The 61,692-nt window shown below is 40.8% G+C and overlaps 1 protein-coding gene and 1 long non-coding RNA gene across 2 annotated transcripts; one reads left to right on the top strand and one right to left on the bottom strand.

Moving 5' to 3' along the window:
* Positions 1-15,711: 15,711 nt before the first annotated feature.
* LOC127484217 (uncharacterized) lies at positions 15,712-24,220 on the bottom strand. The gene is made up of 3 exons (XR_011382380.1): positions 22,252-24,220; positions 18,802-18,842; positions 15,712-15,783 (listed from the first exon to the last, which is right to left on the bottom strand). It is a non-coding gene; the product is annotated as an uncharacterized lncRNA (long non-coding RNA).
* FAS (Fas cell surface death receptor) lies at positions 21,940-51,795 on the top strand. Its single transcript, NM_001081995.1, is given in 9 exon segments — positions 21,940-22,003; positions 35,252-35,372; positions 42,117-42,254; positions 43,641-43,749; positions 45,679-45,740; positions 46,028-46,096; positions 47,202-48,014; positions 49,271-49,295; positions 50,455-51,795. Coding segments are annotated over 7 exon segments (753 nt in total). The 5' UTR covers positions 21,940-21,973; the 3' UTR covers positions 47,426-48,014; positions 49,271-49,295; positions 50,455-51,795.
* The last annotated feature ends 9,897 nt before the right edge of the window (positions 51,796-61,692 follow it).

The following is a 61,692-nucleotide window of genomic DNA, read 5'->3' as shown; positions in this document are numbered from 1 at the left end:
TGAATGAAGCAGTTTTTTTACCCTCAGGGAGTAAGGCATCAAATAGCAAGTCTGACTAACTAGGAGAGGTATGATTAGAATCTAATGAGAATTTTTAAGTTATTAAACTTTCTCTAATTTTATACAGAAGTCTTTGCCCCCCCTCTCCTAAAAGTCACTTTGGGAAGTTCAACTATTTGAACAATGCCTGCCTCATTGCTCTAATCTTCTGGACCTGTAGACCAAACCAACAGATTCTTTTGGATCACCCTAGTGTTGGCAAATCTCTGTCATTCTCATAGAAGTCTGGTAAAGAAGATGAATGGGCAAGCTTGGGTATTACCATTTTTGGTAAAAAAAAAAAAAAAAAAGGCAGATTCTGGAGTAATCGGACTGATACTGCTCTCTTTCCCTGTGTGTAGCTAAAAGAATTAAACTACTAGGAGTGCATCACCATTTAAAGGAGGCTTGCCTCCGCCCCCTTGCTATTTTCACTCCGTTTCACAAACATTTTTAGTGTCCTCGGTTTTCCCTTTCCCCACATCACAGACATTTATATGGATTAGCCTCTAAGCCCTCATGTGTTCTGTTTCCAGAGCCTGGGATGCTTTCTCTCTTCTTGTTCTGCTAAATCATGTTCCCCTCTCATTTCAAAAGCCAACTCAAAATCGAGCTACAGCAAACCTCAGATGAACTTTTCTAGTTGGAGAGTATGTTGATCATGACAGCAGTTCCCTCAGCACCACTGCTTTTTGTGAGCTTTTGTATTTTCTCACATTTGCCCCACACTCACCATTACTAGGTTGCAAACTTTCAGAGGCAGCCAGTAGGTTGATTTTACCTTGAAGGCACTGTGTCCTTCCACATATAGTAGGAACTCAGGAATGCAGTTAAGTAACTTCCTAATTTTCCCAACCTTCAAAGAGCTGCGTGACCATCTCAGACATTGTTATTTTCAGAAAGTTTTCCTAATTTATTTTAAGAAAAGAACAGATGCATAAGATAAGGGAAGTTATCTGGCTCTAGGCTTTCTTTAGCACATTTCAGGATCATTACAACATGAAAGCTTTGCTCCATTTTCAGAGTGTGGCTGCCTTTCTCTCCTCGCTTCAGGTGGTCAAGCATATTAGGTACCATTGTACATCAATAAACAAAACCCAATGCAGAGAACAGAGACCATCTGGTGAACAGCCTGGACCACAGTCTGGGAGGTCTGGTCATTAGGTGAGGTATCTTGCATCTCTTGCACATCTGTAAGGCCCAGGTTTCCCCAGGGATTGCTGAGTGAAAGAGCACCTCACTGAAGGACCCACGGACTCATTGCAAGAGTCTTCGTTTCATTATATATTGCTGGTATGGGATGCTTCTCACTGTTGACCAATTATTAGTCACTATTATGGGTGGTCTTTGGGAGAGCCTAACAAAAATTGATTTCCCTTCAGTACAGATATTCAATGTATTACCCACCCAATGCAGTTTTTGAAAACAGTGAGTTAGAGTAGAGTTTCCTAAAATGTGGCTTAAACTTAAGGAACCACAGTCATGCAAATCACTTGGGCAGTGTGTGCAAATGTATATTCCTGGGGCTTTCCTGAGCCAGACTATGGTAGATTGTCTGAAGAGCTGAGTTTAAACAAGAGCTACCCAGAAGCCCTGGGACAGATAGCAGGAGGGTAATGTGATTTGGAATTTTCAAAAGTACAAAAAATTACCAGGGGGTACAATTCCTCATAGTAGTTATCATAATCGTTTCTCCTTAGGTTATGGGATCCCACTGTCAACCTAGAAAGCAAGTTGAGGAACACTTAATGTGAGAATGAGAGTTTATTTGTGCCAAAGTGAGGAAGGCTACCCCAAAACTACTGTGTTGGCCCAGAACAGATGCTCTCAAAAGACTTCTGAGCAGCTGGAATGTAGAGTCTAAAGACAACAACACAGAAGGAGGAAGAGGGGGCTGACCACAACTTACTTGTTATAATCATATTGGTGAGCAAGAACAGCACAAGCTGCTGACGGGCTACTGCTTACTTCATGTTGTACCTTCCAGTTGGAATAGCGGTAAGTGTGTTTTACTGGAGTTACGTAAGGGAAGATACACTTTACTTGTTTATTATTCATGTGGCATCAGCTAATGGGTAAGGATTAACCAACACTTTAGGGTCCTATACTTTAGTGTAGAGAATTAACCAATACTTTTAGGGTCTTATGTGAATAGGATCCCATAATCTCATTTTCCACAGGGGTAGTGATTTATCATGAGCCTTGATCATGTCTGATTTTAAATTCTTCTCTTACCAGGTATATGTCCTCAGAGAGTAGCATGCATAACAGATGCGTAGCTAGGCAAGGGAATGGGACAGGACCAGGGGACTGTGTTTATTTTAGGATCCGTTGCTAATTGTGTGGTTGTGAACAGTTTGTTAAATTTTCTGGTTTTGTCATCTATAAGTGTGTGGATCTATATACTTTGATGTCTGTTCTACCTCTAACCATCTCAGATTGAAATATGGAATTTGAAAATAGAAAGCACAAACTCACCTATTTACCTATGGCATCTGTGAGTGAAAAGGTTGAAGAGGCTGATAGTTTCTTGAAAGGAAAGTGTGACTCAGAAACAATGGCTAGAATTCTGTCCCTAGAGCCTTATCACCTCCTGACTGTGTGCCTTTAGCAAATCACCTGCATCCCAGTTCTCTCATCTGCAAGAGGGCAATGGCACCTGCTAGCAACCACTTTGCAGAGTTCCTAAGCAGGTCAAAGACATAACCAGCCCCGTTGTTTTGAAATTGTTACCTAAATCTGAGTTAATTCAGATGAGTAGCAGGTGTGAGGTGGTGCTTAAATGTTTATTGTCCAGAGTGATACGAAAAACATTGGAAAGTTAGGGTTCCACTAGAAGATCCTGAGGCTTGAGAGAGAGCTCAGAAAGAGCAAACTGGTCTGACCAGTACTGAGAGGGCAGGCTGCAAGCCAAGATTGGCCTGGGAGTTTATACAGCACTTATTTTAGCATCAGATGTACTTCAGTCCCCAGAAAAGAAAGTGAACAGAGAGGGCCCTGTGAGATATCTTTGGACACTTGAAGAATTTTAGAAGCTGCAACTTGGAATTCAAGGCATTCATTTCCTTTTCCAACAAAACTGAGACCCTATAGGGTAATTTCTCACTGAAGAGCTCCCAGTACTTAAAAATCTAGATGGAATTTGAGAGTTGAAACAAAACAAAAGTCTTATTATCTATGATGAATATATCACAGTAAGGGCAAGAGATTTGACTTTGGAATTATGTTGGATTCAAATGCCAGCTTTTTAAGCAAATTATTTTGAGTATCTGGGCAAATTACTCTTCATCTCATCTCCTTGGTTTTCTCATCTATAAAACTGGAATGATGCAACATCTACTTCATATGGTGGTTGTGGGTACTGATGAGAATGGAGTGAAATTTTGAGTTCTTATAACTTTAAATATTATGTCCCTAAGAACTGTTCCACTCTCACATGCATCTTATGACAATCCACATTGCTTAAACCCAAAATGCTAAATGCAGTACAACCTAGTAATCTTCAATTATTGGCAAAAACAGGCATAGTAGCTGTTGTTTCTTAAAATTTCAAAGATGATTTATAAACATAGAAAGTAAAATATTTGTTTCATGGCTTTCTTACTATTTCATAAGCTGTGTCTTGTCCAGGCCAGTAAAAGGAAAGCAGAATGAATATGCACATTATTCCAACCAGTTCAGAAGCAACAGGTGGTTCATGCACCTGAGCCAATTTAAATTTAAATTTAAATTTAGTCAAAACTAAATTTAAAACAAGGAAGATAGTTGATCAGGCTGCCATTTTATTTTCCTTCTAGGGGCACTTCTTGGAATCAATATAAATTTAAATTTTCCTACCAATGATATCACTAGAGTTTGTCAGTATGATCACCATACTACAAGCTTCTTTTTTATCCAGAATCAAACAACCATGGTGTCCAAATAATATAAAACAACCCTTGGAGTTTTCTAGTTGTGAGTGTAAGGTATGTCATGGTCTTAACATTTCTTCAGATGTAAACTATTTGATTTGGTAATTTTTGTGTTTATAATTATTTGTATATAACTTGTATTTATGCAAATTTAACTTGTATTTAAGTTCCTGAGAACTGAATTTTGTTGCAGCCATCCTCATTTATCCATTTTATTTTACTAACCAGCATCTTTACTTCTGTGTTTGGGTTTCCCCATCTATGTATTTATAAATGTTCTTATTTTTGCAACAAGTATATATAATATAGGCGACTTCCTTCAGGGACAGGAAAATCTACTACCTAGGAAAATCTACTTGTAGAGTTTTTGCTCACCTTGGGTTTAAAACTCATAATGGAACAACTGAAATTGTATTTGTTTTCTGGAATCCATGACAACAAGAACTTTATCCAAAACCATCTGTGAATGCCCGTAACACAGGCACTCCACTGACCTGAAAGAATGCAGGCACAGTCTGCTTTCTGAACATATTTGCTGGTAGAGTACTTTTTTGGTAGAGAGGAACAGAAAATTCTGGCTTCCTTAGAGAACTGGATGCAGGCAACCCCTCCTCCAAAAGTAGTCAAAATACCACTCCAGAGAACCTTGACTTATAAGGAAGGCAATTTCTAAATCACAGAAAGGCTTTTCCTGCTTAATTCTCAGTGGCTGCCCTGGAATGAGGCTCTGCTAAAAATGTTCCAGGCAACTGTTGATTTAGGCATTTCTGTCCTCTTTTCTAGTAAAATAATGTGTGCATGAGAAAGAGGCTGTGGGTTTTTTGTAGTTCACTCATCTCTTGTAAAGCATATGTGAAGGGACAATTTCCCAGACTTTTGAAAGGAAAAGTTTGTCTGATAGAACTTTGTATGGATTTGTTTTTTGGGTAAGACATTATCTTATTAGATTTCCCCCCTCAAGACTACAGAGAGATGGAAAATATATCTTCAGTAGACAATCTCTCAAAGTCAAAAGAAGCATTCCAGAAAACATAAAGAATGAAGAGTTTGGACAGCAATCGTCTGTGTTGCATTAGAACTTCTCTCCCATAATGAATAGTACTGAAGATAAACACTTTTGTAAGTAAGATCTTGAATTAAGAAGTGCTAACAATAAGTGATGGGAGTAGGGGAACTTGAGATATGTTACTTTCATAGGGTAACTCAGGTTTTTCTAATACCCTGTTCATCTTACCACTTTTCCCATTTCTCAGAGAAAAAAGTCTCTAGCGTCAATGTTTCATCCTTGGAAGAAATTAGTAATTCAATATTCTGTCATATCTTAGGCATCAGCTCTGCCTGAATCCATGCTTGTATGACTGAGCAATCCCTCTGCCTTTGATGTCTCTACCAGAAAGAGCTTGTAAATTCAACAACACACATAGCCAGCATGGCACATTCTCGGTTGTGTAAAAGAATTCCAGAGCTGTAGGCTCTATCTGTCGTGAGGGCTTTTCTTAACAGACTTTACTTTTCAGAGCAGTTTTATGTTCACAGCATCATGACCACTTCTTGGCTTGTTTATTCCTATCAGATTTTTCAGATCTCTGGTATAATCAGTTTTTCCAGGAAGGCTGGCGCCCAAACCACCATACCACCAGGCCAACTTGATCTTTTTGTGTAGCTGAACAGCACAAACAAATATAATAGTAATACTATAGCTGAATAGTACAAACTACTCTCATAGCAGTTTGTAACAATAATGTGATGATTTCATTAACATCTACCTTCCACACAGGGCTAAGGCAGGAATGCAGTTGTTTACAGTTGTATCCTGGTGTCCATCACAGTGTCTGGAGTATTTCAGATGTCTAGTAAATATTTCTCACATGAATCTTGTTGGATTGCAAACTCTACTTGGACATTCATGATGAATGAATGAATGCACATCTCTTAATTTTTCATAAAGTAGGCATTTTTTGAAAAATATGCTAATGGTAGAACTCAGCTGTTATTGCACTAATAACTACAAAGAAAAATGAATTCAGATGAGATTTCAGAGACAGAACAATATTCCCAATATTCAGACATTCCATAAATTCCTCATGTTCTTGTATAAATTCAGGAAATGATGCCCAAGAAAGGGTTTAATGTTGTGTACCTGGAGTAAGAACCTTCCTGCTCTTTCTCAACTCAGAAGCAAGGTTACCACCCTGTTCCAGTTGTCTCTTTAAAAAGCATCTATCCAATCTCAGCCTCCTATTGCACCCCTCAAGAAACACCCAGAAATCACATGATTGTCCTCTCCACTCAGTTCCCTTTGAATGGAGCAAATTGTTGAGTTTTTTCCTGAGCTGGAGAAGGTACACATTTTTCTTTTTCTCACTTCTCCTAAAGTTCAAAACTTCAGCTATGTAAAGGCTTTCTCATCTCTAGGACTGTGGAGTAATAGTCAAAGAAGAGACCTGATGAAATAAATACAGCTAAGGACAAATACAAACACCAACTGAGCAAACCACAAGAAAAAGGTCTGTGAAAGCTGTTAATGGGATATAGTCATTTGATTTTTTTCTCAATCTTTGTTAATATGGCCAAATTAAATTCAAATTAGGATATGAGTATTTGGATGAGTATCTTAAGAATAACTGTAGGCCGGCGCTGCGGCTCACTAGGCTAATCCTCCTCCTGTGGCGGTGGCACATGGGGTTCTAGTCCCGGTCAGGGCACCGGATTGTGTCCCGGTTGCCCCTCTTCCAGGCCAGCTCTCTGCTGTGGCCAGGGAAGGCAGTGGAGGATGGCCCAAGTGCTTGGGCCCTGCACCCCATGGGAGACCAGGAGAAGCACCTGGCTCCTGCCTTCGGATCAGCACGGTGCGCCGGCCACATCGCGCGGGCCGCGGTGGCCATTGGAGGGTGAACCAACGGCAAAAGGAAGACCTTTCTCCCTGTCTCTCTCTCTCACTGTCCACTCTGCCTGTCAAAAAAAAAAAAAAAAAAGAATAACTGTAAGGTACAGTTCCTCAAACTTCCCCTCTTTTGTTTTTGATGAGTTAAATCCAAATATTATCATTTGACTCACTCTTTTCTTTTTAATTGACTTGGGTCTCAGCTTTTTTTCTTGTTGGTTTGCCAAAAGTATAAGTTGCAACGCTAAGGACTTGAAAGAGTTCTTTTGTTGCTATTGTTATAACTAATATGATGTTTATGAAAGTACGACAAATTAGAGTCAAAAAATGTAGGAGCTTCAGAAATTTGTGCAATATCCCTCTTCTTTCCTTTTCTGTAATTTTTTCCCTAGAAAGCTGCTAAGAGTAGTGTTCAGGGAGTGGTGCTCTGATGGCGAGCTGACACATAGGTCTATAGCTTCCCCATAGTTTATTTAAGACAGGTTTCTAGTTTCTGGGGAATGAAAGGGCTGTTGTCCAGTAGGACTATTTATTAGTCATTTTAAATGAAATGAAACAAAGTCCTTGGTAGCTACAAGAACAGAGGAGTTTAAATTTAGCTGTTGCCTGGTTTTCAGGCAGCAAGTTGATAAGAGGTTGGCTTCTCTTATTTGCGATACTGGGTTGCTGTAACAAAAGGAGTTTTGGGAGCATGGAGCTTAAGGAAACAACCATTCATTTTTAATCCATTAACATTTAATGTAATATTTGATATGGTTGTACATTTTATGGGATATTTCTGCTTCTTGCCTTTTGTTCTTACTGCTTTTCTTTTTCCTCTCCTGCCTTCTTTTTTATCCTTTTTTATTATTAATTAAAATCTGAAAAACAAAAATTTGAGGTAGTACTACAATGAGCTCCATATATCCTTCACCCTATTTCCCCTATTAACACCACATATTAGTGTATTTGTCACAATTAATGAACCTCACCCAACTTCACTTATTTTTTAAATCTTAACTCTTTTTTTATCCCTTTCAGCTTTCCTAGCCTCTAGTAATCCTACCTTCTTTTATATTATTTGAATGTTTTGTAAATTCCATTTCAATTTACCTGTTAGCTTTTTAGCTCTATCTGTTAGCATTGTTTTAAAGGAATTACTTTAGAAATTACAACATAAATCCTTAAAAATTCATTGTCCACTTACAGCTTATTTTGTATCAGACTTTACCAGGGTATTAATCAATTTACCTCATATTCATCATGTTATAATGTACATTAGAAACCCTATACAATATTGTGATGTTTTTCTTTGTACTCACTACATTTTTCTAGGATATTCTATGTGCTATCAGAAAACATTTGCCTTTTGATTTATCTCTTATCTATGTTTCCAATGTCTATTTAACCGAGACTCCTAAAGACAATTTTGTAGCACTCTACATTTCTCAGATGGCAGACACAAAGATTGTGTTTGTGAGGGCCCAGCTATTGACAAAAACCACTTCAGAATAATATTAAAGCAAAATTGAACCTATATGGAGTTTGTGGTTTTATTTTAAAAACTAACCTTGTAAGCTATTAGTCATTCCAAAAATAATTTTGACTTCTAAGTTTTTCTATTTTCATTTTGCTTGGGTCTTCACTCCCAATCATCCCTCCTTTTCTCTGGGTGAACTGTAGAGTCAGAAATTCCTTGTTGGGATAATTTCTGGCCAAGCTTTGGAAATGGGGCCCATGAAGACTGACCCTGGAGATTCCTGCTATGAACCTTCCATCCTTAGCAACCTCTAGGTTATCATCGCGAACCGAGCAGCTTTAACAGAGACAGAAAATGTCATGTCATAGGTGAAAAAGCGACTAGAAGTTTGCTGGGCAAGAATTGTGAAATGAATTCACAATGAAGAAATCACTTTCTTATGAGAAATTGCCTCTTCCTTCCTCTTTCTAAAGAAAAACATCATTTTTTCATTCCCACGATCTGTGTATCAGGTACTCATGGATGTGAAGCACTGTGCGCTGTCACCTAGGTCCTGTTTGAGATGCAGCGTTGGGCTTCCCCAAACTACCTATACCACAAAAGCCTCTTTTACAGGGGCCATTCTTTCTTCACGTTCAAAGGGCTTAAAATAAATTCACTTCAAGTGGCCTTTATTAATTGATGGGCATGTGAATAACATCTACACTCTACTGAACCAAAGCCTTTTCCCAAAACTCAACCAGCAGGGGCAGGCATTGTTGCCCCACAGGTTAAGCCACTGCTTGGGATGCCTACATCCCATATCAGTGTGCCAGTTGAAGTCCTGGTTACATTGCTTTCAATGCAGCTCCCTGCCAATGTGCATGAGAGGCAGGGGATGATGGCTTAAGTCACTGAGTTCCTGTCTCCAACATGGGAGACTCAAAAAGAGTGCCAGGCTCCGAGCTTCAGTCTGGCCCAGCTATGGCTATTACAGCCATTTGAGTAGTCAACCAGAAGATGGGAGGTTCTCTCTCTCTGCCTTTCAGGAAAAAAAATCACCTGGAAAACTAGTTTTTGACTGGCCTAATATAAAGATTTGCCAGTATGTTTTTAACAAAACCCTTCAGAAACTCAAATTCTTAAAAGTCAAAGCCGGAACTAATACCACTGACCCATGGATAGAAGCTGACTAAGGTGATATTTTATTTGGCTTAACTCTGGTAAAGAAATCTGCCTCTCGAGACCTTCTTGGTTTAAGAAATAGCAAATATAAAAATGTTCTGGGCATTTTTCCCAAAATAGATGTCCAAAGACTTTTCTCTTTAAATCAGGTACTATATGATATTAAAAGTGAGATTGAAGCTAATATCCTACTCAGTTAGTTTGAAAATATGGAAAAAGCAATTGTTGTATCATGCAATTTATTAAATGTTGAGGCCGGCGCCGCGGCTCACTAGGCTAATCCTCCTCCTGTGGCGGTGGCACACCGGGTTCTAGTCCCGGTCGGGGCGCCGGATTCTGTCCCAGTTGCCCCTCTTCCAGGCCAGCTCTCTGCTGTGGCCAGGGAGTGCAGTGGAGGATGGCCCAAGTGCTTGGGCCCTGCACCCCATGGGAGACCAGGAGAAGCACCTGGCTCCTGGCTCCTGCCATCGGATCAGCGCGGTGCGCTGGCCGCAGCGCGCCGGCCGCGGCGGCCATTGGAGGGTGAACCAACAGCAAAGGAAGACCTTTCTCTCTGTCTCTCTCTCTCACTGTCCACTCTGCCTGTCTATATATATATATATATATATATATATATATATATATATATATAAAATGTTGGCCACCTTTTTAAAATGAATTCCCCTGGCAGCCAGATAGATCATTTAATGGTTATCAAATAATAAACATGTATATGTGAATTCCACCTGATCATTGACCTTGGCATAGCTCACTTAGGATTTTGTCTGGTAAAATATATTTCATTCTTTCTAATTACCAAACATGTTTTTTTGGAACCTGACTAGTGCTGTAATGCGGAATCTGCCCGTCCCCCTTTTAAATAATATTCTCAGTGATTGACAGGAGCAGAGGGAGGGAGAGCCTTCTGGAATAAACAGCAGAAGGGACAGTGGTCAGCAATCTGGAACTCATTCTTAGGAGTTGGCTGAGCTGGGTTCAAATTGCGACCAGTCAGGTGCTGGCTTTGGATTCTGGATAATTTACTTCATACTCTAAAACTGTATCTTTAAAGTGAAGAAGAGAATAAGATTATTTTCAAAATTAAGTAAAAAGATGCAAAGTGTTTGGTGCAATGTGTGGTACATGATCAGTGCTCCATACATTTAACTATTACTACAGGGATTAGCACAATAGTATCACTTGAAATTACCAACTGAAATGAAAGTGAAACCAGTGTGTTAAGTCACTGATTTAAAGAAAACTCTCAAGCAAGATCAAATAATGATAATGCCTCTGTATCTTCAGATCTTTGAACATTGAGTTTTTAAGGTTTATGAGGGAAAGACTGCTTAATGTATCAAAAGGAAGGTGGTAAACCAGAAGCAAAAGAAGTGGGGTATCAGCTCTGTGGAGAGAACAGGGTCGAGAAGGACAATCCTGTGATTATTTCATTGGAAACTGAAAGTACCAAAAATGTTTGGTTTTGCTTGTTGTAGACTAAACATGACAAAAAATTTCCTGTCATTCTTGCTTTCCCTGGTGTCTGCTTGGTCCAGAATCTCAGGTAGGAAAGGATAGAGTATAGGAAGGGTAGTGGAGAGAGAGAGAGAGAGAGAGAGAGAGAGAGAGACGAAAGGAACTGTTAGAAAACCAATCAGTGCATTCTGGGCTGTGAAACATGGGCCCTGATTGTTTGCCCCTACCCTGCTAAGTTCCATGAGGTGTTTGCTTTTGATTTCTTCATTGCTGTAGCTCCAGGACAGAAAACAGTGTCTAGCATGTAGTGGGCTTTCAAGAAACGTTCTGGAAGAAAAGCAAGGCCATGAGGGTATGAGGATACTTCACGAAGTTCATGGGGAAAAATGGAATTAGAAAAATAAACTTGGTTTTATGTAAAAAATGTGAAATTAATGAATAGTTTCTTCATAATATCCAATTCTAAAATTATTTTGCCTATTTTCATTTTGTTTGAAAGGTAGAGAGACACAGAGAGAGCCAGAGACAGAGAGAATTCCCATCTGCTGGTTCACTCTTCAACTGCCCCAAATACCCAGGGCTGGACTAGGGTCTAACAGTCAGTCCTAGTCTCTCATTTGGAAGTCGGGGACCTAAGTACTAGAGCTATAACCTGCTACCATTCCCAGGGTGCCCATCAGCAGAAAGTTGGATTGGAACTGGAACCAGAACTCTAAACAGGCACTCTAATACAGGATATGGGCATCCCAAGGAGCATCTCAATGGCTATGCCAAACATGTGCCCATAACACCAAATTGTTCATTAATTTTTGGGTTGAAAGAGCCTTGGTAATGTTTTGGCACCTATAGCTTTTGAGGCTCGCTCTCTTGGATCTCTCCTAATCTATTAGACTGAGAGAGCATTTTAGTGTAATACTGCTAGGTTGTATTAATATCACAGTGCTGTACCATAGTACTACATAGCTTTAGTTAATTGAGCTTAATTTAACAATCAATATCTGTGGCAGAGGCCTCATCTGGTTCTTCTTCATTAGATTCACAAATTAGTTGTCATCAGTATAGGTGTTGGCCTATACTGAACATTTTTGTAGAAGAGTTACATTGTGTTTGAGATGCTTAACTCAGGGTAAGGTAATTTTTTTGCCTATGGTACTTAAATTTCTCTGGATAATCAATAAAATATACTCCTGTGGATACTGCAGGAGAAATTTAGTCTGCTCCTTTGGTATCTAACAGCTTAACATGTTTTATGGAATGAATTATTAAACAATTAAAATAGGGGCTGGCATTGTGACACAGTGGGTAAAGCTGCTGCCTGTGATGGTGACGTCCAGTATGGGAGCTGGTCATGTCCTCACTGCTCTACTTCCAATACAGCTCTCTGATAATGTGCCTGCAAAAGCAGCCCAAGTGCATGCGCCCCTGTCACCCATGTGGGAGACCCGGATGAAGCTACTGGCTCTTGGCTTTGACTTGGCCCAGCTCTGGCCATTGCAGCCATTTTGGGAGTGAAATAGCAGATGAAAAATCTCTCTCTCTCTGTCTCTCCCTCTCTCTGTAACTCTGGCTTTCAAATAAATAAATCTTTTTAAAAAATTAAAATAAATTCTTGACTCTCCCACATAAACAGGAGAAGCTAAGAAAACTTAACTGTGAATATATTTGTTGTAACCTACAAATTGGCACAAACTTCTTTCCCATCTGCTCTGATCTGTCAGAAAGTGGTCAGAGACAAAAGCTTCTATTCTACCAGCACCCAGACAAATGAGAATAAAGGAAAAGCACTCATGTTCATGCTGAGAACTGGGTCTGATCATTAGCCAAGCTTAGTCCTTTTGTACTTAGCTCCAACTCACCCTACTACCAGGAAACCAGGGGAGTCTGGGTGCCTGGGACCACACTGAGAGAGAGAATTCATTAAAATGAGTCCTGTCTCCTACTAACTCATGCTAAATTTTTCCACATCTCATGATAGCTTCTCTAAAAAGCTTTCCATGACACCTGAAGCTAGAAGCAACTATTCCTCCTTTTTACTGTCTTAGGACTTTACTTCTCCTGTGTTATTATTAATAAGAATGAATATTCATCAAAAATTCACTGTGAGTCTGACAGTGTACACATTATTCTCTATGAATTACTTCTTTTAATCTCATAATAAATATATAAAACTCACTCTGTTATCATTGATTTTATATATTGGAAAACTAAAACTCAAAAAATATAAGTAACTGGTCCATCTTCATAGAACTAAGTGAGTGGAGCCAGAATCTTATTTCAGAGCCTACAACATTTTTTTAAAAAGATTTATTTATTTATATGAAGGACAGAGTTACAGAGAGGCAGAGAGAGAGAGAGGTCTTCTACCTAATGGTTCACTCCCCAAATGGCTACAATGGCCAGATCTATGCCGATCCGAAGCCAGGAGCCAGAAGCTTCTTCCAGGTCTCCCACAGGGGCACAGGGGCCCAAAGACTTGGGCCATCCTCCACTGCTTTCTCAGGTCAAGCAGAGAGCCAATAGGAAGTAGAACAGCCAGGACTCGAACCAGAGTCCATATGGGATGCCAGCACTGCAGGCCTCAGAGCCTATACTATTACCCATAGATTATATTGGTCTTCCTTGTGTTCTTCTAGGGGACAGAACCCATATCCTGTTGATCTGATTAGACCCTAATAATTCTTTTCTCCTCTCACAGCAAATAGGTAGTACCACACTAAAAATTCAGTAAGTATGTTTGTAGTCAAAGCCCAGAAGTAGATGGGTCTTGAATTTTCCTCCTGAGCCAGCACAGACCAGCAGTATGACACTGCTCCAGCCTGTCATACTTTCTAATTAGGTATGTACAAGTGCCACAGAGCTGTGTGAAAATGCAAGAAGGCACCTCTGTGGATGGTTTCCAGAGAAATAAGAAAGTTCCTCTTTCCTCACTCTCTTTAATATGCATAATTGGTCTTAATTTGACCATTCCGTAGCACACACTCAGTAGCCTACCCTCTTCCATAAGATAGAGAATGATTCTCAACACAAGCGAACCTTTGAAAGCAGTAAGTATGGGGAGACGGGCCTCCTTTGGACAGAAGATTTAATCCTAAGCGGATCCTGGCACTTGGCCGACTCCTAGAGCTGACATGTGCATGCAATGTTTTCTCTGTTCTGATCAAAGGCCACACAAGCAAGTTGTGCTCCTGTCTCCCCAATTTGCTGAAAGAAGAAGTAGGGTGAACAAAGGCAGAGAGAAACAGGAAGTAATGAATAAAAATGAGCAAAAGTGGTCACTGGTGATCAAAAAAACCACGTTTTTCTTTTATGATTAGAAACATTATATACTGCCTGAAACATTGGAAAACAGAGAAAAAACAAAGTACAATTCCAGTGGAAGGTCCCTTAGGTACTATTAAGTTGGTTCTAACGGTTTATGCTGTTGTGTGTGATGCTTTGCCATCCTTAGCTCACAGGAAGCAAGGCCTTGTGGTTTATCACAGATTAAATTCTTGCTGAGTTCAAAAAGAGATGCTCACAAGAAGCAGCCAGCATTCAGGAGGGTTGATAGTCTGCCCAAAGAATTGTAGGAACCCTTAGAACATAAGCTACTTTGGGTAGTCATTTGGTGCCACAGTTAAGACGCTGTTTGGGATGTCCACATCCCAGACGCCTGGGTTTAAGTCCTGGCTTTACTTTCACTCCAAGAATCCTACTAATATGCACCCTGGGAAGTAGCAAATGATGGCTCCAGTACTTGGGTGCTGCCACCCACACAGGAAACCCAGATTGAGTTTGGACTCCTGGCTTCAACTTGATCCAGCTCAGTCTATTGTGGGCATTTGGGGAAACCAGCAGATGGATGACCTTTCTCTGTCTCTCTTTCAAATAAAAACAAAGATTTAAATAAATATTTAAAAAATCAAATGTAGACTACTTATCTTGGATGACTTCAAACTCTGGTAATTGTAGAAAGCAATAACTTTAACAAGCATGGGGAAAAAGAATAGAAGAGTTTCCAACTAAGGTTTCCTCCCTGTTTCTTTTAATTTTTATTGATGATGATGTTGCGATTTTTCTTTACATGTTTGTAAATCCTGAGACATAGAGAAAGCATAGCATAGATGTAATATTTAGGCCTTTTAATCAAAAAATTAGGACAGCATCTAAATCCAGTTCAATGTCTACCTCACTAAAGTTGCCATTGGAGTGGGCATGGTACTGCCACAGGTTTAGCACCAACTGGGATGCTTGTTTCCCATATTGGAGGGGCTGTGATGGAATCTTCTGTCTGCTTCCAATCCAGCTTCCTGCTGATGCATTTCAGAATTTAACCCTGGGAGGCAGCAGATGGTGGCTTAAATGTTTGGGTACCGCCACCCACATGGGAGAACCAGATACAGTTTCTAGCTTCCTGCTTCGACCTGGTCCAGTCCGGCATGAAAGCTACTCCACTGCCCCTCCTCCTCTGCCCTTTGCTGTGCCTTTCAAATAAAATAAATAAATAAGCTTTTTGTTTTTAAAGGCACCACAAAGAGCTACAGTGAGGGTGGGGAAGTAGGGTATGATGTTCTAGGAAGAGAGAACTCTGGGAGAGGTGGAAAAGGTAAGATGGAGAAAAGGGTAGAACATACATTAGACAAAATATTTTTGTCCCTAATACTGTGTGTTTCACTCTGGGCTGGGATATGTTACAAGGGTTTCAGATTGACTTTCTATAAAAAACAGCATGTGGCAAACTGCCTCATTCATTAAAAAATTCAGGAGATATCACAGTATTGAGCAGCAAGCATAGGCTTTAGAATCAGACACACTTTGATACCTTACTTGCCATATGAACTTCATTGAGCTTATGTCAATCCGAAAAGCTCTTCTTTCCTGTTGGTGTGGGTCTCAGAATTAAATGAGATAATACAGGTAAAGGGCCTGACACCGAGCAAATGCTCAATTTACTAGTTCAAGGACACGTACAGGAAGTGATTGACTTGGCTCAAATCCCAGCACTGCTATGTACTCACTGTGAGGTTAAGGCAAGACCTTTAATGATTGTGGCCTTGGTTATTTCACCTCTGTAGTGAGCACAATGGGAAGGTATACTTCATTAGACTTATTTATAAAGCCCTGAGAATCATACCTACCTTGTATTAGGTGCTCTACATGTGTTATGTATGATTATTAGGAGATAATCAAAAGCTGCAATCCCTTTAAATTTTAACACCAAACACAATGGGGTTTTAGATGAGAAATTCCATCAAGCCTAACTGTTTTCTTTAGAAGAGGAATGTAGGACATAAAAGGCAGAGTATGTGGCACAGAACTGTAGAATACATGTCCCTGCGACAGTAGTAAAAAAGGCAGAGATTCACTGAGGGGGGAATTCATGGACATTTATGGTCACATTTTTCTGATTGGCTGAGGGAATCAGCAGGCTTCTAGCCAGTTTTCTTTCTGTTCACAGAAATAAAGCTCACTGTGTTTGAAAATGAACTAAGTTGTGTTTTATTTTCTTGATAGGAAAAAAATGTACTTACATAGTCAGGGCAGACTTATTTCTACTCAATTAAAATTTGGCTAACTGGAAACTGGGTAAGAATATGTTTGTTATGAGATTATTGAGTTTGTTGTTGTTGATTTCCTTACATTTTCCATCTAATGCCATCAAAGAGGCACTCAAACCATTCTACAGCCAACCCAGACCTGACAAGCTGAATCAACTTGTTTTCTGAATGGGATACAACTGAACTGATGGATCCTTTCCCTGAGCTGGTTAAATTCTTGCCTCCTGGTGTTTCCTGTCCAGGGTGTGGCATCAGTAGCACATGGGAGCTTTTGAGAAAAATAGACTTCTCAGACTTCCTGAGTCAGACTCTGAACTCTAATACCAGAGCTAGGTTTATATCCATCTTGAGGTTTGAAAACCACTGAGTCAGAGACTGGAGTTAAAGTCACACTATTTCAATACTACTGCTTACATTTCAATCCAATTGCATGACTGTATCAGTTGAGATTCTTACAAAGGGAAATGAGCATAAGTAGAAAGATTTTACTTGATAGAATTTCTGGGGCAGTAAAGAGTTCCCTTAGCTCACTGCATTATTACTTTAGTCAATAAGGCCTTAAGCTTAAAAAAATAATATGACAAGAGTGTGCTGTTAATCAACAGGAAACCATGTGTTCAACAGATCAACAAAACAATTGGGTTTTGTACTTCCTTGGGCAATTTATATCTTGATCGTAAGGTGGATGATGTAATGCTTTTGGAGATGAAATGGATTCAGCCTGGACTTTAGAATTTAATCTGTCTACTACTTATTGTGCAGCTTTGAGCCCATAATTCCAGGTTTCTCATCTGTAAAATAGGATGGTAACTGGACCTACCTCATTGAGTTATGAGGTGTGAGATAACAAGTGTGCAAAGAATCTACTGTGTCCTAGGCACTACATAAGCATTAGATATTATTGATGATAGTTTTGTTTGAGCTCACAATTCCTATCTCCTTAAACTATTGCTCTGAACATATTTTTTTGTGGCTTAAATAAAAATTAATGTGAATAAATTTTAAAAATAATTTTGATAAACTCTTTGGGTGACTTGGAAATGCTAAGGGAATTTCATAGCCAGATGGAGGAATGCCTTCTTAGCATTTTCCCTTAGTATGGAGGCTACTATAAAAGTCTCTACTTCCCCCTCTGTCCGCTATGAGGGGCTCAGGCAGCCTGGTCACCCTTATAACCTGGATGAAGAACTCTTCTGATAAAGGTGTGTGTAGTATATCTGACAGTAAGATGCCTTGCTGCTTTGGGTGAGTGAGAGTTACTATCACCCATATTTCATGAAGATATTCCAGTTCTGTTTATAAGTAGTGTTCCTTACACAGTGGACGTTGAGCAAACATTTGTCAAGCTACAGGGAACTACAGCATTGGGGGAATTTATAACCTCTAGAGAGTATTCCAAAATGCAGTAAATTGTCTTGGGAAATAGTAGGAGCTGGTGCTGGAAGGATTGAAACTCACGCTGATGCTTGGTTGAAGCCTGTGGGAGAGGAGATTAAATCGGAAGGTGTTCATCTCCTGGTCCCAGAGGCCTCTCTACCCTAACTTTCTGCCTCTGTAGGTCAGAGGCTATCAGGAGAGAGGAGGAATGGTTCAGGCCTAATATCTATGAGGGTCTCAAGTAACAACAGGATACTAGTGTCATGTGTCAAATGACAACACCATGACACAGTGACACTAGCACCAAGTGTGATTCTGCATAGATGTTTTGAGTGTTAAAAACATCAGCTTGTTACACAGAAACACTTAAGACATCCCATGGTTTTGTCAGTTTCAATGTTTGTATGATTTTTATTTTGCTTTAATATGTGAACAGAACTTCAAAAGGTGAATGTAGGCCAGTGTTCTCTGAGCCAGGCCTTTCTTTACCTCTGATAGTTTCTCAACTATTGTGTCTGTCTAAATGGTCAAGTCATATGTATATATGTGTGTATATATATATATAAATAAAATTGAGAGAGACAGACAAACACAATACAGAAGACAGAGAGTCATATATATGGAAAGAGGGAAAGAGGGAACCTTCTCACCTTCAGATCAGAGGTAACAATGAAGGATCATGGACACAAAAATCCTGATCCAATGATTCCTCATTCGTTCTTGCTATGATGTGAATGCATCCCTGAGAATTCATGCATTTGAAATTTAATCCCCAGTTTCATATGCTGGCTGATAGTAGTGGAGGTGGGGCCTTTGGGAGGTAATTAGGGTTAGATGAGGTCGTGAGGGTGGGACCCGCACATTCGGGGTTAGCAGCTTCATTTGAAGGGAAACACAGACCTGCGCTGGTGCACTCCTGCCCCTTCATGGTGTGGTGCCTTCTGCTATGTTATGATGCAGCAAAAAGTCTCTTACCAGAGGCCGTTCCTTGATCTTGGACATCTCAGCCTGCAGAACTGTAACAAAACAATTTTTTTTCTTTATAAATTACCTAGCCTGTGGTATCCTGCTATAGTAACACAAAATAGACTAAGCCCATTCTTTTCTGGAAAGTTTTAAAAATTGTTTTTTCATGGAGAAGCCAAAATAATAGGCTCCATACCTTGGTGGCCCAGCCTTTGAGCCCTGATCAGCTTGGCTGCAAGGCTCCTCTCTTTGGGCTGTGCCACTCCTGGCCTTCAGGCTCATGAACACGCTCTCACAGGAGGTAGACAGGAAAGGAGGTGGTAAGCTACTTAACTTGTCTTTCCTTCCATCTGATCTGTGAACTCAAATTAGCAACTTGTCTTGTGAGGGCACCTCATGTGGGGAAGAACCATGTGAAAGTAGTAACTAGTAATTCTTGGGAGTGCTGGGGGCTTTGTATGCATCATTTTTTTAACCCTATAAGAAACACTCTGGGAGATGAGAAAGTCTACAGGATAAGGATCATAGGTTTTCTATTAAGTCAAAACTATTTGTCCTCTTTTCATTCCTTTCCCAAAGATACAAGCATATTTCTGTTAATTAATAGAAATAACATTCAATTTTCATGGTCAGTTGACTGATATGGGATCTGACGCCCTCTAGTGACAAAAAAATTCTTTGCTAGAAATAGTGTACCCAGTTATTCAGTCTCTCTACAGGATTGCTATGGCAATTATCTTGAGTTTGAAACCATGACAGGCATTATAACAACTAACTTTGATAACAATGGATTTCTGGGCTGATCTTAAGATCTGATGTTACAGAAGTTAGGATACTTTTAATTGTAACTATTTGACTTAAACAAAAGCAGAGAATTTATTGGATTGGGTAACTCGGGTGGTTCAGGGTACGATTTTAGGACTGAGTCTCTCTGGGACTCAGGTGACACCATCAGGCTTCACGTCTCACACATCCCACTTCAAGCCCCAAAAAGTTTCTATCCCAGTGTTTGCAGTGAAAGTTCCAATTGGATGTGATGTGCTGATTGGTTTAGGCAAAGTTGAGTTCCCTACCCCTTTCCTCCCCCTACCAATGTGTAATCCCAGGCCCTCGATTGTTGCCAATGCCATTGTGATGGATAATTTCATGGACCAACTTGGGTAGGCCACAGTACCCATGTGTTTGATCAAATACCATGCTAGATGTTTCTATGAACCTGTTTTTCCTTTTTTTTTTTTTTTTTTTTATGGGAACTGACATTTAACTATGTAGACTTGGAGTAAAACTCTTGTTCTCTGTATGTGGGTGTGCCTCATCCAATTAGTTGAAGGCCTGAAGACTAACCTTCCCTGAGAGAGTGGGAGCGCTGCCAGCCAGCTGTCTTTGGGCTCTATCAGCTGCTCTTCCTTGGGACCCCAGACTGCTGACCTGTGCTGCAGAGTTTTGCCTCGCCAGGCTCGACAAACATGTGAGCCAGTTCCTTAAAATCTGCCTGTCTACCATGTATCCCCCTGTACAGGAGTATTGATTCTGCTTCTCTGGAGGGCCCAGACTAAAAAGAGGAGCAGTTTCTCTTTTCTTTTTATAAGATTTATGTATGAGAGAGAGAGAGAAAGAGAGAGAGAGAGAGAGAGATTGATTCTCCATCTGCTGGCTCATTCCCCAAATGGCCCCAATGGCCATGCCTGGGCTAGTCTGAAGGCAGGAACCTGGAACTCCACCTGGACTTGGGCCACCGTCTGCTTTCCCAAGCACATTAGCAGGGAGCTGGATTGGAAGAGGAGCAACCAAGACTTGAACTGGCAGAGACAGATGCTTAACTCCGTGTTCATGATGCCAGCCTTAGCCTGGTCTTTCTGATGGCACTGAACACGTACTGGAAAGTGAGGCAGAGACAAGTGAATCAGTGCCCACAGGGCTGGATGATCAGTGCAGGGACAGATGCAAAACAGGTTGAGTTGAAAGCACCTAGGAGGGTGGGCGAGCCAAAAGTCAGAGGCCTGAACAGGCTTCCAGAACAAAATGTCTTCAATTAAGAGCCAGCCCCAAGGATCAAGAGTGGGCCAGGCAGGGGAGGAGAGTGGAAATGAAGGGTTGGATCTCGCTGGGAAGGAAGAGAGCAGCAGAGTGAGGGGCCCCGGGCCAGCATGCTGCAGGATGCCAAGGAAAAGAACTTGAGGTGCGCCCAGTCTAGGGACTGCATCCAGCCCCAAGACCACGCATGATGTCATTCTACACACTCATCTCCTGTAGAAAAGCCTTTCAAAAGCTATCCAGAATTATCTACTTTCCAAAACAATTGTGACTTTGACCAGGTGTTAACCACAACACTAAAGAATTACGAGGACAACAACACAAGAATTTTTAAAGAAAAATTGGCCAGGAAATGGTGAGTAACAAAGGAGAGGAAGTAATCCTGAATGTTTAATACAGCTGGGGCTGTGTGAACTGTCAGTAGTTTGTTCTCCTTTAGAGAGGACAAGGTTAGGGAGCCTGGGTTTCGTTGCATGGGCTCTGGACCGTTCACCCCGGCCACTTCATACACTGCTCAGGGTCCCTGGTAACCGCCCTTGTGGAGCTACAGTTCTGAGAGCTGTGAAGGTGAGGGCTTCTGTCCCCAGCCATCAGCCAAGCTCCTGCACCCCAGTCTCCAGTCGCTGTCCCCGCCCTCTCCGACTCTCCCGGGTTCACACACAGCAGGGAGGCCTGCAGCCAGCACTCCAGGTCCTTACCTGACCCGAGCACCCCGGGCGACGGCGGAAACCGCCCAGGATGGGGAATGCCCGTTTGTGCAACAAACCCTGACTCCTTCCCCACCCCGGCTTCCCCCACCCCCCACCCCCGCGCAGGCCAAGTTGCTGAATCAATGGAGCCCTCCCCAACGCGGCGTTCCCCGGCAAAGCTCCCTCCCCCCGGGTCCGACCGTGGCGGGAGGAGGGACACACACACACACACACACACACACACACACACGTCAAAGATCGCTTCCGGGAGAAAGCGAGAAGCGGCTTGCGAGTAACTTTTGGGGAGCGCAGGGGCCCGGCCCAGGCAGAAGACACATCCGGAGACCAGCTGAGCTCAAGAAGGGGGCCACGTGGAGCTGTCGCTGCTCCCGGGGCTGGCCGGCCCGCTGAGCTCAGAGCCGCAAAGGTCCCTTCCCGTGGCGGATTGTTCCACAGCTATGACCGGGATCTGGGTACTGCTGCCTCTGGTGAGCCTTCTGCCCACAGGCAGTTTTTCGCCTGCTTAGCCCCGGGGCGCGCGCTTGACTGCAGCGGGGGCGCGGATCGAGCGCATGTGTGTATGTGTGTGTATGTGTGTGTGTGTGTCTGTGTGTGCGTGTGGTGGTGGTGGGGTGGGGGGAGGATCGCGCGCCGCGGGCGGGCTGCGGCCGGCACTTGGAAGCCTGGCCCTCGGGAACTGCTAGGTGCAGGTGCTCAGAGAGCGGGGGACACTCGCCTTCTTGGGGGCGTGATGAGAAGCGCTGGCGCCGCGGGCAGGCGGAGTGGCTCCCACGCTTCTTGGGGTCGGCTGCGCGCCACAGAGAAGAGGTGGGCGTGGGAGTTGTCAGGAACGGGGTCGGAACCCCACAGGCTCTGAGATCTGGAAAGGCCCTTGGGCGGAGACAAGGTGGAATCTCTGGCCTTGTCCTTTAGGGCAGCAGGGGTGCGGGCGGGTGGGTGCGCGCCGCGAGCCGCGCCGAGCCTGGGGTCTTTGGAATAGATGTAGCCGCTTTCTCGACAGTTCTCAGACTTACAGGGTAAGTGAGCTCCAGGCAGTAGTTACGCCCACGGCTTCGGGCGACACCCGGCCTTTCTTGAAAGTTTACCGTGGGGCGGAATGCGCCTAGGGAGGCGACACAGAAAAAGAAACCGTTTTATTTCCCTTCCGGGAATTCCTCTCCTGAAGACTGTTAAGTCACTCCCTCCGTGCGGGTGGTGCTGTTTCTCTGCCCTTCTTTTTCTTCTTCGACGTTTTCTCAGCCCGCACTCCCCGGTGGCTTCTGAACGCCGGGGCGCCCAGGAGCCGGTGGCAGGCTGGGCGGGAACGCCGGCGTCATGATGGCCAATCGAAGGGGCTTGGCCCCAAGAGCCTGAGTTCTAAAGCTTCTGAGAGTTGCTGGTTTCTGACTGTGTGGGTCCCCAAGGCAGGGCCAGCCAGGCCGAGTGATCCCAGCCCCTTCTCAGCGGCCAGCGGTGTAGAGGGAGACGCCCTTATCTCCATTTTACAGAGGCCCGGTGGAGTTCAGGGAGCCCAAGTAAACCAGCTGAGGTCACACAGCAAGTGGCGCCGCTGGGATGGAAATGAAGTCGAATACCAGGAGTAGAAAGGAAAAGGCTGTGGTGTCCAGGGCCGTTTGGTGATTGGGAAAAACATCCCCGTCCTGTGCAATCTGGATGCCCCTTTAGAAATTTCCTTAAAGAAAACTGTAGTATTCAAAACTGAGGACCATTTATATAGCCTCGGGCCATAGTTTATCATTAACCACTGCACAACTGGTGTTGGTGTCTTTGAAAAAAAAATCTTAGTTCTTGGGCAACAGTACTAGCAGAGTATAATAAAGTTGTCAAAGCCTAGAGCTCGGCTTGTTTAACTTCTGTACCATGGCGTCTTTACCAGAGAACAGTGCATGTTTGAAGCACCATGGAAACTTAGCTTTTCTAAAAGTGTGCACACACACACACTTGCATATACATACAATCATGTATGCCTACGATACCTTTAATATTAAAAGTTTGATTATATTTTCTGTGCTATATGGCCCAGGAAACTAGGTTTATTAAATAAAATTACAACTGCAGATGAGTAAGATTTAATCAGTTATAACCTTCTCACTTATATAATCATTGTTCACACATATCTTCCATTTTTCCCCCCTCATAAGACTTTCTAAAATTTAGTTACACAGAACCTCACCTTGCACCCCACTTGTCCAGCTTCATGTATCAGTTCTTTTTTTTTATTTTTATTTTTTGACAGGCAGAGTGGACAGTGAGAGAGAGAGACAGAGAGAGAAAAAGGTCTTTCTTTACCACTGGTTCACCCTCCAATGGCCGCCGCGGCCATTGGATCTGATGGCAGGAGCCAGGTACTTCTCCTGGTCTCCCATGGGGTGCAGGGCCCAAGGACTTGGGCCATCCTCCACTGCACTCCCTGGCCACAGCAGAGAGCTGGCCTGGAAGAGGGGCAACCGTGACAGAATCCGGCACCCCGACCGGGACTAGAACTCGGTGTGCCGGTGCCGCAAGGCAGAGGATTAGCCTAGTGAGCCGCGGCGCCGGCCTGTATCAGTTCTTGAAGAAGTTTCCACACTGTGGTGTCACTCACCTTGTATGTCTCCAGAAAATACTTGTTTTTTATGCCTTCGCACTTAGAGGTGTTTTCTCAGTAGAGGCAATGAAATAAAATGGAGGCTGAATTCTAATGACTTGGAACACAAAGCAGATTTTATTTAATTACGATGATGTAAACCTGGGTCCCCCCCTTTCTCTTTTCCTCTTTCTCCCCTTCCCACTCTTTGGTGCTATCCATTGGGATAGCAAATACCCTTCCTTCCCCTTCTCGCTACCCTCTTGGAGTTAGCTTTTATCCCCCTAGTTTCTGAGTATTTTTTTCCCATGAAACCTGCGATAAATAAGTTATAAACCCCCAAACATCCACACATTGATAGAGATAGGAAAAGAGTCAAACTTACTTTACAAATTTGTTTGGGAAAAAGCTCTGTGTGCTGCTTCTGTTCCTTTAAATAGCACATGGCCTTTCAGGTTTTGTCTTGTCCGGTTTGTTAGGACTGAAGCCGGTCAGTCACTACACTGCCAGTTTCTTCTGTATTACTTAGAACAGTTGTTTCAAAATTATCATCAAAAGTAAAGAAGAGGGCACTCTGAAAACAACAACAACCACAGCAGTGAATGTACATGTAACCATACAGAGTAACTTCATGGGGGAAGTAAAGGCCCCTTTTATTTGATAAATTTCATCATTTCCCTAAAAAGACCCAAGAAACATGAAGTGGATTCCAATGTGCTTCCATCTAGTTTAGTTTTAAATGGATCTTACTTATATCTCAAAGGACATGAGCAGTTTTGTGAATACAAAAAAATTATGAAATGTAATTTAAAACATTAACAACCAGGATGGAAAAATGCAAATCTAAAATGGCAGCATGATGGGGAGACAAAAATTAAACTGAGGAGACCACTAGGGCCCCTACTACTAGCTGCAGTTAGATAAGCAGTGTGTTAGTTTAAATTGGAAAAATAAATTGTATTTCTTGCACCGGAGGTGTAGGGGGGGATAAAGGTGAAATACTTAGAATCAAAGGGGAACTGTGATTTGGATGCTATCTGTAAGTCTCTTTGGGACAGCAGACAAGCGATTTACTTCTAAATAATCTTACAGTGGAAGTGACAGCATTTCAAAGGAATCTCTCTGAAAGTTATTAGATTGCTTTAGGGTAAGAGGAGTTACTTTAGCACAACTCAGAGCTGGAGGGCATAATGGTTTTCTAAGAGAGATTAATTAAGTAACAAACCTGAGTAAGGAAAGTCCCCCCTTGAAAACCCCTAGTAAGCTAAGTGCTTTTTGTGGATTATCTTGGGTTCCAAAAGTCCCTAAATGAGCACATGTTTTGTTTTTGTAATTGATATTAACACCTCTTTGTTATGAGGAAAAATAATAAAAACATATTTGTTTAAACTTGATCCATAAGATAAAAAGCAAGTTGAAACCAAATTTTGGACAGTGATTCTGTTTTAAATATGTAAATACAGAAAAGTGGACATATGTTGTGAAACAAAAATTAAATATTTTAAAAAATAAAGCCCCTCATTATTTCACCACTCTGATAGGTGGTGTGATTTTACTTACAGCCTCTTGATCATATCTACACATATTCATAATTGCATGTTTAATCACTGCCATTTATAGTCTTGTCACTTCGCATGTATGTAAACCTTTTTATTTTTCTACATAATTTCCATCTAATCTTATTGGATTCATTATACAGAAGGCATTCATTAAATAATTTGGGGTTACTTTAATTTTTATTATTATTTTTATAATTTATTATTATATAGAAAGCATTTCTTAAATATATTATTATACATAAATGTATGTATGTATCCATATTCAATTACATATATATTCTAATAATTTATATATATACACACACATATATACACCACTCATATATAAGACTTTTTCTTACTACCAAAGAATTATTTACAGATCCTTTGTAAGTGCCTTTGTGTACAGTTTCATATTCTTTTTGCTGTATATGTATTCACAAAAGTGGAAAACCAACTTATTTACTTAATCATGGAAGAAGTCTTTTGCATTTTCTGGAAAACTCTTACTTTGAAAAGACTAAAATGCCTGTGGTTTTTACATACTTGGACTCTTTCTGACACCAATTAAGTCTCTCCAGTTCAGTCTTCAGCAAGAACAATAGTTCAGTCTACTTGCCTGCCTTTATGTTTTTTGAAGAGGCAGTGTGAGTCGTACAGCCCAAATTAGAAAGAAGTCAACCATAGCAAGATTAATCACCTTCACCTTTTAGATTTTCAATGAACTGCTGCATACGCTAGTCATCCCCATCTATGAGTGTTTACAAACAGCAGCTATAAGTGGTATGAGATGATTGGCTGAAGTTCCACTAAGTGGAGATGAGAGTAACTCTAATGTGAGATTGCACATTTTGGGCAAGGTCAGCTTTGTAAATTAGCAACTCAGACCACAAAATAAACAGCTGATTTACTCAAGTCAGCAACATGAATAAGAATTAGAGTAAAATTGGATTAAAACTGAAAAATTAGAATAAAATCAGCACTGGATGCATTAATGTGGGCTATCCTACAGTGTGTATTTACTCACCTCTGTATTCTATGATAGCATAAAAATGTAAGATGTGGCAAACATTAGCACTTGATTTCCAAGGGCAGAGATCAGAGACCTTCAACAGAGACAGAGAGAGGGAATGACCTTGGTTTTGGCGGTTAAGGCTCTTTTCTCTTTGCTGAGGATTCAGCTTTGGTTTTGAGCCATCCTCACAAAATCATCTCTGATCCTGGGGAACTGTTTTTACACAGAGTGTCTGTAAGAATTCAGGGCTTATTTCCAGAATTGGGCCTATGGCGCTGGCTCGAGTCCTGGAAAATGGAAGAGCTAGAATGACATAGCACATGGCTCCTGTTCCCCTGGCCTCAGGAAGGGCTTCCCCCTGGTGCAGATGGAATGTTCTAGCATGGCAAGCCCCTCCACTTTTTATTGTCTACTGTACCTGGCTACTTTACTCTTGTGCTATCTCTGTGTTCTTTCCATGCACTTTAGGAAGGCCTCTGGGACTCTGTAGCCCTCTCATTATTCATTTCTTCTACCAAAGATGACTTCGCTCCTTTTTAAGCTGACTTCTGGAAAGATCATGATTTCTCCATGGGAAGTAAAATTCTGGTTTGCATGTGCAGAACACAGATGCTCTTGGTCTATAATGCTTTTGCCTTCTCACGTGTAAGCGTGGTAGCCGGCTAACCTCCAATTTGCTGCCTCTAGATCAGTTCCCCACCTGGTGAGCATCCATCCAAAACATCCAGGGTCCTTCTTAAAGGTAATAGTGACTCCTTAGATCTGTGGTGGTGCCTACGCATTTTTTAAAAAAATACATTATTATGTGATTGTGATACCTGTCAGAATTTTTTTTAAAGAGTTATTTATTTGAAAGTTGTAGGAGGGAATAGAGATAGAGAGAGAGAGAGAGAGAGAGAGGAAAGAGAGAGAGAGGGAGAGAGAGAGGGAGCGAGCTATCTCCCATCCCTGGGGTTCATTTCTCAAATGGCCTCAACGGCCAGGGTTAAGCCACACAGAAGCCAGGAGCCTGAAACTTCACTGAAGTCTCCCATATGGTGGGAGGGGCTATTTTCTGCTGCTTTCCCAGGCACATTAGCAGGAAACTGGATTAGAAGCACAGCAGCCAGTACTCATATAGGATGCCAGTGTCACCAGCAGTGGCTTAACCTGCTGTGGCACGATGCCCACTCTTGTCAGGATTTTGAGAGGTTTTTCTAACCCTAGCACTGAACTAAAAATCTAATCCCTGATGGTATTCCTTTGGCTCCTTCATTTTATTTTATGTGTTGCTTGGTTGATAATGAATCTAACCAATCATTTGTTCCTGCTCTCTCAACTGCCTTTCTCCTGTATTTTCCAGAAAGCGGACTTAATAAAGAAAGGGGAAGGGCAGGTGTTTGGCACAGCAGATAAGACAGCACATGGGATGCCCAATCCTGTATCAGTGCCACACAAGAAAGTCAGCACATGTCTTCTCTAGAGGTACATAGACAGTACCTGAGAAACATATCTACTCATTCATAGTTCAGTTACAATGCAAAGAGATGTTAATTATGAGATATTTTTTCTTTGTCTTACTATCTACCAGGCAGCTCAGTGAGTGACATAGGATTTGCATTTGTGGACATGGGAATCTATATATCCAGGTGTGGTTGATAAGGAACGAGGATACTCCAAGGATTGCACAGAAAACGCATATTACAAAAATTTGTGCATCGACTTCAAAAATTTCTTATACCAAAGTAAACTTATTATTTGTAATTCAATTTCCATGAACTTTTCAAGTATCCTTATAGTTCTCTGGTAAACATTCTTTAAAAAAATAAATCGAGATTTTTTTAGAAACAGAATTTACTACAAACTATAGTTACCAGTGGTGCTTTGTATAACTGAGCTTTCGATTTCATAAATTAGAGAATTCCCTTTAGTGTGGCACATCTTTTTGCCCAACTCTTTTACTTCAATAAATAAAATAAAATAAAATAAAACAGAATTTTCTTCCTCAAATCACATGCTCTTATGACTGATGACATAGTTAATCTCAGTAGGCCAAAGGGAAATAAAACAGTGCTGATCACACTAGTTTAAGGAAATATATCCAATTAAGCAAAGACTACTATTTATTATGTTTGATTTAGTAAAATTGTCAAAGAAACTTCGAGGAGCAAAAAAAAATTTATATAAAGGAGCAAATGATAATAATTCAAATATTTAGAAATTTTTCTCCTTCCAAATATTAGTTAAGCTGCTATTATGGAGTCACTACCACTATTATCCAGCTTTTCTTTCTAAATTTATTGAAAGAGACTAATCCAAATGATAAATCATTATAGATCTTTAGGCTTAATACAATCCTGCTACCTCTAATCTCGTCTCTTTTAAATTTTGTATTATATATAGAGGAACACTTTAGTTTGTGGAAAATGCATATTATGAAAAACCTGTGCATGGATTTCAAAAATTTATACACCAGAATGATCTTATCTTTTAATTCTGTTTCACCATGAACTTTCTGAAGTGCCCTCTTACAATGATCACACGTCTACTGGAGAAAAACATGAGTTGAACAAAATGAAAGGAAAAAGTCATGGGCTCGATCATTAGAAATATGCACTGTTACATTTTGATGTGTTAAAAGACAATTTCCTGCTGTAACATTCTTTTCTTGAAATGTCCTTTTCTTATTCATACCCTTTCTTCCACTTTCTCAATCCCTCACCTTCTGGGATTGAATCGTCAGGACCACTATACACACCCTCATCAACAGCAGTTTACTGCAGTAGCTAACTGAGCATGGTGGGCTTAGTGAAAGAAGTCAAACAGTCTTCATCATGGCTATCCTAGAGCTTACTGCTGTCTTACCGAGTCCCAAACCATTAGCAGTCGGTCTGAGCCCTGTGCTCAGAGTTGAAGACTCTCACTGACTGTTCCAGGCATCTGTCTACTCATTCTTGCCATTCAGACAGCTGCCATTTTCCACGGCCCAACACTTTTTCTGCTGATGCTTTTAAAGAGTCTTTTCCTGTTTTCTTTGTACTCAATTAGGTTTTTTTTTTTAAACTTTCCTTTGCAAATCCTAGTTAATCTCTTAAAGCCAGTTGCCACACTGACTCTTTGGATTAATCCTTAATGGGAATGTTGATTTCTTCCAGTAGCTAGTTTAAGTCGGACAACGAGGTGTTTCTCCGTTGATAACTGCTGTGTTAGGTGTCTGGTGCTGTCCCTAGGAGGGTGGGGAGAGCCTGACAGGCAGGGATTTGTGTGGGGGCAGGAGGTCATCATCTCCTGGGTCTACCCATTCCTCCATCATCTCTATTCATCAATCTAGTCAGCTCTGAAAAGTGATTCTTTACTGATGCTGCCAACGACTGCACTGTTCTCTCAGTTTCTCCTCAGACGATACGACACCAAACTCTCATGTTGGTGGGAGGCTCAAAGACAGCAAAGGCAACGATTCTGGTATTGAATGATCTCCAGGTCCTACTTGTGTCTACCAGATCCTCACCCCTGCAAGTCTACGCTCACAGCCACAGCTGTTCTCAGCAGCTCAGTTTTTCCCAAAGCTGCAGGCTGGAACAAGTTTTATCTTCTCTCCCAACCATAGCCCTAACTCGGGGGAGGGAGGTTCCTGCTACAGTTTTCCCAGGCTACAGGGCATGGGGAAGACTTCTGGCTCTCAGAGAAATCCTTCTTAATCTGTCCCCTTCCCCCTACATCCTTTTGTTTCAAAGCTTCATTATATAATTAACATGTAGGCTTTTTGCCAGCAATCATCTAAAAACAAATTGTGCTGTTTTATGTGTCTAGATGAAGTTAAAGCAATGAGGAAACTATCTTATAAACATGAAACAGAGTCCAGATTTGGGCTAGAAGTGATTCATCTGAGTCTTCCTTTAGCCACTCCTAACTGTGGGCTCTTGGGCGAGTTATTTCTAAAACACTTCCTCAACTATAAAATAAGACAGTAATAACTTCAGCTTAGGTTTATTGTAATGACCAAGAGGTGACACATGTGAGTGACCTTTGTAAAGGCCAGGCAAGTATCATGGAGGAATATGGAAATACCCCTCTAGGGATGGGTGCTCTCATTTAACATTTTCATGAATGATTCAGAAGAGGGGAGAGAGAAGCAAATGTTCTGGTTTTCAGAAAATCTTGAAAGATGCCAGGTGATCCATTTTGAAAATGTATTGCTTTCTGCTTTTCATTTTTTTAAATTTTTATTCACTTGAAAGGCAGAAAGAGGCAGAGAGAAAGAGAGAGATATCTTCCATCCTTGGGCTCACTCCTAAGTGCCTGCAATGGTCAGGGCTGTGCCAGGCCAAAGCCAAGAGCCAGAAACTCAATCCAGGTCTCCCATATGGGTGGCAGGAATCTAATCACTGGAGCCATCACCTGCTGCCTCCCATGATATGCATTATCAGGAAGCTAGACTGGAAGCAGAAGTGCTGGGGCTCAAACCAGACCCTCTGATGTGGGTTGGGGGCATCCCCAAGTGGTGACTCACCCACTGTGCCAAATACCTGTCTCTCTCCCTCCGCTTTTTGACATTCCAGGATTCTTTGAGAATGCAGCATAGGCTGTATGGTCTTACTTACAGACTCAAGTGTCAAAATGTTAATTCCCTGTGTGGCTTGGGAGACCCAGATCTTTAGTTGAATAGTTGCTTGTAATGCTTTTGCTGAGAACCATGGGTTCTTTTCTGCCTGGGTCAGGCTAAATCTGTGCGTGGGAAGTGCCTGGAGAGCCTGTCCCTGGATGTCTACAAAAATGGCTCTCTGTCCCTTTTCATCAAATTGCTACCCAAATGTCCTCTTACTCACTAGCCTTTATAGATCGTTCTTGCTAAAACAGCACTAACTCTCCCACCCCTTAAATTCTCCCTGTACCGCCTGCACCCTTCAGCTTGCCTTATTCATTTAAATAGCATTTATTCCTCTCGGACACATTGCATGTATTTTTTCTTTATTCACCATCTTCCCCTACATGATATTTAATTTTATGTGCTAACTTGACTGAGCCATGGTGTCCAGATATTTGCTCAGATGTTATTCTAGATATTTATAGGATGTTTATAGGCTTTTGGATGAAATCAGCAGTTAAATCGGTAGACTTTGACTGTAGCTGTAACCCCCCCATAATTTGGCAGATCTCATCCAGTTAGTGAAGGCTGTAGTAGAAAAAAGACTGATCTTGCCTCCCTAAGCAAGAAAGAATTCTGTGTTGAATTTAAAAATTATAATTCTTCCCTGGGTTTACCCTATCAGATTTGGACTCACAAAGCCAACACAATTGCATGAGCCAATTCCTTAAAATAAATTTCTGTGCATACACACAGACACACAGACACACACACACACACACACAGACACACACACACTATTGGTCTTATCTCCCTGAAGAGCCCTGATGAGTACATCCACTTGCATGTAAACTCCACGGGTGGCTTTATGTGTTCATTACTCTGCTCCCAGGCATCTGTCAGAGTCCCCATGCCTAACACTTAGTAGGTACTTAGTAAAGTATTTAATTAGTTGATGAGTTGATTAACTAACGTTATTCCTAGTATACTATATAATCTTAATATGATGGAAATTTAAAATAATTTTTGTTCTTCAGTTTTTTTCCTGTTGATTAACATTTGCCTGAACTTACCCATATTTCAGACCTTTGATTTAACCCATTGCAGGCCTGTCACTTTTTCTGGGGAAAAAAAGTTTGGGGGACATTATGAGCATTTAGTTTTTTGCTGATTTCCTGCCCAATTACAGTTAAAAATCCCCCAGTTTATGCTTAGAAAGCTTGGGTTAAGTCTTTGCATTCTGAAAATTTGAGTAAATGTAAAAAATGTATATGTATAGAGTGCTGCTTCCATCACATTGTGAAACAGCCACAACTTGCTTTTCAGACCTATCTTTCCTTTTTATACCTGACATAATTCTCTGATGCTGAACTAAGTAAGAAATGTTTCCAGAAATCCAACTCTATGAAGCAGGTGGGATTAAATATGAGACGAGATTGATGTTGGCATATCTAGTGATATTTGTTGTCTTCATTCCTCTCTCTACTCCAGGTTTCACATTTCTCAAATCTGAATGTATTCTAAATAGTGAATTTTGACTTTCAATCCAAAACTTCGAAGTGAAAATAAAATGAAGTAGACTGTACTTTTCTTTCAGACAGCTCCAGAAGGTTGAGCATCTGCACATTTTTCCAGAGTCAGCACTGATTATACAAGCCATAAGCAGAAAAAGTGCTGTTTCCCTGAATGCCTGACCAAGAATCAAATCATGGACCTGTTCATGATGATACTGTCTCCTGAATACTGAGTGAAATTAGCATACCAAGGAGAACAGGGCACGATACCTAAAAGGGGGACACACTCTCACACACACACACACAGACAGATAGACATATTTGGGTATCAATCTTCAGTGTATTTGACTTGTTAATTTGAGCTTACCCAATCCCCACAAATCCTGTCCCTTTGAATTTAGATCTATGTTACTTTCTTGAGTTTCTAGTGAGAAGCCAGAATTGAAAGAGAAGGAAAGCAAAAAAAGCTCACCATTGACTATTTCTCGGAGCAGAAGGTGACTAGCAACTGAAAGGAATTGGCCCTATTCCATTTGGTTGTTTAGTTTCAGTTCTGATTACCTACCGTCTCTGAATGTAGGACAAAGAATACTGTACTAGGAGTTAGGAGGCTTAGACAAGTCTTAGCTCTTGATATTTTTCATGTGATTTCCTTCTTGGAAGTCTGCAGGTTAGAAATGTAACTTAAATAGCAAATATCCCAGGAGGAAGAGTGGGCAACCATCTTTCTTCAGTCAAAGCTTCATGGTCTAGGCTTAGACAAGTCTTAGCTCTTGATATTTTTCATGTGATTTCCTTCTTGGAAGTCTGCAGGTTAGAAATGTAACTTAAATAGCAAATATCCCAGGAGGAAGAGTGGGCAACCTTCTTTCTTCAGTCAAAGCTTCATGGTCTACAGTGACATTAAAGGAATACAGGCTTGGATAATGAATGTGGAAAGGTAGGCAGGAAATGGGGACTTCTGGTAGGAATTCATATGTGTAGAACATTTAGTTCTCCTAACTGAGAGGATGTCAGTATTACTGCTGCACCATTCAGTAGGAAAAATACAAGATGTGTCATGAAAAAGATGAACAGTGACCTTGAGAAGCAAAACTCAGAATTAATAGCGTAAATACATTTGGTGATTGGCAGTAGAATTTACATATTCTACATAAAATGAAAGATCCTTTTGAATTCATACTTAAACAAAAAAAATTTCAGTAAATCCAAGAAAGGAGTCAACCTGGAATTACTTCCAAATGCTTTCATAAATTATTTTTGTTGTTGTTGCTCATTTTTCTAAGCAACTCCATGCTATAGCTGGCTAAGATAAATCTGGCACAATGTCCCTGATAGTTAAGGTTTTTGTCTCCAGAAGAAAGGAATCGAAGATAGATTAAAGATTGGTTCTTTGTTCAGTTTCCATGAATAAGGGTGAATAAAACCCTATTGTATTTAGTGGGATATTTATTGGCTGTTGCATAGCTAGGATTTATGCGTACAAATAAAGGGAAGAAAGAGGCATGATATAAAGTCAGTGTAAATTGTAATATAAATTATCATATTTTATTCTCATAGTGATACTTTAAGACAGAAAATAATATTCTCACAGATGAGGACACTGAGGTTCTGAGAGGTGACATGACTTATCTAAAGTCTCAGTGCTGGTAGCAGATAGGATTCAAACCACAGTTGTTTTGATATTTCTTTTTTCCTATTTCACTATGCTGTCCCTTAATAATCCTAATACCACTCATAAGAATCCACTTATTAGGTGCCAGATCCTGTACTAAGAACTTTAAGTGCATCATTCCATTTAATTATCAGAACAAGCCTATAAGGAAGAGGTTATTTTCAATTTAAAGATAAAGAAACATAGATTAGGGCTGGCACTGTGGTACAGTGGGTTACGCTGCCACCTGTGACCCTGGCATCCCATGTAGTGCTGGATCAAGTTCCAGCTGCTCTACTTCTGATCCAGTCTCCAACTAATGCACCTGGGAAAGCGGCAGAGAATGTCTCAATTACTTGAACCCCTGAACCCACATGGGAGATCCAGATGGAGTTCCTGACTCCTGGCTTTTGTCTGGCCCAGCCCCAGTTGTTGTAGTCATTTGGGGGAGTGAACCAGCGGATGAAAGATCTCTTTGTTCTGTCTCTCCCTCTTTGTAACTTTCCCTTTCAAATCAATCAATCAATCTTTTTTTTTTTTTTTTTTTTTTTTTTAAGAAAGAGATTACAGAATTTAAGTGACTTAACCCACATATACAGGACAGCAAGTGGGAGCCAGTGTTCACTTTTGAGCAGAACCCTGGCTCCTGCCATCCATGATGCTGTTTCCAGTGTGGCTTAGGGAACCTGTGGTTTGAACTGGCATGCAAATGGTCTGCTCTTTTCCTGGAGATAAGTCAGCAGGGGAGTGGAGTTCCCACACTGACTCTGTGTACAGCAGGTACATTTTGGGTAGACTATACCTGTCTACTAAGTTGCTTAGTTCAGAAATCACTAAAATTCTTTTTATGCTTTTCTTTTGCAGATACTTACCTGTATTGCTGGCTCACTGTCCACAAGTATTAATGATTGTAAAATCAAGAATGAGACTCAGTACTCCACTGGATATCTTTCAGGCAATTTCTGCTGTCAGCTATGTCCTCCCGGTATGTTACACAAACATCTAAAGATGAAGATCAAAATCAGAGTGAGAAAGAGCATATAATCATAATGAATATGATATTTTGTCACATTTTAAATTTTTTAAAGACTGATTGATTGTTCTGAAAGGCAGGGTTACAAAGAGAGAGGGAGAGACAGAGATCTTCCATCCACTGGTTCACTGCTCAAATAGCAGCAACCTGGCTGGGCCAGGCCGAAGCCAAGAACCAAGAGCATCATCCAGGCACTCACGTTGGTGGCAGGAACCCAAGTCATTGGGTTATTTTTTGCTGCTTTCCCAAGCACATTCACACGGAGCTAGGTCAGATGTGGAGTAGACGGCATTTGAACTGGTGCTCATGTGGGATGCCAGTGTCACAGGCATCAGCTTAACCTGCTGCACCACGATGCTGGCCCCTATTTTGTCACTTTTGATTCTCCTTAATAATTAATTCTCCATTAATACGAGAAAATCATCTATGCCATTATTTTCACAAAACTGGTTTTATTCATTTTTATTACATTTGTGTGATGCGACTACAAATAAATGTAATTTATAATTGAAATGCACCTCTGAAATCAGAAGATTCATTTATTACCTCCATTTTTCATTAGCAAAAGAAAACTCTCTGTGGGTATTAAAGCTTATCATCTCAAAACTGGTTAGGGTATATCATAATGATGGTGGAGTTTTGAAAGCATGGGACTTCTACCCGTAAAGGATATGTCTCAGCACTTCCCTTCAATCAGAAGGTTTCTAAAAAGGCTGTTTGTCCTGGCACTGAAGCCTGCAAAATATATTTGCATTTTTGCAGCTGAATAACTGGATGAACTAGAAAAGCAACGGACAGAAACCAAAAACTTTTAAAAAATGAATATTTTGAAATGCAAACTGATTTCATATCGGAAATCCTTGAAACAACTAGCAAATTAGAAGCTAAGCAAAATGCGATTGTGCTAATTTCTTTCAGTTTGAAGTAGAGTTGACTACATTGCATACAGATATGAATCTCTCTGCTGCATGGTGAAGCCAAGAAGATCAAGGAAAACAACACAAGGGTTTATGAAACAGATCAATAGAACCAAAAAGGATTGTTGTAGGTTTCATGGTTGGCCTTCCAGGTTTCCAGCATTCAAACTGAAAAACAGGTGTGGATCATGCTTGTAAATAGATTTCACATGTCTCTTGACCTTCTGAATGGATTTTAATAACCCTCAAGGAAATATCTCTCTGATAATCAAATCCATTTATACTTAAGCCCATTTCACCTACTTCTTTCCAACCAGGAATAGGAAATGGCTTCTTGTCTTTTTTTTTTTTTTTATAACTTACTAAGCACAATCAATTTATCTCATGAATTGAGATTTTTAACAGGGTTTTAAAACCTGAAATGCAAGTTAAAACAAAGACAATATGCTTTGCATATGAAACACTAAAGGATTTTTTTTTAATCTTTTATTTAATGAATATAAATTTCCAAAGTACGACTCATGTGTTACAATGGCTTCCCCCCCCCATACCGTCCCTCCCACCCACAACCCTCCCCTTTCCCACTCCCTCTCCCCTTCCATTCACATCAAGATTCATTTTCGATTATCTTAATATACAGAAGATCAGCTTAGTATACCTTAAGTAAGTATTTCAACAGTTTGCTCCCACACAGAAACATAAAGTGAAAAATAATAGATGATTTTTTTTAAATGATGATGAAATCAGATCAGACCTATTGTCATGTTTAATCCCAGTGAGAGTCAAGTTGGGAATTGATAATTTCTTTTTTTTTTTTTTTTTTTTTTTTTTTACAGAAGATCAGTTTAGTGTACATTAAGTAAAGATTTCAGTCGTTTGCACCCCCATAGAAACACAAAGTGAAATATACTGTTTGAGTACTCGTTATAGCATTAAGCCTCAGTGTACAGCACGTTAAGGACAGAGATCCTACATGAGGAGTAAGTGCACAGTGACTCCTGTTGTTGACTTTACCAATTGACACTCCTGTTTATGGCATCAGTAATCTCCCTATGCACCAGTTATGAGTTTCCAAGGCTATGGAAGCCCCTTGAGTTCTCCGACTCTTATCTTGTTTAGACAAGGTCATAGTCAAAGTGGAGGTTCTCTCCTCCCTTCAGAGAAAGGCACCTCCCTCTTTGAAGACTAACTAAAGGATTTTTTGTTTGCTTGCTTCTTTGGTTTTTCCTTTGCTTCCATTTAAGAAGTTTTCAAACTTCTTTGCTTATGACATGTGATCTCTCATATGCCATTATTGGAATGTAAGATAAATTTGAATACACGGGTCAAAAATTGGAAAATGTTTACACCTACTAACACAGTAATTGATTTGTAAGAAATTGCCTTAAGAAAATAATCAAAAACAAAGCTATTGTATGCATGATATTTTATTGCAATACTCAATTACTTAAGATTTTCTAAGTACATTTTTGGAGTATTCAAAGGCTAGAATATTATGTATCAATAGAAGTCATGTTTTCTGATATATTTCTAATATAATCTTCAATTATCTAAATCTCTTTTAGTGATTTCTAAGTGATTTGCTGGCTGGCTGGCTGAACTGATCCTCTCTGCTGAATGAATGAGGGGCAACAATGCAGGCTAACTCCTCTTGCTTTCATTCCTCCTTGTTGAACTTCACACTGATCAATGTTCAACTGCTGCCAAGTCTGTTGCTGCTCATTGGTGTGATATTAATACTGAAGTATTAAAACAGAAAAAGCAGATTTGACTTCTAGGGAAACTAGACTGAGTGCTGTGGAGGAATTACAGTAAAGGAGAGCTGCTCAACAAATTGAGGATGAACTAGGTGAGGGCAAAATAAAAATAAAATATTAAGGGAGAAAATCACAAAAAGCTATAAAGCTTATAATAGACTATTGGTGTGTTTAACTTTCATTTTTTATCAAAAAGGAAGGGAGGAAGAAAGGGAGGGAGGAGGGCAAGAGAGAGGGAGTGTGAGAGAGAAAAAGAGAAAAACAGACAAATAGGAAATCATAAGTACTGTGTTACAGGTATAACTTCAGTGAGCAAGAGCCTGGAATTCTAATAACTTGGCTTTACATCACAAGACTGGCTAATGATTATACAGTTATACTTTATGATGTAAAATAAGATATTTACAGCATTTCTTCAGTAATTCCCTCTGAGAAAGGATAACTTTTGGCCATCGCCACGGCTCACTAGGCTAATCCTCCGCCTGCAGTGCCGGCACACTGGGTTCTTGTCCCGGTCAGGGCGCTGGATTCTGTCCCAGTTGCCCCTCTTCCAGGCCAGCTCTCTGCTGTGGCCCAGGAGTGCAGTGGAGGATGGCCCAAGTACTTGGGCCCTGCACCCCATGGGAGACCAAGATAAGTACCTGGCTCCTGCCATCGGATCAGCGCAGTGCGCCGGCCGCGGTGACCATTGGAGGGTGAACTAATGGCAAAGGAAGACCTTTCTCTCTGTCTCTCTCTCTCTCACTGTCCACTCTGCCTGTCAAAAAAAAAAAAAATTGTATATGTGCGGGTGTAAAAAGTTAAGCTTAAGCTTACAGGTTTAAACCTTCCTGGTGCAGCTGTGAAAATAAGACAGAGTGAAGTAGCACCTTGACAGTAGGGACTCCATTTTGGAGCACTTGAGACTCCATTCTGGGAAAGCACCCCCCCAACCGTGAGACTGGTCTGAAACTATGATCTCAAATGGTTGGACAATAGCAGTGCACTACATCACCCTTGGCAGAGCACAAAAACCCCCTAGCATGATTGCTCAAGCTTAAAAGTAGAAAGGTTGCACCTGGGTTACCTGGGCTAATAATGAAGATGTGATTTGTCTATGCCTTAAGATCATAATTGCTGATTGTAAGATTTTAGCAACTGCTTAGCAACCGTGTATTCTCTCCCCTCTCCCGATTTTGCAGTTTTTGCCTTTATAAACCCTATACTTTAGTTCCTCGAGGCTCCTCTGTTCTTGTATGTTCAGAGAGCCCCAACATGTTGGATCAATAAATCTTTAACCCTTTGCTGGTTGCATGAGAGAAAGTCTCTTGGAGTCGTTCCTTGGGCGGTGGGCGTTTTCGGACCCTAACAAACCAACGGAAAAGGAAGACCTTTCTGTCTGTCTCTCTTTCTCTCACTGTCCTGCCTGTCAAAAAATTAAAAATTAAAAAAAGGATAATTTTTATTAACTGATCAAAATGTCCTTATCATATCTCTATACTTAATAAGAATTCTACAGTACACAGCAAACATACACACACACATATCTTTTACATATACATATACTCATACATATATAAAGTAATGCCATAAAATAACAGGCACTATCTCAAAAATAATTGATATGTAGGTATTTTTTATCTTTCCTTTTCTAAGTTTTCTATAATAAGCATAGGCACAACTGTACTCAAAATATGTATTTTAAAGCCTCATTTTAAAGAAAACCGCCTTTTTTGCATTTTTATAAATTTAGGTTGTATATGCTGGAGAACAGAGAGAATATGTGATCGGTGGTATCCCTATCATACTGTAGGTGTTATGCTAGGCATATTAAGCAAAGGTAGTTCATTAAGGAGGTTAATTCATTTAGAAACTGGTATAATATCACTAGCAAGAAATGAATCTGTACTTTGGCTCTGTTTTCTTTAAAATAGTACTACAATGTTATGTAACCCTCAAGCATTATATTTGAATTTTGTTCTGGGTTTCCATGGGTTGCTAATTTTTTTTCTATTAACAGACTATTGTCTTTGTTTACTAGAATATCATACATGTTTACCTTTAATTATTTGCTTATGTAGAAAACCTTTATCAAAAAGAGAAGTGTGTGCTTATTAAGAAATTTGTGTACCTATGAAACAGTGTAAGTCACTTTTGCTGTAAATGCAAGTAGAGTGGATTAGACTTTGCCTATTTTTACAATTAATTATATCATTAGTAATGAGCCATAATTAATGCTTTTTTATACTTTCCTTTGCATTTTCAGTCTCTTTCTTCTTCATTCTTTCTCTCCTCACCCTAATTTATTTTGCCATACAGCACAACTGTCACCACTTTGACATCATATGTTTATTTGGGCATTGTCTGCCTCTACCCTGGTAAGGTAAAAGCCTTAGATACTAAGACTCTGTTTTATTTCCTTTGATATCTCCAGCTCCTAGAAAGCGTCTAGCACACAAAAGGCATTTAGTAAAATAAATAAATGAATTTTCCAGAAGAAGGCATTATTGAATAATGCTTAGTAAAACAATATAGTGAATAATTTTATTTCGAGGTAAATGAAAACAAATGTGAATATTATTTAAAGCTCTTTGTATTAAGGTAACACACCTGATAATATTTTGTTATAGATATGTTTGTGCCTGTCATCAAAAAATATTTTGTCCCTTAATGGAGAAGGGATAGAAAAGAAGGGGAAAGAACAGGAAACTGTGAACACTTGTGCATGTTTGAGAGCAATGCAAGAGAAGTATTATTATCTTCATGATTTGCATAATGAAATTTAGGCTTTTAACAACTAAGTAGTTTGTTAAAGATTTTTATAGCTACTGAAGATTTGACTGAGGTCTTGGAACTTCAGATGTCTTTTTCCTTAAACTGTGCTTTCTGTTACTGTTACTGCTGAGGGACCCCTGGGAACTTGTTCCACTCATAAAAAAAAGTATAAGGCACATGAGCAAACCAAGAAGGCAGTATTTAGCAAAATAGTTTTATTTTAAAGAGCAAAGGGGTTAAAAGAGCAGAGCGAAAGCTCCCAGGAAAGCAGCAGGGAGGGGCTTTTTCAGGAGGAAAAAGCTGTTAAAAACAAGTGATCTGGGGTTTTATACCCGCTGGAAAGTTTGTACAAGGTCCTTTAAGGATTTCTTGTGTGGTGAGCTCATGCTGCCTTCTTACCATCCATTCCACCCTTTTGGTGGTGACTGTTACAGGACAGAGAAAAACTTCTATCTTGGGGCCTGTCAGCTGTGAGCTGTGTGTCTTCACCTTTCTCTCGAGACTGGTCTAGGACAACTCCAGCCACCTGGCCTTCTGTGTGACCACTAAGCAACAAGATTGTTCATGTCTCACTTATTATCACACTTGCTTTCTAGCTCAGGCCAGTTTCCCACCTAGATTGATAAGATGTTCGCCTTTACTGGAGGGGCCGGTTTGCTCTCTCCACCTTTTTGCCATTCCCACTGTGGCTCTTCTGACCCGTGTGTTGTTTAGTACCCAGAGGCCACGCTCCTGACCAGAAAACCCACTCTCGACCCTGAAGTGCCAGCTAGCTCCTTAGCTGTCTGCCTAAGTCTAACCTAACTTGGCTTGCTTTCTTTTATCTATAGTACCAGGATTTGTGGATGTTAGAAAGTAGACTAAGAAATGAGGACAAAGTTAATCATTACAAATTAGCTCAGTAATCTCAGTGGCCACAGACAGCCACCTCCACCTGCTCGCCCCTCAGAGAAGTTAATTGCAAAGACATTTCTTCCAAGGTTTTTGGTCATTCTATTCTTCCCCCTTTTCAGACGTTCTTATTGTTAACTGTCCTATTTCTGTAGATAGATCCCTGTCCTCATTCTTCTGGCTTTGACTATGGGAGACTTTGGTTCTTGACATGATTTTTACAGTAACCTTCTCTGTTGAGATTATATGTCATTAGCCTAATAACTCCCCCACCCATTCTGATTTACAAGGGTTTTATTAGCATCTCTGCAAACTTCCCATGATGTTACTTGACCACTTTATGTTCAAACGCTTGCCCCAATTTTATTCTTGGGCAGGCACGAAGAAAAAGGCTGATTGTACAAGCAATGAGGGCAAACCAGACTGTGAGCCCTGCCAGGAAGGGGAGGAGTACACAGACAAGAGTCATTTTTCTTCTAAGTGCAGAAGATGCAGTCTTTGTGATGGAGAACATGGTGAGTGTCCTAAAAAAGCAATGGAAAGAGACCAATCCTGGTAGTTTATGTGGAACCTTTTATAACACAATTTGAAATTGTGGTGCTCTGTTGGCATAAAAAAGGGGCAGAACAGGGTTGGCTGGGACAAAGAAGGACTGGATACTGAGCTCATCACTGATCTGGCCATTTACGAGACAAGTCTGGGCAATTCTATCAGATGTACACAAATGACTAAGTATGAGCCCTGTTCACAGGGTTCATCAGTTGCAATGAAAACCACAGAAACTGTTATTTTCCTGTTTGATGTATGCTTGTGCCATGGTTCATGGCTATGGCCAGAAGAGCTCAGAAGCCTACAGCTACAAGGAAAGAAACCCATGAGGTGGGTGGGATGCTCCCTCTTTGGGGTTTGCTTTGTTCTAGTAATTCCATTTGTGACTTGACTTTTCATGGAAGTCTCAATCTATTCTGAGGTTCCAGATTAAAATATCACAGAAGTATTCCCAGTTTTGACATTAACAGGCCTCTGGATGTAAAGCTTTTTTTATTCCTATTCTTGTTCTAAAGCAATGCTTTTCAACACTGGGGCTGCATTAGAATTGCCTAGGGGGTTGATAAACTGTCAGTTTGGGCTCCACCTCGGAACATATAAATGGAATGTCTAGATAATGGCTTGGCATGGGTCTGATTGAGTCAGTCTAGGGTAGAGCCTGGCTACTCTGCATCTCCAGCAAGCCCTCAGGTGATGCTGATGTTGCAAGGCCAGATTCTGAGCAGCAAAGCTCTAGACTAGAGGAACAGAGGAGCCATGTGTAAGCAATGGTGGAGGTGGCCTTGCTTGCTGGATTATCTCTCCACTTAAACTCTGTTAAATGACTGCTGGCCATTTCAACCAGGGGTCATCTGTTTAGAGTTTACATACTGGGTGTACAGGCAGGCATTTGGCAGAGCAGTTAAGACACCTGTTAGGATGCTTGCATCCCATATTGAAGTGCCTGGGTTTCACTTCTGGCTCCACTCCTGATTCCAGCTTCCTGCTAATGCAGATCCTGGGAGGAAGCAAGTGATGACTCAAGTAAGTTGGGTTCCTGTCACCCACAAGGGAGAACTGGAATGAGTCCTCAGCTCCTGGCTTCGACCTGGCCAAATCCCAGCTGTTGCTGGCATATGTGAAGTGAACTAGTGGATAGGAGACAGGATAGCTCTCTCTCTTTTCCTGTCAAATAGATAAAATAAACATTTAGACACTAGTTGTATTACTAAAGGGTTATTAAATGACTGTTGAAATGAGCAATGGATCTCAGAAATTCATACAGCTGTTGGTCATTATTTTCATAGTCTTTATAACTAGCTAATGATGATGATGATAAGCTATAAGTAATATTTTGAAAACTGTTTTTCTAGGCTTAGAAGTGGAAACAGACTGTACTACGATCCAGAATACCAAGTGCAGATGCAAATCAAACTTTTTCTGTAATGCTCTTAAATGTGAACACTGTGATCCTTGTACCATGTAAGTTTTTGTCTTTTGTGATTAAAATACTAGATATACCTTGAGAGATGCTGTCTTCCTAGAGGGGAATCAACACTGACAGTCAAGAATCAGGACTGATTTCCCACCCAAGCAACTAGGTGACCATTTGCTCATTCACACATTATCAGATGGTAAACATTTTTATTGAACACTTCTTGTTCATTGAACATGTCCTATGTACTTGACACTGTGCTGGCTGCTTAAGCTAAGGATGTGAACAAGACATGTGCCTGGCATTAAGGTCCCACTACAGAAGCAAAGACAGTCAAGAAAAGCAATGGATACTGTGTGTGAATACCATGTGGCAAATGTCACAAGATACTTCTGCCCAGAACATTACAAGTTATACAGGAAAACCTTCCAAGTCTCCTTGAGAAAATGAGCACATGGTTTGAGTCTTGAAGGAAGGAAAGTGAAATAACAGGTGCATGAGTAGGGAAAGCTCATGATAGAGTAACAGCAGCTACACAAAGACAGAGAAAGCTCTGGGGACCAGGATACTGGGCTAGAGGGTTGGAAAAGTTGAGAGCAAGCCAGGGCCAAATGAGGCAGGAATTCGTCCTTCACACTACAGAGGTTGGCTTTGACCCCAAATTAGAACGCCTGACTGTGCACCTCACTTTTCCACTGATTACCTGCTTTAGTTTGAACGGATCACTTAAACTCCCTGAGCTTCAGTTTTCTTCCTCATAGGATACAAAAAACAAACAAACAAACAAACAAAAAAAAAAACCTGACTTGTTTTATTTGCCTCATTTCTGTGAGGATTAGATTGGGTTACATGTATTGTAAAAAGTAGCCTTTTGCTTTGTAAGGAGTTTTTGTACAAATGTAAACATTTTGAATTACTGTTTGTTTGCCTCTCCTAAAAGTTGTAATTTATCTTGGAAAATTTTGAGAAATTCATATAAGAAGCTTAAGAAGTAGAGAAATGAAACTTTACATCATGTTGGCTAGAGAAATTATTTATGTATAGCTGTCTTGTCACTTCCCTTCTAACCCGAGATGATGACAGAGTCCTGGGTAGGGAGTAGAGGGTAAGGGATAAGTCAGATAATAATGAGTTATTCTAAATAATTCATAATATTGTTTAATTTTCTTCTCAACAAAGCCCTCTGAGGTAGATGGTACTGTTATCTCCATGTTACTGATGAGCTAATAGACTTATGGCAGTTAACTGACCTCCCAAGCTCACCTTGTTAGGTACTGGACAGGGGCAAGCCATGAACTCAGGTAACTCAACTATTGACTGTCAGTGTTTGGATGTCTAAGTAACATCCCACATAAGCCTCCTGAGCCTCTTAATTACCACCTGAATCTACAAGCAACAATCTCTAAGCGCTGGCTGAGTAGCCTCTCTAGGTACCATCAAGGGCAGTGGTTATTATCTGGCTGTCTTACTGTTGTATGGGCCCTTTTTGAAATTGCTGTAGTATGTTTAAAACTCAGGTTATTATCAAAATAAGTTTATTTTTGTGTCCTTTTCATCCTCTGTCTTGTCACTATTTTATTACCTCCCTTTAACTCTTGATACCATCGGATCAGCGCGGTGCGCTGTCCGCAGCGCGCTGGCCGCGGCAGCCATTGGAGGGTGAACCAACAGCAAAGGAAGACCTTTCTCTCTGTCTCTCTCTCTCACTGTCCACTCTGCCTGTCAAAAACAAACAAACAAACAAACAAAAAAAAAACAAAAACATAGTCTACTCCTGAAGATAGTTTTTATCTAATCATCCAAATTATGTTCTTAACTTGCACCAGCTTTAGATGCTAATCTATGAATATTTGACGGATTATGTTTGTCAGAGATGCAATGTTGAACAAAATGGTCTTTAATTTATAATGCGCCACTGAAAATAACTGAGGAATTAATCCACTAGGCTCTTTGAATTTCCTCTGTATTTTTCCTAGGTGTGAACATGGAATCATTGAGGAATGCACACAAACCAGCAACACCAAATGCAAAGAAAAAGGTAATTATTACTTGTTGTGGTTTTTTTCTCCTTCCTCCAATCCTGGTAATAAACTGAGATTTTAAAATACTTGGGCTTACAAGAAACTAGCCAAAAGCAATTTGGCAAGTGCCAAAAGCAATTTCAGAACAGTCCCATAGAACAATAAAATGGCCAGACAATAGCTACTGCCCATGGCAAAATATGAAGAAAAAATAATTGTTTTTGATTATTTGAGAGTACTTTGTTCAATGATTTATTAAAGATTTCTTATTTTCATGTACAATGTCCAATGTTCTAATCTACAGGTTCGACTACAGGTTCGAAACATCATTTATTTTGGTTGAGTACCCTGTTACTGATTCCAATAGTTTTGGGTGAGTTCATATTTTATTCAAACCACAGATGAAATGACCTGGAAAGCAGATGCTCACAATTATTTCCCTCTCTCTCCTATCTAAAAGAAAGCTCTCAGCTAGGCAACTTTGTCTGTTACATTGCTAATTTCCTTCTAGTGCATGCAACCCTGAGAGTTGATAAGAACAGAAAATACGGCCCAGCTACTGTTTCTAAGCAGTGGTTTGGGAGCAGTGAGTGGTATTGCCAACCTCCCTTTACACAAGGGTTGTCTGCAGTAGCAGAGTTGGCCAGAAATCACAAGTAATCATTCCTTGTTCAAAGAAATGACCCCACGCATAAAGAGACCCAAGGAGGAAGGGCCTTTTCCAGAAAAGCATTGCAGGGGATACTTGATAAACTTGTCCTTCTCTGTGCGTCCTCTCCCCTGACCTTACTGCATTAAAAAAAATTATTTTGTCTTCTTAACTGAGAATACTGCAATGACACATTTTATGCAAGAGCTATGAAGTCAGCTGATAAGCCAAAATTGAATATAACTCTAATTAGTCTAGATAAATCCCCTTATATCATTCATAAAATTCAAAGTTGCACCAATTTTCGGTAACTTATAAGTATCCAACTTTCCTCTTGTTTCTTCAGTTTAGTGGACAGTAAGAGGTTACCAAGCTTTTAGAGATTGTTTAGCTGAAAATATATACTTGATGTTTAAGCACATCTCCCATTGATTCCAGGGCATACACTCATTGACGCTGCATATCTGAGTTATTTTGGAATGTGTATACTGGAATTTCTGAATATTAGATGTTGCCATATGGCAAACTGTTTTCTACTTTCCATGCCCTTAGTTATTATGCCCAACTGTGGCCATGCCTCTGTGCTGAAAAGTGAATGGTAGTGGCCATACCAGGCTAGTGTGTGGTAATTGAACAATGTGGCCTATCTCCAGAATGCTGGACTCAGTGGAGTGTAACATTTGTAAAATTAACACAGTGCTGCCTCCTGTGGTATCTAACTGCATCAACATTCAATGACTTTGTTCTTTCTTCTTACACTTCTCAAATGTGAAAGTGTTTCCCACAAACCTGAGACCTGCCTCTAACAGAGATTTCCTTGATCTTTCAGGGCTGAGAAGATACAAAAAGCACAGAGATGGAAAGCATGGCTATGACAAATCTACAGCCTTAATTCCTGTAGGTGTTGACAGATGCATCAGCTTTAAAACAAATAGAGAAAATAGTAGAAATCATTTTACCTGTTTCCTTTTAAAATTTCTTTATTTTTTTGAAAGGCAAAGAAACAGAGAGAGACAGAGAGAGAGAGACTGCTCATATCCACTGGATTTGTAACCCAAATGCCAGCAACAGCCAGGGCTGGGCCAGGCCAAAACTAGGAGCCAGAAACTCAATCCAGGTTTTCTACATGTATGGCAGGAAGCAGCTGAACCATCACCGACTTCCTCCTAGGCTGTGCATTAGCAGGAAGATGCAATCATGAGTAGAGCTAGAACTCAAAGCCGGGCACTCCAATTCGGGATGCTGGTGTCCAAGAGTGGCATCTTAACTATTAGGTCAAATGCCCACCCCTGTTACTTTGTTTAAAGCAAATACTTGTGTTTGTGAGTGCCTGAGTTAGAGGAGCATTAAAAACGGATCAGAGGGTGGGGGAGGGAGAGCACTGTGGTATAGTAGGTAAAGCTGCTGACATGCAATGTCAGCATCCCAAATGGGTGCCAGTTTGTGTCCTGGCTGTTCCACTTCCAATCTAACTCCCTGCTAATGGCCTGGGAAAAGCAGCAGAAGATGGCTCAAGTACTTGGGCCCCTGCCACCCACAGGAGAGACATGGAAGAAGCTCCTGGCTTTGGCCTGGTCCAGTCCTGGTGGTTGCAGGATTCTGGAGTGAACCAGCAGATGCAAGATTCTCTCTCTCTCTCTCTGTAAGTCTTTCAAATAACTAAATAGATCTTTAAAATTCATGAATCATCAGATGCTGCCTACTTTATATGTAACCTGCTACACAAATATAGGAATCAACAAAGGGGGAGGTGAGTGCATGGAATGCATGTGGAGTAAAGGATGTGACCAAGCTCCATGTTCCACTTTGGTGTTATTCTTGCAGAGAGATGTCCTTTCCCTGATCACAGACTGAGTATTCAATTCCAGGGAAAAGAGATAGCTGTTCAAATCCAGTAAAATGGCACAACTCAATTCTCTCCACCCGCCTGTTGTTTTTATCTCTCATTGTATCTTTTTCCAGCACAACATCAAGACATTTCAAATAACAAAATATACACTGGAGAGAGAGACCAGTTCCATTTAATTGCATAATGATTTTCTCATTTGGGAGCAGGACTCAGTGGGAATCAGAATTCTTTAAAACCATATAAGACAATTTTTTTTGATTTGTGCTATTTTCTAGTGTCAAGAGAACAGTTACTCTGATGAAAATTTTAGAATGATACTTTTATTGTTTATTTTAATGAATCTATATGAAAAAGGGTCTTAGCTCATTCTTTGAGTACAATAGCTTCTGTAGTAGTCAGCTTTTTGTTCCTACAATGAAATACCTGTGGCAATTAACTTTACAAAGAACAGAAATTAACTTTTGCTCTTGGTTGTGGAAGTTCGAAGTCCAAGAATGGATAAGCTCCATGAATCAGACTGGCAAGGACATTTTTTGCTGGCCGTGCTGAGGTGGCACAGGGCACACATGGCAAGAGTTCCCTGTGTGTGTCTGTGTCCATGTCTATGTCTGTGTGGTCTCTTACAAATCTACCAGGATTTATTAATAAGGGGCTATACCCTAAGGACCTAATCCAACCCAATCATTTCCCAAAAGCCACACCTCCAAATGTCATAACTGCATTAAGTTTCTGCCAACTTAGTACCAAAAACTGATGAATTTTGGGTTTAAATGTCTGCATGAGTTCAGGAGTCACATCTTGTTCAAACCATAGTGGGTTTCTTGCCTGGCTAAAAAAATAAGCCAATATTACTTAGAACCTTCAAGAATCCAAATTTGAATGGGGGAAAGAAGCCTTCTCAATGACTTTGTCTAGTTTACTAATTGTATGCATCAAAGCAGCTAATTATATTTCCCTCAGAATTAAGGAAGAATTAGAAGCTTACATTTAGAATATTCTAAATTCTATTCTCTCTCCTTGCCTCCATCTTTTTTTTTTTTTATCTCCAGGAAGGAGTGCCAATGAATTTCTCAGGTAAGCTTTTATTATTTTAATTCTTAGAAGTGGTTTCCTTTGTAGTAATAGACCAATTTTAGAGTAAAATAATATTGCTAATTTCAGTGGCACATTCTGTGATCTTGGTTTTCCTTGAACTTATAATTCTTCCTGGGCTTATCAGGTAGTTTGTTTAGATTTATAGCTAGTAGTAATAATTAAAAAATAAATCAGGTAGTAATAAGATGCTGTATTGTAAGGCTTAAGAAAATTTTCTGGCTGGTGCCGTGGCTTACTAGGCTAATCCTCCGCCTGCGGCATCGGCACCCCGGGGTCTAGTCCCGGTTGCTCCTCTTCTAGTCCAGCTCTCTGCTGTGGCCTGGGAGTGCAGTGGAGGATGGCCCAGATCCTTGGGTCCTGCGCCCGCGTGGGAGACTGGGAGGGGCACCTGGCTCCCGGCTTCGGATTGGTGTGGTGCACTGGCTGCGTTGGCCATGGGGGGGTGAACCAACGGAAAAGGTGAAGACCCTTCTCTCTGTCTCTCTCTCTCACTGTCCACTCTGCCTGTCAAAAAAAAAAAAAAAAAAAAGGGTCCTTTTCCCACTTTCTTCATTCGTAGATGAGAAGGGAAGATACAGAGGTATTATGTATCCTATCAAGGTTATATAACAAATTAGTGTATGTTTCAGGAATTGAAATTGAAACTCAAGGATATTTTTTGTTTTTGTTTTGCCCTAATCTTCTATTTAGATCTTTTTTTAAAAAATTATTATTTATTTGAAAGAGTTACAACTAGAGAGAAGGAGAGGCAGATCAGAGAGAGGTCTTCCATCAGCTGGTTCACTCCCCAATTGCTGCAATGGCTGAAGCTGTGCCTATTGGAATCCAGGAGCCAGGAGCTTCCTCTAGGTCTCCCATGAGGGTGTAGAAGCCCAGGGATTTGGGCCATCTTCACTGCTTTCCCATGCCATAGTAGAGAGCTGGATCGGAAGTGGAGCAGCGGAGGCTCAAACAAGTGCCCATATAGGATGCTGGCTTTACCTGCTACGCCACAGCTCTGGCCCCCATCTATTTAGATCTTTAGGAGTTGACTGTATTCCTATACTCTTAAGTACTATATGAAGAGAAATAGACATTGTTTTCTATAATAGGAATTTCATTTAGAAAAAATTTTCAGAAAATGTTTTCTGTTTTTCAGATGTTGATATTAGTAAGTATATCCCTACTATTGCTGAAGAAATGAAAATAAATGAAGTTAAAGAATTTGTTCGGAAGAATGGTGTTAATGAAGCCAAAATTGATGAGATAAAGAATGACAATATCCAAGACACAGCTGAACAGAAAGTCCAGCTGCTGCGTAATTGGCATCAGCTTCATGGGAAGAAAGATGCATATAACACTTTGATCAAAGGTCTTAGAAAAGCTAATCTTTGTGCTCTTGCGGAGAAAATTCAAGATATAGTCCAGAAGGACATTACTAGTGACCATGACAATTTAGATATCAGAGATGAAAAGGAAAGACAAAGCTTGGCCTAGAGTGAAAAACAACTAATTCATTTCTGTGTATGTAGTCAATGGAAAGAAAAAAAAAAGTGTGGAAAAGTTCTAAATACCTGAAGGTTGTAAATATTGCTTAACTTTTCACTGGATGTATTTTTTTCATTTATTAGATTTCTAGAACTAACATATGTATAGGTTTTGAAGATACCATAATTCTTCCTTCAAGAATGTTTGAAATCTGTTGAGAATACAGATATAGTCAAGAGTAAGTGTAATGGCACATTAAGTATCTAAATAGAAGTGTTTGTAAAGGAAAAAATGATTAGTGCCATGCTTTAGTATCTAACCCAGGATTCTGTAGGTATGAGTGTACACAGTGAATGTCAGCACTAATGTTTATCTACAGGCTGTTCTCATTGTATGAGTCAATAGAAACTATGACCTTTTGTTGCAGTGTCTCAGTTACTGAAAAGACCTTTGCCTCTAAATTACCTCTCCAGCTTCACGCAGTATTCTAGAGATTTTATCATACTTATAAACTCTGTTTACACTTCTGAAAAGAGTAAATTCAGGCAGTTTGCATATGTATTTGAATGCATTTAATAAGATACTACCTCAAAGATCTTTGCACGGGTTGTTGGTATTTTACTTTACAATACTTCCACTTTGAATTTACATGGAAAATAGATTCAATTGTAATACTTGAATATTTTATATGTGTATGACATTTTACTGGATTAAAATCATCTGGTTTTAGGAACTGCTCTTGTCATTCCCTGAAGATTCTCAGAATAAGCCCCTCTCCCTACCACTACTTTGTTACTTTTATATTTAAAGATCTCTGAAAACTCATATGAAATGTGAATTTTGATAAATATTATTTATACTTGTATACATGTATGATGAACTGAAGATAGTTATAAACTGAAGCAACTATCAGACCAGCCTAAAGAACATCCATGAATGGAGAATTTTTTCCCTTGTGTTTGGAAATCTAAAATATAGGTAAAAATATTTAATTAAAATAATGCTTTTGGAATTTCTGGTTATCTCTTCATTGATGGGGGCTTGCATTTTGTTTTTCATTTCTTTTTTTTTTTAATATTTATTTATGTATTTGAAAGAGTTACACACAGAGAGAAGGAGAGGCAGAGAGAGAGAGAGATAGAGAGAGAGAGATAGAGAGAGAGAGAGGTCTTCCATCCGCTGGTTCACTCTCCAATTGGCTGCAACAGCCGGAACTGTGCCGATCCAAAGCCAGGAGCCAGGAGCTTCTTCCAGGTCTCCCATGTAGGTGCAAGGGCCCAAGAATTTGGGCCATCTTTCACTGCTATCCCAGGCCATAGCAGAGAGCTGGATTGGAAGTGGAGCAGCCAGTACTTGAACTGGCGCCCATATGGGATGCCGGCACTGAAGGTGGCAGCTTTACCCGCTATGCCACAGCACCAGCCCCTGTTTTTCATTTCCTTTTCATTAGCCATTACTAAACATAACCTGTTTATCATCTTTAATGCATTCTTTGATCTCTCAGGAAGTACTTTCTTTCAAAAGCCCTTTTAGTAGTTTGATAATTCTTTCAATAGGTTTTTACTGCCACAAATAACTCTTGCAAAAAGCATATGGTTGTTAGATAGGATTATTTCCAATAATTCCAATAATTCCAAAGGATGGAATCTGGATAAGTACAAAGTTTAAGGAGTAGGCTTTATTATTTATTAGTAAGAAAGCTAAATGGGCTCTGAAATATTCTTTTCTGTATATTTTCCATTTTAGCTACTTGGTAACCATTGAACAACCTCTATTTATTGAAATGTACTTTTAATTTATTATTTCCAAAGTAGTGACATGTCAGCATGTCATCAATATAAAATATAGACAGTTTACATTCTTGATTTTTCATACTAAATCTTCAAAATCTAGTTTTCATTTCATTTATACTTACAAGCACATCTCAGCTTGGCCCAGCAACATTTCACAAATCTAATAGGTACGTGTTGCTGCTGGCTACCATATTAGGCACTTCTGGTCTATATCACTGTTAGGGCAGATCTAGAACAATCGTAACTCCAGGGCTAGCTTTGCATCACTGCTAATGTCTGGCACTTCCTGGGTCTGTTCAATGAGGTCTCTTCACTCTTCATGGCAGAAACTTCTTCTTCCACCCCTACATTAGCTTTGAGAATTGTTCTGCTTATATAGCTCAGCTGTTCTTTCTCCCACAGTTAGTTGTTTTATGCCTGGCTCTTGGTGTTTTCTGCATAGGTGCACAGTATTCAGCCAAAGACTTCACAGTACCTCTGTATGGAACTATTCTGATGTGTAACTTCCTTCTTCCTTCTAGCAATCTATTTTGTGAAGTCCAGCAGCCTCAGCCTCCTGAACTCTGACCCCTGGTCTTCAATTTAGCAAGGTGACTTTGATTTACGTAGGGTCCCCTCTTGTTCGATGGTCTAAAAAGTGTCTTTAGGCAGAAAGGCTGGGTCATTTCAGGGCTCACCTCATTAGTTTCCCTTCTCTGGAGGATCAGTCTGTGCTTCCTCCTGTCCAGTTTTCTAGTCGGAGGCAGCAGGACAGCAAGTCTGATACAAGTTATTCTTTGCCACCAGAAGTGGAAGTCCTACTTTGCAAGGCAAAATTGAAGTAGAGAACATCCTGTGCTCACTCATGAATTCCAGCCAAGAACACTGGGTTCCTTTGGAGGGGGAAGAAAGTTGAGAATGTCTTTGATCTTGGTGGTGTGGTTCCATTATGGCTGCACCCAGTCCCTCCACGTGCCACTGCTTCCGTGTCAATAATCGCAATTATCTTCCCAAGGTGAGGTGGCTCTGGTTCAAAATCATGTTCATTCTGGTGAACCTGGCCTTCGCTGTGGTGTTCATCTTGGGTAGGAGTATCACCTGGATGCCACTTGTGAGCTGCAAAAAAACCCCCAAAAAACCCAAAAACACAAAACAAACAAACACTGTTTGCAGAAGGAGGTCATGGGTCACGAGGTGGGCACTGCATGCTCCTCACTGCCAGGCCAATCTTAAATCACTTTGTCGTATTCCATCACCAGTCTCTGTGCAACTGTGAGGAGAAGGCATATGATCAATGCACATTTTCTAGCATCACTCCTGGATGGCTATTTGGGTTTAGAATTCTGTATCACAGCATTTGTAATTTTCCCTCAGTACTTTAAAAATATCAACCTGCTGCTGTCTTATTTTTGTTGCTGCTCACGAAGCTTCTGCTGTTGGTCTAAGGATCATTCCTTTATAGACCATCTTCATATTCCCAGCAAAGATTATTAAAACATAAGGATTATTTTTAAATCTTCCCTTACCACTTTTCCTGGTGTTTTGCAGTTTCATTACAGTGAGCTTTAATACGGAGCCTAGTTTTTTATGAGCTTTGTTTTTCCCCATCTATAAAAATGAGAAAATTGGGGCAGATTGTGGGACAGTGGGTTAAGCAGCCACTTGGGACATCCATATTCCCATATCAGAGTGCCCGTGATTGGTCCCACATCCACTTCTGATCCACCTTCCAGATAATGTGCCTGAGAAGCAACAGATGATGACCCAAGCACTTGGGTTCCTGCCATCCACATGAGGGACAAGGTTGGAGCTCCTGGCTCCTAGATTCAGTCTGGCCCAGACCTCACTGTTGGAGGCATTTGGGGGAATGAACCAGAAGATGAAAATCTCTCTCCCTCTCCCTCTTTTTATCATTATGCCTTTGAAATAAAATAAATGAATAAATCTTTTTTAAAAACTGAGAAAACTATTTTAACACTTTAGATTTTTATGAAGATTAAATAAAATATAGATGAATTATATACCACAGTGCTTGGGCTTGTACATTGATAATATCCAAAAACTTCTACCCAAATGCTTAAGCAAAATGTAAATTTGTTGGTGCATCTTACTGAAGTTCAGAAACAGGGTGGGTTTGACTAATCCAACCCAAGACCTCCAGTCATGATTCCTGATTCTCTTGGCTCTCCCCTCTTCACCTACTTCTTGTAAATCTCTTCACGTAACTAGTATTCCAACTCATAGTGACAAGGTTCCCACAACTGTTCTGGAGCTATTCCTGGCACATCATTCAGAAGATGTAATACTTAAGTCCTAGCTCTCCAAGTTGGAGTACTGAGAGCCATTGCACAGATTACAGAAAAATTGAATCAATGACCAGGGGAATAGAACTTGCTGATTAACCTAATCCATACTCCCATTCTTAGAGTCTTATAAGATGTGTATGTGGTAGGGCAAAGACTTGATAAGGTGGTGAAAGGAGGTTCTGGGTAGGAATGCAAGGATAGTTTTTAGGTACCCAACTCAATTTAGCTTAAGAAATATAAAAACATTATTTTGGGGCTGGTACTGTGGCATATTGGGTAAAGCTGTTGCCTACTGTGCCAGCATCCCATTTGGGCACCAGTTTGAAACCCAGCTACTCTACTTCTGATCCAGCTCCCTGATAAAGCACCTGGAAAAGCAGAAGAAGATGCTTAGGGCCCCTGTACCCATGTGGAGACCCAGAGGAAGCTCCCGGCTTCTGGCTTTGGTCTGGCCCCGCTCTGGCTGTTTCAGCCATCTGGGGCATGAACCAGCAGATGGAAGATTATTCTCTCTCTCTCTTCCTCTCTCTGTGACTCTTCCTTTCAAATAAAACATAAATTAATTTTAAAATGCATTATCTCCTAATATGCAGTACAAAGGCATGGTTCACTAGTATGCCAAAGCCTTCTTGTACTAACAAGAACCAATTGTTAAATGCGTAGGAATTTTGAAAGCCAGTTTTTAAATAATCGGTAGCTTGATATTGCCATGATGGGAATATTTACACCCTTCTTCACTCCTGAACTCCCAGAAAGCTCGTTCCTGTCATACCACTGGGCAGATGTCAGGAATGGTTGATTCAGTGGGTCAAGGATATCATTTGCAATAAGAGATCCTTTTGTAGCTCTTTAATCTATCGCTACTGCATTGGCTTTACACTAGGGTCAGTTTCTTCCATGGTCATAGAATTGCTTTTTTTTTTTTTTAAAGATTATTTATTTGAGAGGTAGAGTTACAGACAGTGAGAGGGAGAGACAGAGACAAAAGGTCTTCCTTCTGTTGGTTCACTCCTCAAATGGCTGCAACAGCCGGAGTATGCTGATCCAAAGCCAGGAGCCAGGTGCTTTCTCCTGTCTCCTATGCGGCTGCAGGAGCTCAAGAACTTGGGCCATTTTCTACTGCTTTCCCAGGCCACAGCAGAGAGCTGGATTGGAAGAGGAACAGCCAGGACTAGAACTGGTGTCCATATGGGATGCCTGCACTGCAACTGGACAACTGGTCCCAATTCTACTGACACCTCTCTGAAAGACTGTAGGATATACCTCAGTAGTGTGCCAACAAGGCACAGGGAAGCTGAGCCTTGATACTGACTTTCATCTCTCACTGGTTGAGGGACCTTGCACTGCAGGTGGAGGATTAACCTACTGCGCCACGGCACCAGCCCCCATAGAATTGCTTTATTAGCAAATCAGAAATGGTGTTCCTTATTCATTTCCAACAGCAGAGAAAAATAACTTCGCTCCAATGTGGATCATCATTTGGCCCTTTAGTATGAATGAGCCAGCTCCAGGCATTTTTACCCATGCAGTCTTCCCCATGCTGACTGGCTTAGGCAACTCAGGCTCCATCTCTGGAGCTGAGGAAGGGACCCATTTCTTCTGTATTTTGTGCATTATGGGAAAAGGTAAATCAAAATTAAAAATCTTGGGCCAACATTGTCACACAGCAGGTTAAGCCTCTGCTAGCATGCCACCATCCCATATTGGTGCATATTAAACCCTGGCTGCTCTTGCTTTCCAGCTCCCTGCTTGGACCCCTACCACCCATGTGGGAGATGTGGATGGAGTTATAGGCTACTTTTCTGTTTGGCCTATCCCCAGTTGTTGCAGCATTTTGGGGAGTAAACCAGCAGATAAAAGATCTCTCTCTCTGTCACCACTCCTTCTGTTGCTCTACTTTTCAAATAAATAAAATAAATCTTGAAAAAAAATTAAAATTCTGTTAATAAAATCAGAGGTTGAAATAGATGCTAGATAATGTCCAGTATAGAATGAAACCAACACTATACCGTATACAGATTCTCCACATCCCTCAACAAGTCAAATAATCATTTGAAAGACAGACTCTGAATCCTAGAAACAAGAAAGAAATTAGTTGTCATTGGCTTTTGAATGGTTAAGGACTCATGAAAATACATGTTGACCTTTTAAAGAAGTAGTCAGAAACCTCCAGGAATTCTCACACTATTTAAATCACTCTCAGCTTAAGTCTAGGTCTGATCAAGGCAATGGGAGAGTATCATTGGTTGGATTCCTCTAAAAGAAGCTGTGAGAAACAGTTTGTGTGCAGGTGGTTAATTTGGGAGGTGATCCAAGGAAAATGGTACTAGGGTTGGAAAGTAAGGCAGAAAACAGCAAAAAAGCACAAGGCAGGTCATAACGACCAGGTTACTGCTGTGGACAACTGGTCCCAAGTCTACTGAAGGATATACCGCCATAGTGTGCCAACGAGGCACAGGGAAGCTGAGCCTTGACACTGACTCTCATCTCTCACTGGTTGAGGGACCTTGTCAGGACATTAACTCCCTAATATCTCTGGCCTGTTCTGTTGCATCTTGGCTCGGTAGCCCAAGGACAAACACTGTCAGGCAGCGAGGCAGGGGGCCTGTATCACATTTGTTAGCAGGTGATCTCCAGATGATAAAAGGACACCTGGCGTGTCTTTTACAGAGATGACTGCTTTTCAGTACTGAACTTTATGTTGAGATGTCCACATACAGAATGACTAAGCAGTCTCATGGGAGAGCTCACTTGGAGTGAAAAGGGTACTGGACATGTTGAATTTGATTAAATAAGAATGCCTTGGTTGGTGCAAGAAGAAAGTATCTTGAATATGGATTGGGCTCTATTGCTTAAATCTCTTGTCAGCTCAAGCCATGGAAGAATGCCTGGGTTTCAGGCAAAGAGAAGAAAACAAAGACATTTGAAAAAGCTGCATTGGTGCATCTACTCCTCTTTTCCTCTCCTCTTCTTTTCTCCTCTCTGTAATACAAGATTATTGCCCCAACCCACCACCTGCTTCGGTACAAGGAGGGTTTCACTCCGGGCAGTGAGAGGCTGAGATGCCTGGTAAAGCCATGGGAAGACCCTCCCCCAGGGGCTGCACAATTGGTGGAGCAATGGAGGAACATCTGGAGCTCCAGTGAGACTCTCAAAAACTGAAACACAAAGGGAGCCTTTGCAGACATCTGAGGTTCTATGGAGATCTGTGCCATGGCCATTATTTCTAGGCTAGAGTAGGTTTTGGGTTATAGGTGTAAAAAGCACCTGGTTTGTTCAGATACTGCTGAAGAAGAAATAACTTTATTATGTAGGCAAGAGAATGCAGGATAACTTTTGCAGGTTTTCTTTTGGGGGGAGGGGGAGTAAACTTTAAAGTCATTTAGGGGCCGGCGTTGTGGTATAACAGGTAAAACCGCTGCCTGTGATGCTGGCATCCATATGGTGCCAATTTGAATCCCAGCTGCTCCATTTCCCATCCAAATCCCTATTAATGAGCCTAGGAAAGCAGTGGAGGATGTCTGGAGATACGTACTATCCATACATTTAAGGCCAATTCTATCTTCTTTGCTTCTGTAATAATGCTTGAAGGGAGGGCTGGTTTTTGTCTTGTTTTTAGTGACGGGGACAACTGGTAACACTTAGTTCCCTAGGAAGATGCTTGCAGTTGCCACCTCTCAGCAACTATTTGCGCCACCAACCTGGAAACACAGAAGCTGAGTAGCACAAAAGGCTGCCAGACGACAGAACTGGACAGACTGCATCCACTCTCCTTGTTGCTTTTCTTCTTCTCAGCCTCCTCTTCTACAGCAGTGGTGTGACATCACAGCTCTCTTGCCCTCTACTTTTCCTCCTTCTTTGTTCCATGCTGTTTCTCCAGCCCTAGCCTTTGTCATCTCCTCTCTCACGCATTTTCTTGCAAGTGGAATATTTGGTGATAAGGAAGGGGATACACCCTACCCTGACACCCTCTGTTCTGTTTCTAAATACCTCTTGAACCCATCCATTTTCTTCTGTGCTTTCACTACCACCACCCTATTTCTGGTCAGCTTTTTTAAAATCCTGGATTATTGCAAGACTGATCTTTGTATATGATCTTCCCACTTCCACCCTTAGCCTTCTCATCTGTATTCCAAGCAGCAGCCACCATAATCTTTCTATTTGGCAAATTTGATAATGTTACTTTGCTGTTTAAAAATTTCCAGGGGCTCCCCATTGCCTTAGAATAGAGAATATAGTTGGATTAAAATGCTAGGAGACTTGGCTGTAATCCTTCTCTAGCAACCTTTCTGAACAGTCCCCTCACTCAGTCTAATGCCTTAGCCACGAGAAATCACTTGTTCCACGAAGCTGTTGTCCCATTCTTCCTCTAAGTAAATAAATGTATGAGGTACATACAAATTTATTTATTTACTTAGAGGAGAGAGAGAGAGAGAGAGAGCAAGAGAGGGAGAGAGAGAGAACACACTCTCATCCTCTGGTTCACCTTCTCAAATGCCGGCAATGGTTGGGGGAGGGAAGGCACAAGCCAGCATCTGGAAATTGGATCCACATCTCCAAGGTGGGTGGCAGGGACCCAGTTAACTGAGCCATCATTAGCTCCCAGGACCTGCAATGCAGGACATGGAAGTCAGGCGCCAGAGTTTGGAACTGAACATGGGAATACCAACATAGGACTTGGGCATCTTAACCTCCAAGCTGAACTCCTGCCGTCCCTTTGTGAGCTCTTGCTTTCATGTCTCTTCCATTTTTGCCAAGCTGCTTCCAATTCATCCTTCATTCCTCTGCTCAAATGTCACTTCCTTGGGAATTCCTACCTGTATGCCTTCTAAACCTTGTACTTCTGGTGTGTATTCACATATAATACTATTTGCACTTAGTTGCTTAATTCTCTCTCCCTTACTATGCCATAGACCGTCTGAGGGCATTAATCATGATTGGCACAGAGAAGGCATTCAATCTTTATTTCTTGAATAAACCAGCTAGGGAGGAATGTATATTTATAGCAGTCATTTGTGTTGCTTTGTACCTAACATTTGGTAGGAAAGTTACAGTGTTGAGAAGGCTGACCTTGTTTCCCTAAAAAATGATTATATCATTAAATTACCACGTGTTCCCAAGGTCTTTTTAGAGTCCCTATCCCTCAGGTTCCTGTAATTCCAGCCTTATTTCGCAGAGCTCCCTCAAAGCTCCACCCTTTCTGGTTTCTCAGACCCTCACTCCTTCCACATTCTGCTCTTAACAGCATCCTGTGTTCTCCTCTCAAAAATGTCTAGCCGCACTCCATTTCTCTTCAAGACCCAGTGTGAGCACTAGATCCCCTGGAAGGCTGTCACCAGCACTCCCTGGCATTCTGGCAGACACTCCCGAGTTCTCTGAATTGGGCTGTGTGTATAGATCTCTTGGTTCCCCCACATACGCCGCAGGGAAGGAACCATCAGGAATTGAATAAGAGCCTGGAGACAGTGCATCTGAATCTCCGTCTTTTTTGTATTTGGGATCCTGCCATCTTGGGCAAGTTTCCTCACTTCTGAATTAAAGCTGATAATGGTATCTGGTGAGTAGTGCTACTCTGAGGAGTAATGAAATTCTCCACCTAGAGCATGTGGAACAGTATCTGGTACATGGGAAGTACAAACACAGCAATCTTATCATTACAGAAATCTCAAGGCCACTCAGGCCAGGCCAAGTATTGGCACATGAGTGATAATGATATCGATTCATGAAATTAGTCCACTGTGGAAAATTACCAAAAAGTGAATGTTAGTTGGGACCGGCACTGTGGCACAGCGGGTTAATGCCCTGGCCTGAAGTACCGGCAGCCCAATATGGGCACCAGTTCTAGTCCCGGCTGCTCCTCTTCCTATCCAGCTCTCTGCTGTGGCCTGGGATAGCAGTGAAAGATGGCTCAAGTCCTTGGGCTCTTGCATCCTCATGGGAGACCTGGAAGAAGCTCCTGGCTCCTGGCTTTGGATCAGCACAGCTCTGGCTGTTGTAGTCATCTGGGGAGTGAACCAGCGGATGGAAGACCTCTCTCTCTGTCTCTACCTCTCTCTGTAACTCTGTCTTTCAAATAAATAAAAAAAAAATCTTTAAAAAAAAGTGAATGTTAGAATACGCATCAGATTCACACAGATCTTTGTACTTGATTTCACTTGCCACAGCACTCTTCTGGCTATCTTCTTTAGAAATTAAAAAAAGAAAAGAAAGAAAGAAAAGAAAGGAAAAGGAGAGAGAGAGAGAGAGAGAGAGAGAGAATAAAGAAAAGCGCAAAAAGAAAATGTTGAGCCTGCAGCAAAATGCAGGAAATGGCCACCAGAGGGCAGCCAAAGGTTTTGACAAATGAACTGGCTGCAAGTAAAAAACCTCATTTCACTCTCTTCTCGATGATGCAGGAACAAACTAGATGGGAAAGTGGGGTCTTCCATGCAAAAAAACATGTCCTAGCCACACAAACAAGTGGCAGTGAAGTGAGAGCAGCACAAGACTATAGTAGTTCCTTTGTACCTGCAGGAGATTACTTCCAGGAACAACATGATACCAAACTGACAGATGCCCGAGTCCCTTACATATGAAAAAGAATCGTTTTGTGTTTGCATAGAACTTGCACACAACCACCTAGATACTAATTTAGAGCTTACTTCTGATAACTACTACAATGTAGAAGCTATATAAATAGTTATATTGTATTTATTGCTCAGGGAATAATGACAAAGAAAAAATTATGAATGTGTTCAGCATAGATGCAATTTCTTTCCTTAATATTACTGATGCATGACTGGTTGACTCTGTGGATGTGGAACCCCCCAATAGTAAGGACCAATTGTTCAT

The sequence above is a fragment of the Oryctolagus cuniculus genome, chromosome 15 (assembly GCF_964237555.1).
Source record: "Oryctolagus cuniculus chromosome 15, mOryCun1.1, whole genome shotgun sequence".
NCBI classification, from domain to species: Eukaryota; Metazoa; Chordata; class Mammalia; order Lagomorpha; family Leporidae; genus Oryctolagus; species Oryctolagus cuniculus.
Note: the sequence above shows the minus strand (reverse complement) of the source record. Positions and strands in the feature narration are given on the sequence as shown.